We start from the raw sequence: 62,442 nt of genomic DNA, 5'->3' as shown, positions 1-62,442 counted from the left end.
GATGACGCCCTGGGAAGTTCAGAAAAAGATGAATGAGCGATAACTTGCACTGCATTATTAGAATGTGTTTGAAAGCCAGAATCAAATGTTAGATGGGAATAAGAATAGACCAGCAAGATTTTTTTAAAAAGATTTTATTTATTTATTCATGAGAGAGAGAGAGAGAGAGAGAGAGAGAGGCAGAGACACAGGCAGAGGGAGACGCAGGCTCCATGCACCGGGAGCCCGATGTGGGATTCGATCCCGGGTCTCCAGGATCGCGCCCTGGGCCAAAGGCAGGCGCTAAACCGCTGCGCCACCCAGGGATCCCTATTTTTTTTTTTTTTAATTTTCAGTTAGGATACTTTTAATGGTGACATTCACTCTTGGCCCTGGTACAGAAAATTGTGCATACCAACATACTGTTGAGTGTGAAAATAAAAATTTGAAAACAATCTAAATGCCCAATAAGGTAGAACTAGTTAAGTAAATTGAAATATTGACGTGAAAGAATGTTATGTGGCCATTCAAAATCACATCCTCCGGTCGCCAGGGTGGCTCAGCGGTTGGGCGCCTGCCTTCGGCTCAGGGTGTGATCCCGGCATCCAGGATGGAGTCCGACGTCGGGCTCCCTGCAAGGAGCCTGCCTCTCTCTCTGTGTCTCTCATGAATAAATAAATAAATATTAAAATAAATAAATAAAATCACATTCTCAATATGAATATGAGACTCCTTGTGTCTTACTGTTGTTAGGTGAAAAATGTCGAAAAGAAATATGTATCATTATTTTGTTCTGGTAAATCAATTTATATCTATGTATCTGTATCAACCACTGCCCTTCTGCCACCCAAGAGGAGCTTCACCCTTTTCTTCCCCCTGCCCCTACGCATCCACTGCAAGAGGGGTCCACATTGGAATCACTACTTCAGCAGTTGAGGAGTCTACAAAAAAAGCATGTAGCATATCCTGTTTGGTAGACATGTATGTGCAGACATTTACATATGCCTGTATGGAAATAAAACAAATACATTAAAGTCTAAACAAGCAGTCACCTCCAGGTTTTGGGATCATGGGCGGTTTTAACTGGGTTAAACTGGTTTTTTTTTTTTCTGGGTTTTTTAAAAAGATTTTATTTATTTATTCATGAGAGACACAGAGAGAGAGAGAGAGAGAGGCAGAGTCACAGGCAGAGGGAGAAGCAGGCTCCGTGCGGGGAGCCGGATGTGGGACTCGATCCCGGGTCTCCAGGATCACGCCCTGGGCCGAAGGCAGGCCTAAACCATTAAGCCACCCGGGCTGCCCTATATTTCTGTTTTGATCAATCCAGTTTGCTTTGATACCCAGAAGGGCCTCAGGAAGATAATTTCCCAGGAGAGTGGGTCTGGAATCTCCTTGGTTCTCTCTAGCATTCTGCTCAGATGACAGCTGGCTCGTGAGAGGACAGAGCCTCCACTCCTACCAGATATCAGGGCTTTCCCCTCATTTGACGCATATTTCTTTCAAAGAAAAATGCATTTATTTTACACTGTTCCTTAGTCTAGGCACCGGGCCTTTACCATGCTTCATGCACAGCTCTGCCACCCCTAAAGCGATGCAGAGGCATATTTCTCATTGGCCTGTTGTTGCCTCTGGTGACCATGCTTCTTCCCATCTCTACACCCTTCCACTTGCTGCCTACAGAAGCCCCCCCAGGAAGGGTTGGATTGGCACCATTCCTTCTGCAGCCGAGGCGAATGGGAGTTTAAGTGTTGTTGGCCAGGGGCTGTGTGCAGGTGGGCCTGGGAACATGTCAACCACTGCATGCCGCTCCATCTTCTGTACCTCTAGCTGCAGGTTTCACACAGCTGTTGCCCTAGGAGATAGGTCCACAATCCTCTTCTTTTTTAAAAAAGATTTTATTTATTTATGAGCGACACACACACACACACACACACACACACACACACACACAGAAGCAGGCTCCACGCAGGGAGCCCAATGTGGGACTCGATTAGGGACTCCAGGATCACGCCCCAGGCCGATGGCGGGCCTAAACCTCTGAGCCACCCAGGGATCCCCTACAATATCCTCTTCTTCCAGTACCTTATTTTCTATCACCAAGACTCCCCAGCCACCAAAGCCTGACTCTTGCCATTTCCACCCACTTCCCTCTCCAACGGACTGCCTCTATGATTTAGAGTCCTTTCATTATAGTCAATTCTATCAGGCAAGGCATTGACAGACCCTGTAAACTGCTAGTCACTGGGAAGGGTATAAGTTTGATGTAGTATAGTAGGGCATGGAATTGGGTGCCAGGCAGATTGGGGCTAGAACCCAGGCTTCACCAACTCCCCGCTGAATGATTTTGGGTAGATTATGGAGTTGCCACATCTGTAAAATGGGAGTAAGATATCCTCCTTGGAGAACTATTAATAGTGGAATCTATTATACTTCACAGAGCTTTGGCAGTCACCAGTGGGATAATGGAAAAGGAAGCCAACACTTTTTGGGGATCTGAGAAATTCAGTAGTTTGTTCCAGGTCACACAGCTAAATGGCAGAATAAGTACGTGAACCCAGGTCTCTCTGGCTCCAAAGCCCAGGCTCTTCCCTTAGACTAAACTTACTGGCTTTACATGCATGTGCCCACCCAGAATGAAGGGATAATTAAGAGCCAACCTTAATAATTCTGGCCAAAGACTTATGAAGGTTTTTTTTTTAAGATTTATTTATTCCTGAGAGACACAGACTGAGAGAGACACAGAGACATAGGCAGAGGGAGAAGCAGGCTCCTCACAGGGAGCCTGATGTGGGACTCGATCTTGGATCCCAGGATCATGACCTGAGCTGAAGGCAGGCGCCCAACCGTTGAGCCACCCAGGCCGTCCCCTTATGAAGGTTTTTATGAAAAAAGTCAGCCCTGAAATAATGGGTAATCACACTGAGCTATGGAAGAGCTATGCCCAGGGATGAGTCTATTTTCATATAGATCTAAAGACATTCTAGTAGACATCGGAGTGAGTTGTGAAGCCCTAAATGAACCATAATGAAATCTAGGGTGATTTGTTCACACTACACTATGGATTACAAAGGCTCTTGAACTTCAGCGGGCATCAGAAACACCTGTTAGGCTCCACTGCCGGGACTTCCTGGAGTCAGGTCTGGAATGGTGCTTGAGAATTTGCATTTGTAATAAGTTCCCAGGTGATCCCGATGCTGCTGGTCCAGAAACCACACACTGAGAACCTCCAGATAAAAACCTACTATAACATTCCCGAGTTACATCTGTGCCCCATCCTCCCAAAATTCCAGGGAGCTATCAGCACTCACGAGAGTATCACAAAACCAGCCCCTAGCCCAGAAAACTTAGCTTTAGGTTGATGTCCCGGATGGTCCTCTTCCTCCCCAGAGCTCCTTTCTGGTAAGCAAGGCCTCCCGGTTACCAGGCCTGAGGGAGGAAGCTGGCGAGGCAGGGTCAGTTCCCTGCCCCATCCCTTGTCCCATACAGCAGGCAGCCAGGCTCCACCCCCTGTTGCCTAGGGGAACATTTGTCTTATTAGCAGACCATCTAAACCTGGCTGTTGCCAGACTGGTGGTTGAGTGCCTCCCTTCGGCTCAGGGCTCAGGGCGTGATCCTGGGGTCCAGGATCAGGTCCTGCATCCTGCTTCCCACAGGGAGCCTGCTTCTCCCCCTGCCGATGTCTCTGCCTCTCTCTCTCTCTCATGAATAAATAAATAAAATCCTTAAAAAAATACATAGCAACTGCCCACAGGAAGAAAAAACAGTTGCTATTTTTAAAAAATAAAATAAATAATAAACCTGGCTGTTTTCCAGAATCCTGAGCCCCGTGATGGGGTTCTGTATAGGAAGGAGGGGAGTGTGCATTGTGGGGCAGAAATGCCGGAGGGACATTCCTGCTCACTGGACCTCTGGGAGACAGGGCCTCTGGGAAATGGCTTCTTGGTGCACAGAGGGGGGCTGGACACCAGGCGGTCGGGCTCCCAGCCTAGACAGAAGCCCCCTGCCCCCCACCTCTCCTGCCCCGTGGGCCCAGGAGCAGCAGGACATTGAGGGGCGCAGGGACAATCACAATGGGCCGAAGATTCCATAGAAGCTCCTCCCCCTGCCCTTCTTGGGGAGCTCGCTGGAAGAGGAGAGGCCCTCGAATAGTGAATGAGAGAACTTTCCTTCACTTCGGTGGGATGCTGGGAAGGATGGGCAGCCCCGGGGGGGGGGGGGGCGTGCTGAGCGGTTTAGCGTCACCTTGGGCCCGGGGTGTGACCCTGGAGACCCGGGATGGAGTCCCGCGTTGGGCTCCCTGCATGGAGCCTGCTCCTCCCTCTGCCTCTGTCTGTGCCCCTCTCTCTGTGGGTCTCTCATGAATAAATAAAATCTTAAAAGAGAGAGAGAGAGATGGTGGGAAGGTGTGTGTTTAAACCGCCTCAGGGCAAACCTGCCCCGAGGTGCACACCACACAGAAGACACAGCAGGCAAGTGCACTCGCTTTATCATTAGAATCAGGAACCTGTGACAGATGCTGAGCTTGGTGAGCTGGGATTTCACGGGGGAACTCAGGAACAACTTTCGTTCAGGCTGGAGACCATCTAACTTTCCACCCCCTGGACTCCACCTGCCTTGGGGGTGGTGGAGAGCCTGCAGAGAACACACCAAGTGGAAGAGAAGGGGCCCGGCGGCATTCTCCAAAGTTCTCATCCCAGTCCCGTTCTATTTTTAATCCAATTAGTCTTCCCAACAGAAGAACCATCCATAGTATGATGTCCGCCCTTGGAATCCATTTTGTTCTTCATCCATCTAAAACAGAAAGGAGCTTGGCATAGCCAAAGCCTGAGGCTGAGGGCTCAAGTGTGTAGCCAACACTCTCCTTCTTCAAGACAACCTGGTGGCCTTTCAGACAACCAGGAAACTAGCAGTCCTTTTCAAGGGAGTAAATCAGCAGGAGTCTCAGAAAAGTCCCGCCTGTACTTTTGTGAGGCTACTTCCCTCCCCCCATCTTTACCACTGCCTGTTTGTCTGAGTTGGGATTGTGTGCTGAGCAGTTCAGTCATTCAAGTCCTTCCACAAAAGTGCCTTTGACGTTGCCTCCAGAATCACAGAAATGGATCTTGATGTTATTTCAATTGGGTTCACCCAAATGCCACATTATATGCTAGGCAAAGAAGACACCCCTGGTGTTACTGAATCCCAAATTAGGCTCTTCTGTCATCTCTGTCATCTAACCGAACTCCTCCAATTGGGTTATAATGTGTGCACCAGATAATAACATATAATTGTAGTTCCTAACACATACCGGGCAACCAATAACTGTTTGTTCAATGAATTAATGAACAAAATTCAACAAACGTGCTATAACCTCTAACATTTAATACTACCCTCCCAGCCCCTCTTTGAAATCTGCTGTCAATCCCTTTTCCATAACAGAAGGATCAAATTCTAACAAAATCTATCTGCTTTCCCCTATTCCAAGATGTGGCCAGAATGTCTCCCTTCCCCTGATTTCTTCACATTCCTACTAGCTCCAACCAGTTGAAGTCTCACTGAGGTGAAGCCTGCTGAGAGCCAGAGGGTATTTCATAAGGATTCATTCACACACCAGGAGCTTGAGTTTCTTCAGCTTCATACAAAGTTCCTGGAGCTTAGAGACACAAAGAATAGGCCTTTGGATATGAATGTTGTAAAAATAAATCAAGAAACAAGTATGAACACTGCTGTAGTTGACAGCACAACGATAGCATTCTCAAGGAAAAGTGGTGCGGTGTTCCCAGGATATAATGTGTATGTGTTCTAAAAGCATGATTATTCTTAGCCAAAGACCTGCTACTTTGTGAGAGAGGCAGTTAATGAGAATACAGAAAAGAAAAAGAATGTGTCATCATGTCAGCCTCTCCAGGGTGTCAGCCAATTGGTAGCAGCCATCCGGAGTCCACCACCTGTGAACTTAAATGCAGTTGCAAGAATTTTCCTTTAAAGGATTCATTAACATATTCACTAGAATCTCATCTTTCTTTTTTTTTTTTTTAAAGATTTTTGTCTATTTATTCATGAGACAGAGAGAGAGAGAGAGAGAGAGAGAGAGAGAGAGGCAGAAACACAGGCAGAGGGAGAAGCAGGCTCCATGCAGGGAGTCTGATGTGGGACTCGATCCTGAGTCTCCAGGACCACGCCCTGGGCCGAAGGCATCTCTAAACCCCTGAGCCACCCGGCTGCCTGAATCTTACCTTTTTTTTTTAAAGCAGTACACATGCAGAAGGAGCCTTGGTGTCCATCACCAGATGAATGGATAAAGAAGATGTGGTCTATGTATACAATGGAATATTACTCAGCCATTAGAAACGACAAATACCCACCATTTGCTTCCATGTGGATAGACCTGGAGGGTATTATGATGAGTGAAGTAAGTCAATCAGAGGACAAACATTCTCTGGTCTCATTCATTTGGGGAATATAAAAAATAGTGAAAGGGAATAAAGGGGAAAGGAGAGAAAATGAGTGGGAAATATCAGAAAGGGAGACAGAGCATGAGAGACTCCTAACTCTGGGAAATGAACAAGGGGTAGTGGAAAGGGAGGTGGACGGGGGGGGGGGGGTCGGGGTGACTCAGTGACCAGCACTGAGGGGGGGCACTTGATGGGATGAGCACTGGGTGTTATGCTATATGTTGGCAAATTGAACTCCAATAAAAAAATATACGAAAAAATAAAGCAGTACACATAAAATATAAAATAAAACAAAGCAGTACACATTACACACACACATACACGTGTAATACAAAACTGTGGAAAGAGATCCAACTGTGGAAATAGTGATATTAATGTGTTAAAAATGGTTATTGCTTGATGGTAGGATACTGGAAATTTGGGACATTTTCAATTTTCCTATGATGTGTCTTTTATCAGAAGGGGGCCTCCAGAAATTGATTTCTTTTCAGAATCTGTATCAGTTCTTTTCCACATGCCTAAATTCACGGAGGAGCTTGTTTGGGGGTCAAAGTTAGTATCTAGATTTTCTTGCATTTATCACCAGCCACAGGAAAGTAATCAGTCCTCCACCACAGGCGATCCCAAACCTTCCTCCCCAGGTCTGAGACAGGTTTCTCCTTTTGCTGGGATTCAAAGGCTTTCTTACCACTTGGTAGCTCCAGCATCGCTTCCTGCGGTTGTTGCTTCACTCCATCTCCTTGGCTCCAGTCGTGCCTTGAAGGGTTTACTACGAAGTGAGGCATCACAGAACCTTCCTGTTGGCCTTGGTTCCTCTGGTCCCACCGCAGGACTATCTCCCGCTGGGGCCCGAATGCAGGCCACGTGGCAGGTGGATAGATCATTCCAGCAGGCATCTGGGGTGGGGATGCTGCTCCTGCTGCCGCTTCTGAGACTACTCTGGGTTGGGGAGCTGGTGGGAAGGAGAACACTACCGGGAACGGCTTGGGAAACGACATTGGCAGAGGGGGTTGAACCTGGAGACTCGGCGGCAGTGGTCCCGGCATGTAAAGCACACCTTTTGTCGTCAGGGCCATCCGGGCCATCGGGGCCATCCGGGCCTCCTCCTTCTGCGTCTCCGAATCCTGCTCACGCTTGCAACCGTGCTGCGACCAGCACCTCATTGCGCTCCACCGCATTCAGGGGCCACACGTCGGTCGCCAGCTGCTGCACTCGAGACTCGACCTGCTGGGGCAGCGTCTGGGCCTGGTGCAGCTGCGCACGCAGCGCTTCGCGGTCATCCAGCGCCTGCTGCAGCTTCTGTTGCGTGGAGTGCAAGTGCAAGGCCACCTGCTCACGCTCCTGGCGCAGCCGCGGCCGCGGGGAGGCCAGAGCCCAAGTGGTGGCCTCGCACTCCCCCAGCTGCTCCCGCAGCCGCCTGACCTGGTGCGCCTGCGCGCACGCTCGAGGCCAGCGCGCTCCAGGAATAGGCCCTGTTGGTGGCGCGCGGCACCTGTGGGTCGGGCGCCGGGGCGGCAGCTCGTGCTCTATCTCGTTCCAGGGCTTCGAGCAGAAGGTCAGGTAGAAGTCTGGCCCGCCGCCATTACCGAGCACCTCTTCGTTGATGAACACGACCACCTCGTTGTGGCGGGAACGCCCCCGGGGTCCCCGAAATCCACGGCCATGGCCTTCGCGGCCTACTCAGCCGGGCGGCAGCGTCTGCCGCTGGAAACGACGGCGCCTTACGGATCCGCGCCTCAGCCCCTGGCTCGGTCCTTGAGTCCTTGCACAGTCCTGACCCCCCGCCCCCCGCCTGCTTCCTCTCTCACCCACTCGTTCTCCTAACAAAGCGTGAAACCGACCCGCCACACCAACCTCGTTCCGGACGACAGAGTAGCGCGTCAGACATACGGGATCCGAGTCACGGCGGCAAGGCCTGATGGGACCGGCCTCCCTGGGTAGAGCCGCCTCCTTGGCAGGCAGGTTGGCGGCTGCACGGGGCTCAAGGCCTCCTACAGGGCGGCTCGGGTGGGCGACTGCGATGGAGACTGCAGGGAGCCCAGAGATGGCCTCGGGTTCCCAAGAGCTTCTGAAGGACGGCACCCAGGCGCGCGGAATTAATTTCGGACCTGAGGGTCGGGTGAGTGCGTGCTTGGGGGGCTCTTTTTGGTTCAGCTCCCCCTGCCGTAAATCGCAGGTGCTATATCAAACTCTCCATAGTCTCAAGCTGTCGGCTCGTCTTCCCTCCTCATCCTAAGCAGGAGACCGTGGGAGTTCCTCCCGTCGAGAAAATCAAGTGAGTGGGTTTTGAAGTCCCTCAGCTTTCCTTGCCAAACCCTCTGTCCATGCCCCAGACCCTAGGTCCTCCTATTCCATTTCCTCAGCCACTTCAATACATCTTATCTACACACCCACCCCGTTTTTCGCTCCATCTCCACCCCCCCCATGCTACTGGATATTTTCTCCCATACAGTAAACCTGTTCAAGGTCCCTCTGTGCTTAGAATACTTGCCCCCCTCTACCCTATGTCCTTCCCATTAGAGAACAGTCTGCACTCTGCCCACGGCATCGTGCTGCCGTCACCATTCAGCCGGCTGCACACTGGTCCTCACCTTCCAAAATCTCAGTGAAAGTTCTTTATTAAGATCACCAGCGGGGCAGCCCAGGTGGCTCAGCGGTTTAGCGCGCTTTCAGCCTGGGGTGTGATCCTAGAGACCTAGGATCGAGTCCCACGTCGGGCTTCTTACATGGAGCCTGCTTCTCCCTCTGCCTGTGTCTCTGCCTCTCTTTCTCTCTCTCTGTGTGTCTCTCATGAATAAATAAATACAATATTTGTTGTTGTTGTTGTTAATAAATACAATCTTTAAAAAAAATCACCAGCAGTCCCTACCTCAGCACAAAATCAAGGGGATATTTTGAAAGTTGGGGTTTTAAAAAAACATTTTATTTATTTATTTATTTATTTATTAGAGCGAGAACGTGTGCAAGCGCAGAAGCAGGCTGAGGGGCAGAGGGAGAAGCCAACTTCCTGTTCAGGGGGAGCCTCAGGTGGGGCTGGATCCCGGGACTCGTGGATCATGACGTCAGCCTAAGGCAGATGCTTACTTAACTTACTGAGCCACCCAGTGAGCTTCTTCCTCTCCCTCTGCCCCTGCCCCCTCCCCACTCGTGCTATCTCTCTCAAAAATAAAAAAATAAAAATCTTTTAAAAAAGAATATTGAATTTCATTCTAGGTATGAAGGGGCAACGTTGTAGTATTTCCTGTGGTAGTGTTGTCAGGTCTAAAAAGTTTCACTCTGGATGTTATGGAATAGACATTATATGAAATTATATAAACAGGGACAACCGTTTGGAAGCTTTTGCAGTGGCTTAAGCAAGAAATGATCATGATTTGGCTTAGTCTAAAGTGGTGTTAGAGGATATGTACAACGGGAGAGATTCAGAATGTATTTTGAAAGTAAAATTGATAGGTATTTTAGATTGTATGAGGGTTGTAAAGATTGAGACAAAGAAAGAAGATAACAGTGACCCCTAGTTTTTAGGCTTGAGCAAGTAGGTGGATGATGGTACCACTTCCAAGATGGAGATGAACAGGGAAAGAAAGGAATATTCTTTCAGAGATGTGGTTTGTGATGTCTCTTAGTGACCTGGGTTGAGATATCAAGTAGACCTTCTGGGGTATACAGATCTGGAGCAGAGAGGAGAAATTGTATTGGATATATAAATTTGGGGGGAAAACCCAGTGAGCTGATGGTATTTAACAACCATGGACTTGAATGAGATCCCCTAGGGAAAGAGTTGAGTAGAAAACAGAGGACTGAGTCCTGGAACATTCCAACCTATAGAAGTGTGGTTTGAGTGTCATCAGTTATTAAAAGCACAAAACATTATTCCATGCTAATTCCTATTTAGCCTTTAAAATCAGATGATTATGACATATGCCATCTCAGCCATAGAAAAATATTAAAATTCCCTAGATCATTTTGTATGGCCATTATAATATAATATCCAATGAGAAAAATATATAACCTCAAAAAGAATGCTATTGACACATCTCACTTATAAATATAGCTGCAAAGAGATTGTACCAACATTTCTATGTTGCTTTTGGTTAATATCCAGGAGCAATTCCTTGTTTCGAGATTCTTGCATAATATATGGAGTATAATAACTCTTAAAGGTATATTATGATAAGCTAAAGATGTATGTTATAAGTTAAAGATGTGTATTCCACATCACAGAAAAAGATGGACAGCTCCCTAGTTCGTTCTGTGAAGCCAATAAAATTTAATAGCCAATCAGATAAAGTAGTGTAGAAACTAATATAGTATAAAATATACTGGCCTATCTGTAAAATTCTACATTAAATATCTGAAAAAGGACTGTATCAACATTCCTGTGGCAGATATTGCTGATTAATAATCAACAAGCCATACTCTCTTATGTGCTAAAAGAACCTCTACATTGCTTAGACAGGGATGTGTTAAGATATGGGCAGTGTCTCATAATTGGTTTCAGCCAATCTTGTTTCTTTTTGTCAGTGATTGGTTTATAGGTGGGTGTGTTACCCTGTGCTGGTCAGTGAGACAGAAGATTTGCTGGTGGTTTCAGTGAAACATACTCCTTTGTAATAAAGGATCAATAAAATGAAAACCTTACCACAAGCCCTCATCCTTGGGATGCTGGTATGAGAATGTATTGTTGTTTAGACCTTGAGACCATGAAGAGATATGTGGCAGACATATGTTGTGATAATCATGAAGAAACAGGTGAATCCTCACCCAAAATTTGGTATAGGTGTCTAGACTGATGTCACCACATACACACTAAGAGGGTATGAACATGTTTATTACTTACCCAATGGGACTCCTGGGGAGAGCAGCCAGGCCTCCACAAATGGTTTAAGACAGTAAGGAAAGGAGATTGGGATTTTTTTTAAGATTTTATTTATTCATGAGAGACATACACACACACACACACACACACACACACACACACACACAGAGAGAGAGAGAGAGAGAGAGAGAGAGAGGCAGAGACACAGGCAGAGGAAGAAGCAGGCTCCATGCGGAGACCCCGATGTGTGACTCGATCCCGGGACTCCAGGATCACGCCCTAGGCTGAAGGCAGGCGCTAAACTGCTGAGCCACCCAGGCATCCCTGGTTTGGGATTTTAATGGTGTTAGGGTTAGGGCTGGGGTGACAGTTCCTAGATGGGGTAGGGGCTTGTGTGGTTTGAAACTCCTGTCAATACCAAAGGAGGAAGGACTCAGGCTTTCTTATTAACTTTCCCAGATGCAGAACACAGGGAAAGAGTGAGGGTTGAAACATAAAAGCTGTCAGCAGTCAAACATTAAAAAATGGACTCGGGCTTTTCATTATAATTCACCCCGGATGTTTGAGTGATGACAAAAATGTGCCATGCTTCATTTAATTGAATTTGAACTTGTTTGAATAAGCCACATGGCACACTCTATGAGGGTTGAAGCCTGTAGCCTATAAGAAAAGTGAAAGTTTCACTGAATATCTTATTCAAGAGCCCAGTGTTTTATATTCTGGAAAAAAAAAGTGCCTTGTTCACTACCAGTAATGTTTGGAAATCCAAAGGGGATAAAAGAGTGTCTTGGTAAGGCCATATTTTGTGGTTTCAGTATATATACATGCATATATGACCTTGATTTTATGTGGGGTATCACTGAGGTAAGAGTTCGTTACCCCAAAGAGGAAACCTCAGACAAGGAATTATTGTTGCTGCCATTGGCTGGACCAGAGAGCCAGACCACTGGCAACAGTCTACAAGTCTGTAAAACGGTGCAGATGGGGCTGATTCTTGGCCAGGGAAAATAGTTCTGAGATGCATGCTTGAAATTTGGCCAATTGTGTTGACCTTTGTGGCTTATCCTTTATCAGGAATGTCCTGGTTAAAGGACGAAAATAGTACCTCTCCAGTGAACTTCTGTCACATACGATGGTGACATTATCATCTGTAAAATGTATAAACTCACATTACTGCTTACTCAGTTGATCTCAAGGGGCTCCCCAGGTAGCCAAGGGGTCTGGCAGAGGGATGGCTTCTCCCAGCACCATGCCATCTGGCAAAGAACTGAGGAGAGGAGAAGCTACCCCTCCTGCAGATGGGATATGCCCGCGGGCCTAGGTTTGGTTCTGTCCTATAGCAAAGGAGGCCTTTGTGGTCATGGCAAACTTATGGGTGCTACTCCCATGACCCAACCCATAGTAGGTGGCTGGATATGGAGTATCATGGTCTCAGAGCCTGTGGGACTTCTGTTTCCAGGGAAGTCCAGTATGTGGCCAGCAACTGCTGCTCCTACAGCGTTCAACACAGGGCCGAAGAGGACAGTTTTTTGCACCAGAAGCCCATAGGTAATTCATGGCCAGGGTGAGTGGTCCAGAGACTTAGGAGGCATGAGAGGAGGTTGCTAAAACTTCTACCTTAAAAAGAGTCTGATGGAGGGATGTTAATGAGAGTGGCTGTTACAATGCAATTTTGACAGAATCTAGAGCCTCTTGTTGGAAGGTGCTCCATTCAAAGTGGACTGATCTACAAATAATGCCGAAATGGGCATAAGGGAAATTTGTAAATGAGGAATATGTTGCCTACAGAACCCAAAAGGCCTAAAAGATATTGGGCTTGTTTTAATATTGTGGGAGTTGAGAGGGCCAATAGCTGTTTCTTGACAATGTTAGGTATGGAGGGGCCCTTGGTTTGCCAAATAATTTTTAGTAATTTACAGAGATGACAGGGCCTTGCACTATGTGTGAGGCAATGGTCCATCCCCTTTGCTGAGCTGCCTGTGAGTACTTGTCTGTCCTGAATCAGTGTACCAAATGAATATCCTCGGGGGAGTAGGTCATGAATATAATGCTATACGTGTGCCCCAGGAAAAAACTAGATGCAGCTAAGATCATGTCTGCGACGACTGTGTGCAATGGCCAGGCTAAAGTGGTACTCCATAGATAGCCAGGTAAAGGTGTATCATGTCCATTAGGAGGTAAAGGAAAACTTCTGGTAGAATAGACACAAACAAAACATATGAGCCAAATCTATTATGGAAAAATATTTATCAGTTGCTGATCGGATAGAGTCAGCAATTTCAATAATTTTGAATATGGGAGCCTTAATGAATGGGACCACAGTGTTGAGGCTGCAGTAATCTAATGTGAGGCACCACCGTTCATTTAAAGTTTAAGAACTTGGTCAGGGGCGCCTGGGTGGCTCAGTGGTTGACTGTCTGCCTTTGGCCCAGGGCGTGATCCTGGAGACCGGGGATCGAGTCCCACATTGGGCTCCCTGCATGGAGCCTGCTTCTCCCTCTGCCTGTGTCTCTGCCTTTCTGTGTGTGTGTCTCTCATGAGTAAATAAATAAAATCTTGAAAAAAAAGAACTTGGTAAAATTGGGTTGTTAAATGGAACAGTAGTGGTTAACAATCACTCTTTTTTTTCTAAATAGGTCTTATATAATGGGTTTCAATCCTTAAAGGTTCTATTTAAATTTACACCGGACCTTATTAGCTTTTTTAACAGGTATATGGTGGGGAGAAGGTCCACATGGTCTCATTTTTAAAAGCCAATTTGTAAGTTCCAAAGATTTAATTTTAATTTATTGCCTACTGTGTTGGAGTGTCCGTGTCCTTATTATGGGATATTTTAGGGCAATGGGTGCTACCATCACAGGGAATTTAGGCAAGGCTATTGTCCGGATAGTTAAGACAAGGCATAACTGGGCAGCCCGGGTGGCTCAGCAGTTAAGTGTCTGCCTTCAGCCCAGGGCGTGATCCTGCAGTCCTGGGATCGAATCCCATGTCGGGCTCCTTGCATGGAGCCTGCTTCTCCCTCTGCCTGTGTCTCTGCCTCTCTCTCTCTCTCTCTCTCTGTCTCATGAATAAATAAAATCTTAAAAAAAAAAAAAGATGAGGCATAACTGTCCTCTATTTTGTGTTACAATAACCTCCCTAAGACTATAGGGGTTGTGTTGTTCAAATTTAGAAAGATCCTCAGGTATCACTATAATTTGAGCACAAGTATTTATTTTTATTTTTATTTATTTATGATAGCCATACAGAGAGAGGCAGAGAGAGAAGCAGGCTCCATGCACCGGGAGCTCGACGTGGGATTCGATCCTGGGTCTCCAGGACCGCGCCCTGGGCCAAAGGCAGGCGCTAAACCGCTGAGCCACCCAGGGATCCCTGAGCACAAGTATTGATTAAGGCCCTCAAGTTTTGCCAGTTGATGCATTTCAGCAGAAATTAAAGTTAATTCAGGGAATGTCTGGGTGGCTCAGCGGTTACACGCATCTGCCTTTGGCTCAGGTCGTGATCCTGGAGTCCCGGGATCAAGTCCCACATTCGGGCTCCCTGAGTGGAGCCTGGTTATCCCTCTTCCTATGTCTCTGCCTCTCTTTCTCTGTCTCTCATGAATAAATAAATAAAATATTTTTAAAAATAAAGTTAATTCATAAGCTATGTTGTTAGAGGTCCAAAAGCAAATCAGCACACTTTTGTCTTTTTGTTTTATAAATTCTTTTGATAAATTTTGGATCTTCAATTGGGTCAAACTATGGGCCTGTTTCTTTTCTTTTTAAAGATTTTATTTATTTATCCATGAGAGACACACAGAGAGAAGCAGACACAGGCAGAGGAAGAAGCAGGCTTCATGCTGGGAGCCCAATGTGGGACTCAATCCCGGGACTGCAGGATCACACCCTGAGCCAAAGACAGACGCTCAACCACTGAGCCACCCAGGTGCCCCTGTGGACCTGTTTCATTATTTTCTTTCCTCCCTTGTATCCAGATTTCTCCTTCCCTCTCTCCTTTCCTTTCCTTCCTTCCTTTCCTTCCTTCCTTCCTTCCTTCCTTCCTCCCTCCCTCCCTCCCTTCCTAGTTTTCTGCTTGACTTCTTTTCAACTACATTTCCCAGAACTTAAAATTTTTTAATTTAAAATTCAATTTAATGACCGTATAGTGTATTATTAGTTTCAGAGGTAGAGTTAGTAATGACTCATTAGTTGGACATAACATTTGGCGCTCATTACATCAAGTGTCCTCCTTAATGCCCATCACCCAGTTACCCTCCATCCACCTTCTCTCCAGGAACCTTCAGTTTGTTTCCTATAGTTAAGAGTCTCTTATGGTTTGTCTTCCTCTCTTATTTCATCTTATTTTATTTTTCCTTCCATTCCCCTATGTTCATCTGTTTTGTTTCTTAAATTCCACATATGAGTGGAATCATATAATATTTGTCTTTCTCTGACTGACTTATTTCACTTAGCATAATACCCTCTAGTTCCATCCACGTAGTTGTAAATGGCAAGATTTCATTCTTTTTTTTTTTTTATTTTTTAAGATTTCATTTATTTATTCATGAGAGACACACAGAGAGAGGCAGAGACATAGGCAGAAGGAGAAACAGGCTCCCCACGGGGAGCCCGACTCGGAATTCAATCCAAAGACTCTGGGATCACGCCCTGAGCCAAAGGCAGACCCTCAGCCACTGAGCCACCCAGGCATCCCAAGATTTCATTCTTTTTGATTAGTGAGTAATATTCCAGTGTGTGTGTGTGTGTGTGTGTGTGTGTGTGTGTGTGTGTATCACATCTTTATCCATTCATTTGTCAGTGGATATCTGGGCTCTTTCCATATTTTGACTATTGTCGAGATCGCTGCTATAAACACTAGGGGAACTCTCTTTCCATTGTTTCCAGTTAGGGTGGGACACAAGAGAGTTTATTGTGGGAGATTTGGAGGAAAAAGTGAAGTAGTAGCCATGAGAGAGCAAGCATGGGCGCACAGGCGAGGGCAGTGAGGGAGAAGCAGACTCCTCACTGGGCAGGGAGCCCAATGTGGGGCTCGATCCCAGGACCCTGAGATCAGGAACTGAGCCGAAGGCAGATGCTTAACTGACTGAGCCACCCGGGCACCCCACATTATAGCTTTTCTGTTAATTCACCTTAATGACAAGACAGCAGCTGGGTTTGGAACTACTCCACCTTCTGCTGGATCTTCCTTTGGCTCCTCTGACTCCTGGGCCAGGTGTGTGAATTTAGTTCTGTGATGAAGTGCCTTGGCCTCTCTGCAGGATACCCACTCCATCAAGGTCAGATGAAATAAGAACTGACAAAGGTTTCAGTTCACGCTTGGGGGTGCCAGCTCATGCTTGTGGGTTCGTTTGTTTTTGTTCTCTCCCATTTTACATTTATGTCCATCTTGCCTTCCTGATTACCTGTACTGTGGACTTCAGGTTTCAGCATTAGATGTGAAGATAACAGCCTTAAAAGACTCCTTAACCAGTTCCCAGAATTGTATAAGAGAAAATCTCTGTAGCAAATCCTTTATAAATTACATGCATACACACACACACACACACACACAGTAGTTCTACTACTTTGTTTTTTTTTTTAATTTTTTTTATCATTTATTTATGTAGTCATACAGAGAGAGAGAGAGAGAGAGAGAGAGAGAGAGAGAGAGGCAGAGACACAGGCAGAGGGAGAAGCAGGCTCCATGCACCGGGAGCCCGACGTGGGATTCGATCCCGGTCTCCAGGATCGCGCCCTGGGCCAAAGGCAGGCGCCAAACCGCTGCGCCACCCAGGGATCCCCAGTTCTACTACTTTGATTGAAGCCTGACTGACACACTTTGAAGTAAAATTTAAACAAAAAAGGAGGTAGATTTTCACTACTGGTCAAGATGATATAATAGGCACTGGACTTACAAACTTTAAAAATGGACAAAAGATATGAAATAACAGTTTTAAAGTCATTTAATATTAAGTAATGAAGGACAGTGATCCCTGAGAAATGAGGTGAACCCCATGTTTGTGTACCATACTGTCTGGCATGACCTGGAGGTCCTGAGGAGAGGGAACCCAGGGGGAACCTGAAAAACTGACATGAGTGGAGAATCTGGGGAGACTATGGTGGCTAGTATTTGCAAGACAAAGTACTAAATAGGAGAGATGTATATATATAGAGGACTCCACAGACCTGCAGAGGGTCCCCCCTCCAAGTACTAATGTGCACATACATCTGAGGAAACTACCAAGGCCAAGGAATTAACCAGACAAAAGGATCAGAACACAAACAGAGCTGGAAATAGTGCCTGGTCCCTTAGACGAGTAAAACTTCATAATTCATGGAACATTGGGTAGAGTATTGAGGTTCTTGTCTTAGTAGTGAAGGATAGACTCAGACTGAACACTGCTCTCAATCCATCTAAAATATCATAAAAGCCATATCCTAAAGGATCCAACTGTTTCCATGTAACTTGTGTCTGAAAATGCTCAATAATATTTGTGGGATAACAAAAAAACAACCAATACCCAACAAGTTAAAGTTTATAATCTTGGGCATCCAGTAAAAAATTATGAAGCATGAAAGAAGGAGGAAAATATAACTCATAATGAAATGAAAAAAATCAAGCAACCAAAAGCAACCCCAAAGTAACACAGTTGTTGGAAATAGGGACATTAAAACAGTTATTATAACTAGATTCCATATGTTCACAAAATTAAATAAAGCCATGGATAATATAAAAGACAGAAATCAAATCTCTAGAGATAAGAACTATGCAATTTGAAATAAAAATGTACTGGATGGAATTAACAACAAATTAGATATTGCAGAAGAAAAAATACTTTTGCACAGCAAAGGATACAGTCAACAAAACTAAATGCAACCTACAGAATGGGAGAAGATATTTGCAAATGAAGTATCAGATAAAGGGCTAGTTTCCAAGATCTATAAAGAACTTATTGAACTCAACACCAAAGAAACAAACAATCCAATCATGAAATGGGCAAAAGACATGAACAGAAATCTCACAGAGCAAGACATAGTCATGGCCAACAAGCACATGAGACAATGCTCTGCATCACTTGCCATCAGGGAAATACAAATCAAAGCCACAATGAGATACCACCTCACACCAGTGAGAATGGGGAAAATTAACAAGGCAGGAAACCACAAATGTTGGAGAAGATGTGGAGAAAAGGGAACCCTCTTACCCTGTTGGTGGGGATGTGAACTGGTGCAGCCACTCTGGAAAACTGTGTGGAGGTTCCTCAAAGAGTTAAAAATAGACCTGCCCTAGGACCCAGCAATTGCACTGTTGGGGATTTACCCCAAAGATACAGATGCAATGAAACGCCAGGACACCTGCACCCCGATGTTTCTAGCAGCAATGTCCACAATAGCCAAACTGTGGAAGGAGCCTCGGTGTCCATCAAAAGATGAATGGATAAAAAATATGTGGTGTATGTATCCAATGGAATATTACTCAGTCGTTAGAAACGACAAATACCCACCATTTGCTTCATCGTGGATGGAACTGGAGGGTATTATGCTGAGTGAAATAAGTCAATCGGAGAAGGACAAACATTATATGTTCTCATTCATTTGGGGAATATAAATAATAGTGAAAGGGAATATAAGGGAAGGGAGAAGAAATGTGTGGGAAATATCAGAAAGGGAGACAGAACATAAAGACTCCTAACTCTGGGAAATGAACTAGGGGTGGTGGAAGGGGAGGAGGGCGGGGGGATGGGGGTGAATGGGTGATGGGCACTGAGGGGGACACTTGACGGGATGAGCACTGGGTGTTATTCTGTATGTTGGTAAATTGAACACCAATAAAAAATAAATTTATTATAAAAAAAGAAAAAATGGTAAACTTGAATATGTAGCAATAGAAATTATCCCAAATGACACATTCAGAAGAAAAGGCATCCAAAGAAATGAATAAAGCAAATCCTGTCACATACTACAACATGGATGAAACTTGAGGTCATTACACTAAGTGAAATAAGCCAGCCACAAAAAGACAAATACCATATGGTTCCACTTATGTGAAATACCTAAATTCACAGAAACAGAAAGTAGAATGGTTGTTGCCAGGGACAGGGAGAGGGAGGAAAAGAAGATTTGTTTAATGGGTATAAAGTTTCAGATGAAAAGTTCTGGAGATCTGTTTCACAACAATGTAAAGATACTGAACATTATTAACTATAAACTTAAAAATGGTTAGGATGGGCAGTCCGGGTTGGTTCAGCAGTTTAGCGCCGTCTTTGGCCCAGGGTGTGATCCTGGAGAACCGGGATCCAGTCCCACGTCAGGCTCCTTGCATGGAGCCTGCTTCTCCCTCTGCCTGTGTCTCTGCCTCTCTCTCTCTCTCATTCTGTCTCTTATGAATAAATGAATTTAAAAAATGGTTAGGATGTTAAATTTTATGTTGTGTGTATTTTTTTACCACAACAGAAAACTATTCTAAAGAAATAATCAGAAATGTACAAAGAGGGACACCTGGGTGCTCAGCGGTTTAGCTCCTACCTTCGGCCCAGGGCATGATCCTGGATTCCTGGGATCAAGTCCCACATCAGGCTTCCTGGGTAGAGCCTGCTTCTCTGCCTATGTCTCTGCCTCTCTCTCTCTCTCTCTCTCTCTCTCTCTCTCTCTCCTTGTGTGTGTCTCTCATGAATAAATAAATACAATCTTAAAACAACTTTTTAAAAAAGAAATGTACAAAGAGATTTTTTGCACAAGAATGTTGATTTCTATATAATTTGTATTATCAACCAAGAAAAAAAAAAAAAGGTAACAACCTTAATGCACAATTTGGAATTGGCTAAATACATTTTGATGTGTCCATACTCTGAATAGTACATAATACTATTTAGTTATTAAAAGTCATGTTGCAAAAAAAAAGAGGTAATTAAGGCAAACAATAGCGATGTAGTGTGGTGTTTATAACATATGTAGAAGAAAGTTGTATGATAGCACAAAGATAAAAATGGAAGTATATTGTAAATTTCCTATAGTATATGAGAAGTAGTATAATATGATTTCAAGGTAGACAGTGATATGTTAAAAATATCTACTATGAACCCTAAAGCAATATCTAAAAAAAAGAACCCAAACAAATAAACCAAGCAATATAGCTAATAAATCAATAAAGAGGATAAAATGGAATCACTTTTAAAACTCAGTTCAATTAGAAAGCAGAAAAAGGAGGAAGGGGAACAATGAACAAACAAGACCAACAGAAAACAAATAGCAAGATGGTAGATTTAAATACAGCCCATATAAATAATCACACTATTTATAAATGGTGTGAACGACTCAAGTAAATGGTAGAGATTGTCAGGATAAGAAAAAATGCAAGACCCAATCATGTGTAGTCTATAATAAACCCACCCTAGATCTAAAGACACAAATAGGCTAAAGTATAAGAAGAGAAAAAAATACATCCTCCTTTTTAAAAGAAATATTTTATGTATTTATTCATGAGAGAGAGAGAGAGAGAGAGGCAGAGACACAGGCAGAGGGAGAAGCAGGCTCCATTCAGGGAGCCTGACATGGGATTCGATCCTGGGTCTCCAGGATAAGCCCCTGTGCCGAAGGTGGTGCTAAACCACTAAGCCACCGGGCTGCCCAAAAATACATCCTCCTAACACTAATCAAAATAAAGCTGAAATGGTGGCTTTAATTTCAAATAAAGTAGGTAGCAGAGCAGCAAACACAAAGACTTGAAAACTGTGATTAATAAAAAAAAGTATGATTAATCAACTTGCCTTAATTGATATTTATAGAACACTATACCTACAAACATCAGAATACATATTTCAGGTGATCATTTGCCAAGATAAACAATATTCAGAGTTATAAAACAATTCAATATATTTAAAATCATTTAGATAATATGAAGTATATTGTCTCACCACAATGGAATTAAATCAGAAATCAATAACAGAAAGATATCATAAATCCCCAAATATTTAGAAACTAAATACTACTACTTCCAAATATTTCATGAGTTAAGAAATCAAACAGGAGGGATCCCTGGGTGGCGCAGCGGTTTGGCGCCTGCCTTTGGCCCAGGGCGCGATCCTGGAGATCCGGGATCGAATCCCACATCGGGCTCTCGGTGCATGGAGCCTGCTTCTCCCTCTGCCTGTGTCTCTGCCTCTCTCTCTATCTCTCTGTGACTATCATAAATAAATAAAAATTAAAAAAAAATCAAACAGGAAACTAGAAAGTGTTTTGGAGGGAATTAAAATAAAAACACAATATACCAGAATGATTGAGGTGTAAAGCATAAGCTTACTTCGAGGAAAATTTAAACATGTTTAAATGTGTTATGTTTAAATTTAAACATACTTGGAAATTTATAGAACTAAATGCTTACATTAGAAAAGAAAAAAGGTCCAATTCAATGATGGAGTTTCTACTTTAAGAAACCAAAAATATAAGAGCTAATTAAGTGCAAAATAATTTTAAAAAATCAAAACAGAAATCAACGAGGTAGAAAACAGTAAAACAATAGAGGAAAATCAGTGAAATCTAAAGCTGGTCTTTAAGAAAATCAATGAAATTGATAAACCTCCAGGCAGACTCATTAGGGAAAAGAAAGTGAAGACACAAATTACTAATAAGGAATGAGAGACAGTACATCACTGCAGATTCATACAGGCATTAAAAAATTATAAGAGAATATTATGAACAACTTTATGCCACAAAAATGCCAATGCAGAGTATATTTTGACATATCAAGATATATTACTTCCTCTAAATCTGGATCTGAACATTGTCATTGGTGCTCCAATTTGGGTTCTTCAGAAACAGATGCTGAAATGGAGTTAGCATGACAGATGTTTGTCAGGGATCAACACCCACGACAGGCGGATGAAGTAGGATTGGGCCAGTGGAGAAGCTGAAATGTGATACAGGCCAAACAAAGTCTTCGGTGACCCAGCAAAGAGCTTTGGAATGAATATTGCCAATCAGTGTGGCCCCATGTTAGACTCACTCAATTCCTAGATGTGGGCTGCCACAGGAAGGGTGTAACTTGCGCAAAGAGAGACTGCAGCTGAGGCAGGCCCTGAAAACACTGATAGCTATCTAGGGTCTGCTGACTGCCCTTCCCAAGAGCCAAGCAGTAAGTTCTTCCCCAAAAGGCAGCTAGGTAGTATATGTCTTTGTCTACCACAATATACCACTCATGCCACTGGGATACATTTCTTTTGGAATATTTGGGGGGGGGGGAGATTCTGCAGGACTCTATAAGGTCTTTCCTCCTGAGGGGAAACTTAGAAGAAGGAGGTCAGTGTTACAAACTACAAGCAACACTACAGACATTGGTCTTGGGTTCACAATCGATAGTCATCATCTCCTTCCTCTACTATCCATTTTAAATTCCTTTCATCCCCAGTTACTACCTCTGTTGTCTCAATGGCACACCAAGTGGTATGACTCAGACCTTTGTCCTTGAGCGGCCTCAATCTCCTCACCACATCCTTCTCAGTCCAAGGTTGCTGTACCTGTCCATTTATAGTCATAACTGGGAAAGGTTGTACCTAGAAAATATTCAAGTGGATCACCTGAGTTCCACACACATACCTGTAGGGAAATGGGTCAAGCATGGCACCCTGGCAACCTTCATATGTCTGTGTAGGCCACATAGGCAAGGCTTAATTGGTTTGACCTAAGTCTTAGCAGAACACCCTGGTGATCCTCCCAGGAACATGGCAAGATAGCAATCTTGTGACGAGCTGTCACAAGGGTATTTCTCATAAGCTTCCCTATCTTGCAGGAGGATGCCACAAATCTGGTTTTTGACTACCTCCCTGCTTCCAGTGAGGCATGGACTATCTACCTTGGCTTCCTTAGTGTATAGATAAGGGATCTAATACTTCTTAGCTGCAGTCTAGAATTGGTTTCTCCACAACAGAGTGATCTATCAGTCTATTATCTTACCCCTGTGATTCAGGTGTCATCCTGTGAGAATAGGGATGTGGGGAGCTGACGCTGTGCTGATCTTGCTTATGCTATCCATGAGAGTAACAAAGCATGTATATCTATTTGGGCTTTTCTCCTTACTGGACAGATCTCTGACAGAATAGTAGTCCAATCTAGCAGCTGCTTCTGCTTAGAGACTACTTGATCATCCAGTCATTCCTTCCTGTTCCCATTTATAACAGTAGCCCTATCTCCTGATAGCCAGGGTCAATTGATCAAGTTAGGATGGTGACTCCTCTTCTTGCCTGCTGGACCGTGGACATGAGGAGATCAAAATGCCCAGGTGGCAGCCACAAATTATAGTTCAATGTGAATCTTTTTTTCTCCTTTGGATAGAGCAGTGATTCTCAACTTGGGGCACTTCAGTCTCCCAGGGAACATTTGGAAATATCTGGAGACATTTTTTTTTCATCACAGCTGGGAAGAGTGTGCTTCTGATGTCTAGCCAGGGATGCTGTTAAATATCCTATAATGTACAAGACAGCCCCTACAATGAATTATCTGGCCCCAAATGTCATTGGTGGCAAGGTTGAAAAACCCCGGGTTAGAGTGAGCTCCCTTCAGGGCTAGCACCTCTAACCTTAGAAAGTTCAGAATACCCACCATTTGCTTTGACGGAGATAGAACTGGAGGGTGTAATGCTGAGTGAAGTCAGTCAATCGGAGAAGGACAAACATCATATGGTTTCATTCATTCAGGGAATATAAAAAATAGTGAAAAGGATTAAAGGGGAAAGGAGAGAAAATGAGTGGGAAATTTCAGAGAGGGTGACAGAACATGAGGGACTCCTAACTCTGGGAAACGAACAAGGGATGGTAGAAAGGCAGTGGGCGGGGGGATGGGGTGACTGGGTGACGGGTACTGAGGGGGGCACTTGACGGGATGAGCACTGGGTGTTATGCTATATGTTGGCAAATCGAACTCCAATAAAAAAAGAAAGAAAGAAGAAAGAAAGAAAGAAAGAAAGAAAGAAAGAAAGAAAGAAAGAAAGAAAGGAAGGAAGGAAGGAAGGAAGGAAGGAAGGAAGAAAGAAAGTTCATAATTGTGGGGATCGCAAACACAAAGTCGCCCAAATGTGTCATTGGAAGTGATGCTAAGTGTGGCTATTCCTGCTTCCACTCCCTGGCTCCTGAACCCATATATCCTTCTAATCGAAGATATGCACCATGTAAAAATGTTTGACTCAATGAATTTAATGTATTCTGGAGAATAGCATTCTGTCCTCACAAAATATTTACTTTGAGTTGGCGCTTCAGCTGTTTTCAGCAGGCAATTCCATTACTTTGTCAGGATATCAGCTTTCTGGAGGGTATCATATGTCATGGAGCCAGTAGATTCCATCATCATAGGCCCATTCTTGCATCTCCATTGCTGTAAAATGCATCTCCTAGTTTAGTGCAATGTTATGTAATATCACATACCGATTGATCAAATACTCTATAAGATCTCAGATAGCAGTGTTGACTGGGACCTTGTGATTAAGAAAGGCAAACCCATACCAGGAATATACATCTATTGCCATGATAACAAACTGGTGGTACATCCAGGAGTGAAGCCGATCATTGTAGTCAACTTGTCACCAAAGGTCAGTTGGACACATAAAGTGATGATGCCATACCAGATGATCCCTATTGGCCTATTTTGCTGGCAGGTTAGAAAGTCAGAGGTAGCAATAGCTATACTAGTCTTGGTAAGTATGAATCCATGCTGTTGGGCCCATGTTTAGTCTCCACCTCTGCCATTAAGGCCACCTAAATGTGCTCAACATGCTAGCACTGAAGTCAACTGACTAAGTAATTTGTTTACTTGGTTTTCTAGTACCTCTTCCATGGTAGACACTGTTTGGTGAGCATTAACAAGTGATATAAAGATCTTCACACTTCGTAAGCATTGCCGTATGTTGATCCACATCCTGAACTCTTTTGCTTGCAATCTCCCAATCATTTTCCTTCCAGGTTCCCAATCAGTGGACCAGGTCATGTACCACTGCCCATGAACCTGTGATCACCTAATCTTTAAAAAAAAAACAAACAAACCAAACTCATTGGGTCACCTGGGTGGCTCAGTCAGTTGAGTGTCTGACTCTTGGTCTTGGCTCAGGTCATGATATCTGGGTCGTGAGATCAAGCCCCATGTTGGGTTCTGGGCTCAGCACAGAATCTGCTTGAGATTCTCTCTCTCCCTCTCCCTTGGCTCCTCCTCCCTCCTTGGCCCCTCTTGCTCTCTCTCTCAAATAAATAAACATTTTAAAAGGTCATTATAAATGTATTTAATATCCTCAATAAACTACAGAAAGACTGAACATAATAAGTAGAGACATGGGAAATATAAAAAGGACCCAAATCAAACTTGTGGAAATGAAAACCACAATATCTGAGATGAAAAAGCACTGTACTGGATTAATGATAGATTACCAGTTGTGAGGAAAATATTAGTGTATCTGAAGATGTAACAATAGAAAATAGTTGAAATGAAATGCAGATAGAAAATGAAAAAAAAGATCAGTGTATCAGTGAATTATGGGAAAATTTCAAGCAATCCTATATACAGATATAGGTGGGAGTTGCGGCCAAAAGAATATTTGAAGAAGAAATAATGTCTGAGCTATTTCCAGATTTTAGGAAAACTATAAGCCCACAGATCCAAGAAGATCAATGAACTCCCAGCACAAGGAGCATGAAAACTGTGCCAAGCGCATAATATCAAATTGCTTAGAAATAGTGATAAAGAGAAAATCTTACAAACAGTAAGGGGAAAAAAAACATATGTACAAAGGTTAACATCAGATTTCTTGGAGAAACAAGCCAGAAGAGAATGAAGCAACATCTTTGAAGTAGTGAAAGAAAACACTCTCAATGAAGAATTTTTTTTTAGAGTAGGTTCCATACCCAGTGTGGAGCCCAATATGGGCCTTGAACTCACAACTCTGAGATTAAGACCTGAGCTGAGATCAATAGTTGGATGCTTACCCAACTGAACCACCCAGACGCCCCTCCAAATCAAGAAATACATACTCGTTAACATATTTTTCAAAAACAAAGGCAAAAATGAAAACTTTCAGGCATACAAAAGCTGAAAAAAACCATCACCAGCAGTTCTGCATCACTGAACAAGTTAAGGGACATTTTTCAAGCAGAATGAAAATGATGCTATTTGGAAACTTGGATCTACACAAAGGGATAAAGAGCCTTGGAAATGGTAACTACATGATTAAATATATAAGATTCTCTTTCTCATTATTTAAATCTTTTAAAAACAATTAATTGTTTATTTTAAAAAAGATTTTATTTATTTATTCATGAGAAACACAGAGGCAGAGACATAGGCAGAGGGAGAAGCAGGCTCTCCACAGGGAGCCTGATATGGGACTTAATGCCGTCGGTATCATGACCCAAGCTGAAGGCAGATGCTCAACCACTGAGCCATGCAGGCGTCCCAACAATTAATTGTTTAAATAAAAATAATGTGTTGTGGGGCTTATAACGTATGAGTAAGTAAAATATAAAATAACAGTAGCCAAAAGGTCTGGATGGGAAAAATGGAAGTATATTATGGTAAGGTTTATATATAATACTTGAAATGGTATGACTTGAAGGTAGGTTGTGATGTTAAAGAGATAAACTCTAAACCAGTGGTTCGGGCAGCCCCGGTGGCACAGGGGTTTGGCGCCGCCTGCAGCCTGGGGTGTGATCCTGGAGACCTGGGATCGAGTCCCACATCGGGCTCCCTGCATAGAGCTTGCTTATCCCTCTGTCTGTGTCTCTGCCCCTCTCTGTGCCTATGAATAAGTAAATAAAATCTTAAAAAAAAACAAACAGTGGTTCTCAGTCTGGGGTGATTTTTGACCCCTGGAGGACATTCAACAATGTCTGGAGACATGTTTGGTTTCCAAAACGTATTTATTGGATAGAGGCCAGGGATGCTGCAAAATGCATTTAACAGTCCCCAAAACAATTGCCTGGCCCCAAATGTCAACAATGCTGAGGTTGAAGAAAAACCTGCTATAAACCCTAAAGCAACCATTGAAATAGAACTTCTTGCAGAAATTAACAAGCAGATCCAAAAATTTAAATAGAGGTTGAAAGGATGCAACCTTAAAAAGGTCTTTAAAAAGAAGAACAAAGTTGGAAGATTCATACTTTCCAATCACAACTTGCTACAAAGCTATAGTAATTAAAAGACTGTGGTAACTCAAAATGGTCATAGATCTAAATGTACCAGCAAAAGCTCTAAAAACACTTAGAAGAAAATGTAGAAGCAAACTTTATGACCCTGAGTTTGGAAAAAACTTCTTAGATATGAGACCAAAAGCACAAGCAACAAAAGAAAAAAATATAAATTAGAACACACCCAAATTAAAAACTTCTTTACTTAAAGGTATTCTATCAGGCAGCCTGGGTGGCTCAGTGGTTTAGCGCTGCCTTCGGCCCAGAGTGTGATCCTGGGGACCCGGAATCAAGTTCTGCGTTGGGCCTCCTGGGTGGAGCCTGCTTCTCCCTCTGCCTGTGTCTCTGCCTCTCTCTCTGTGTCTCTCATGAATAAATAAATAAAATATTTAAAAAAATAAATAAATTATTCTATCAAGAGTTTGAAAAGACAACCCATAAAATGGGAGAAAAGTTATGTAAACATTATACTTGATAAAGGTCTACTATCCAGAATCCATAAATAGCTCTAACAAAAATAGTAAAAAAGACAACTGAACTAAAAATGAGCACAGAATCTGAATAGATATCTCTCCAAAGAAAATATACAAATGGTCAATGAGCACATGAATGAAAATGCTCAACATCATCAGTCATCAGGAAAATACAAAATTCAAATCAAAACCACAATTAGATGCCACATCCCACTTGGTGAGATGACTGTAATTTAAAAAATGGACAGTAACAAGTGTAGGCAAGGATATAGAGAGATTAGAGCCCTCATATATTGCTAGTGGGACTGTAAAATGGTGCAGCTGCTTTGGAAAACAGTCTAGCAGTTCCACTAAAAGTTAAACAAGAAGTTGCCATATGACCCAGAAATTTCTCTCCTTCCCTCTGTCTATAGATAGACAGATAGATAGGTGGATAGACAGATAGTTAGATGGATGGATAGATAGATAGATAGATAGATAGATAGATAGATAGATAGATAGTCTCATTCCCATTAGTAGTCACTCTCTTTTCCACTTTCCTCCAGCCCCTCCCTGGCAACCACTGATCTGTTTTGTGTCTTTATGGATTTACCTATTTCTATGACATGTCACAGAAATGGAATCATAGATGTGGCCTTTTTGTTTCTGGCTTCTTTCACTTAACATAATGTTTTGAGGTTCATCCATCCTATAGCATGGATCCATATTTCATAGCTTTTATAGCTGAATAATATTCCATTATATGGTTATGCCACATTTTGTTTATTCATTCATCAGTTGAGGGATATTGGGTTATTTCCACTTTTTGGTTATTATGAATAATGCTGCTATGAACATTCGAGTACACGCTTTTGGGAAGACTTATGTTTTCAATGATCTTTGGTGTGTATCTAGGAGTGGAATTTCTGGGCCATATGGTAAACTCTGTGATTAATCTTTTGAAGAACTGCCAAACTGTTTTTCCAAAGTGGCTCACCATTTTGCATTCTCTCCTGCAGCTTATGAGGGTTTTAATTTTTCCACATCCTCAATGCTTGTTATTGTCCTTTCTTTTAATAGCCTTTGTAGTGGATGTGAAATGGTGTCTTATTGTGCTTTTGATTTGCATTTTCCTAATGCCTAATAGTGTTTAACACCTTTTCATATGCTTATTATTCATTTGTATATCTCTTTTGGAGAAATATCTCTTTAGACTCTGCACTGAAGTTGTGTGTTTAAGAAACCATTGTTTAAGAAACAAAGATTTATGTCGATATTTCTTCTAAGAGTTTTATAATTTTAGCTCTTACATTTAGATCTTTGATCCATTTAGGGTTAACTTTTGTATATGGTATGAAGTAAGGGTCCAAATTAATTTTTTTGTATGCAGATTATCCTAGAACCATTTGTTGAAGAGACTATTCTTTGACTATTGAATGGATGTAGCACTGTTTTCAAAAATCAACTGGCCATAGAAGTATGGGTTTATTTCTGGACTCTCAATTCTATTCCATTGTTCTATATGTCTATCCTTATGGCAGTACCACACTGTTTTAATTACTCTAATGTTATTTTTTAAAAAGATTTTTATTTATTTATTCATGAGAGACACACACAGAGAGAGAGGCAGAGATACAGGCAGAGGGAGAAGTAGGCTCCATGCAGGGAGCCCGACGTGGGACTCAATCCCAGGTCTCCAGGATCACGCCCGGAGCTGAAGGCGGCACTAAACTGCTGAGCCACTGGGGCTGCCCTAATTACTCTAATGTTATAGACGTTTTGAAATTGGAATGTATGAGTCTTCCAGATTTGTTCTTTTTTGAAATTATTTTGGCTTTTCCTGGGTCCCTTACATTTCTATATGAATTTTTGGATTGCCATATCAGTTTCTGGGGGTGAAAAAAAGGAAGTTGGATTTTGAAAGGATTGTATTGAATATGTAGACCAATTTGGAAAGTATTGCCATTTTAAGCTATATTAATCTTCTAATCCATGAACATGGGTGTCTTTCCATTTATGTAGCTCTTTTATTTCAACAATGCTATGTAGTTTTCAGTGCACAAGTCTTGCATTTCTTTTTGTTACTCTTTTCCTAAGTATTTTATTTTTTATGCAATTGTAAATGGAATTGTTTTGTTAATTTCTTTTTTTTAAATTGCTCACTACTAGTGTATAGAAAGACAACCAATTTTTGTATACTGACCTTTTATCTTACAATGTTGGTGAACTTGTTTATTAGCTGTAATTTTCTATATACAAGATGATATCATCAGCTGGGGGATTGGAGAGGGAAAGGATGTCACCATTATCCTGATTCTCATTTATGAACAGGTTTGTCCTTAATGGAAGACAAATACTTTTCTGATTCAAGTTAACTGTATTATGAAGGTTGTACCATTCTGTTCTGGAAAGAAAATGTTTTATACAAGCCAGACATTTCATTTAATGCAGAGTTGAATTATAGAATGTTTTTTGGTAAAGATAAAGCAGAATAAATCAAGATGGCTTGTTTCTCTCTTCACCCTCTCTTTCTTTCAAGTGAAAGATGTCAACAAAATGCTAGGGTAGACTGAAAGAACTGTTCTTTGGAGATCTTAATTTAAAATTTTTTTAAAGTTCAGATACAACCATGAATAGATGTATGATTACCTCCCTACAAGATCACCTTGGGCTAGCTTAGGCCTTCAACAAGGTCACCACTCTTCTCAGGGCAGTTAGCTGTACATGACTTGGCCCTTCTGGGTTGTGGGAGCCACTTCCTATGCCTGTCCCTTGGGGTCTAGGGAAGGTAAGAGTTCGGCTTATACTAGTCTGGGTTATTGTGCTATTCTCTGTGTTTCCCTGCATCTACACATTTATAAGGAATTTCTTTGTAAATAATGCCCCCCTGCCAATTACTCCATTTTGTCAAGTGTGCTATCTATTGTTAGAATCCTGATTGATGTTATGGCCATGCAGGAGCCTGCACAGAAGTATATCCTGGAGACTAAACTGGCAGACTGAGAGCCTATCATATCTTTCTTAAGCCTTTTAGATCCTCCTATCAGTGTTTCTTCCCTTCTAGCTTGCAAATAAAGAACTTTGTGAAGTAAGCAGGGCTATTCAGCCTTTCAACTCCTTTCTCTCACTCTTTGCCTCCATCCATCCTGTTCTTCCTCCCCATCACCACACATCCAAACCTCTGTTTTCTGCCTAGATAAAATCACAGTGGAAATCATGTTTCTGTTTGATTTGGCTAAATTCCTTTATCATGTTTGAATACTTTAAGAGGAAATCAGTAAGGAAAATGACTCTAACCAAGAACCTAGATTGGGGAAAAGTATTGGGATCACAGACCTTGCCTCAATCAAACCATATAAGCCTAGTAGACCTTAGGCCAGGGCAGCTTCCAAAGAAAGAAGGGATTCCTATAGCAGCTTAGTTTCTGAGTTAGACAAGGGAGTGGAAATATTTCTGTCTTTAATTGCAGTTACCATTAGAGATTTGCTCTGGGAGACCATTTGTGGCCAGATGTGCCTTAAAATCACTTAGCCAGGCTTTCATCAAGCAATTGCAGCTTCTCTTTGGATATTGGTTCCTTCTCTCCACCTCAAAGTTTCTCTTGGTGTTCCTTTTCTACACAAACAAATGGAACAATTTACACGAGGACTCGATAAAGAAAGGAAGTTTGCTCTGACAAAGTAGTCTTCCGAGAAACCAGAGCATAGAGACTACAAAAGGAAAAATGCTCAGAAATGAAACAACTTTTAGTTTCATCCTTCTGTGGTTAAACCCCAAGAGTCAAAAAAAAAAAAAAATAGGGGGAAGAAGAAGAAAAAAAGTTTTAAACTAATAGGCTGTCAGTTGTCAAATTTTCCACCCACATGGCTGCCCAGTATTCCTGTGGGAAAATCAGTGGTACTGTCTAGAGAGAGGAAACCATACACTTCTTTTTTATTTCAATTTATTGTTGTCAACAATTCCTCAATACAATAATAATGTTTTCTACATGAAGATTCCCAGCAAATAGATGCCTAAGGAAAGTTACTTTAGGATAATGATTTTGGAGGGGGTGTGAAATCATAAGTCTAGCATGGACAAAACCACGAAGGCATTTGGAAGTAGTAATTCTCATTGACAATAAAGTAAAACCAAGTGCATTGCAACAGATGGTATGCAAATCAAATCCTGGTATGATACGGTATGGGGGATGATTTTAATTAATCCACTGGAAGTTTATTGAACTGTTAGAATTCCATTTTAGTGAGTATATATTATAATATCCAGTTCTGTGTGATAAAGCTATTTTTTTTCATGTCCCAGCTGACAACCCAAACCATCCTAGTACTATTCAATACTGCTTGGAAACTGTGGATACAATGGATTCCACTGAATGAGAAATACTGTATGACAAAAGATTCATAATTCCTTGTCTGTGTAATAGTCAACGCATTTAACAGGATAATGTATTATGTATAAAATATAGCACCAGTAATTGAATTCCTGTGAAATGTTAACTATTCTAACCCAAATTTGACATATGTTTCAAAATGTTTGGGATATCATCCATTGATTTTTAAAAAGATGGTACTTCCTGGTAAGCAGCAGCTCAGAGTAGAAAGAGCACTGGACCTGGAGTCAGATGCAATGCAGGTTGTTTTCTCTAAACACTCTAATATCCTTTCCAGATCTAATGTTCTATTATCTTTTACTACTGAATCTTGAGAGTTTGATTACTTGAAGTAATCTTGAAATGGTTTTAAAGTTATCATCTTCAGGTATTTTGTTCTTTCTTTTTCAAGATTAGTTTTGAAAATGGAATTTGATAAGGACAGGGGTTGGGAGGAGACAGTTTTGTTGTTGTTGTTGTTTGTATTTTTCACATATCTGCTGTTGAATATTTTATCACTGTTAATAGAGGTCAGCTCCCCTCTACTCTGTTGACAAGAGTTGGAAAGTGGGAAGGAGATTCCAAAGAGCAGCCACAGTGCTTTCTGCCACAAGTGAAGAGAAAAACACTATCTGAGAGACTAGATTGGTGTGGTGTGTTTACATAACTGGCTCAAATTCCCGAGATCAAATAGCTTAGAATTTCTTAAGAGAGTTCACTTAAGCAAATGTTGCTTTTGTTCTCAGATTTCCTTCTCCCCAACTCCACTTATGTTTACATCTCCACATGGGTGTCTGACCAATAGGAATCACAAGCTTTAAATTGATCACATCTTGCTCTCCAATCTTGCTTCTCTCTTGTATTCCCAGTCTTGATCAACAATATCACCATCACACTGGTTCTAGCCAAGTTCAAAACCTTGGAGCCATTCTTGACTCCTCCTTCTCCCTCATTGCCCATTCCCCAGTCTTGCCCTCTTCAACCCATTTTTCACATTTTGGCTGCCAAAGTGCTCTTTCTAAAGTGCAAATATGATCACAGAGCTTCCCTGCTTAAAATACCTTGATGACACCTTTTCACCTATTGGATTAAACTCAAAGTCCTCTTTCAGTACCTGTACACCTTTCTAGCTCAATCCCCTGCCACTCCTGGCCATTCCTTTGAGCCCCTTACACTCCAGTTATATGAACTGCTCCCAGTTACCCAAACACACCATGTTATTTCGTGTTTGTGACTTTGCATGTGAAATTTCCTCTCCTACTTTCTCAGCTCAAGTTACTTTTCCTCATGTTCCCATGGCATTACCACATACTAGTTTTATAACTTGTCATACTAGTTCATAGTTACTTCTTTCCTTGTTTGTCTTCACTACCAGACTGCCAGTTCCCTGTTTTGGGAGAAGATAAACATTGTAGAGGAGATTCAGACTCTGGATGCTTCTAGGTGGCATTTAAGCTTACTTTGAACCCTGAGACGCTATGCAATGCTCTAATGCTCACTTTTTCTCCTTGTCCCAGCCCTCCCCCTGGTGGAGGTGTTAAGAAGCAGTGGAATGGTTGCATGGCCAAAGACCAGACAAAGCAGCCTGGCTGATCCACAACCTGGATAAACATCTGCCTCCTATCGTTTTCTAGGCAAATGAAACGCTGGCAGTGGGCCTTGGATTTTGGATGGCCTGGCAGGAGCTTTCTGTCTTATGATGGATCAGTAGGAAGAGACTGAGATTTCAATCCCCAGAACTGTAGCTGGGGACCAACATGCCCATCCCTGATGGTCTCAAAGAAGATTATACTGCTGTCAAGCAAATAGCCCAAGAATAATTAATGGGTGAAGATCTTCCTTGCTTTCTCCTTTGCCTGAAGTTGAAAGAAACCTGTGTGCAGGAATGTTTGCCTTCGGATGACCACACCTCAGAGCAAGGAATCAAATGCCAATCACATCCACATGGTAGGTATTCTCCCCAATTGCTGCGGACCCCATCTCCCAGAAAAGTCATAGGAAAGGTCTTCATTTCTATTCCAGAACGATATCCAGTTAGCACTGCTTTCTGGCCCAGTTGAAGATAACCTAGTCTTCAAATCAGTATTATTTAGTTGCCCATTTGAGGCAGCCAGTTCCTCAAGCACCCTTAGATATAGAGTTCTCTAGGTATGGTAGCCCCGAGTGTATTCCAAGTTGGTATGATTGGTGGTTCCCAGGGAAGGAACTTGCCAGGCAGGTTGAGAAAAGAAAAAAAAGTTATCGGCCTGATTGGGAGGACTCTCACCTCTAAAAACAACAAAATTTTACAAAACACGATGAGTTTAAAATTATCATAGCAATTCTCCTTCATGGCTCTTGTGAATTTTATCAGATACTATGTTTACACTATGGTGAGACTTCTAGCAGCAAGAATGGGTTTTAGTTTTAAGTCGCGGGGAAAGGAAATTATCATCTATTTGTCATCAGGAGAGACTACCTTTGAAAAATCAATCCCACAGTATCATTTTATACATATGTCAAAGGCAAGGAAAGATGATCTGCTGTCTTAGGTGTCCATCTGGCTGTGTCCTGATCGAAGAAAAAGAATCCAGGTACTACCAGGGGTACATGAAATAAACAGAAACAGAACAAGCAGGAGTGCCCCGCACAGTTCTTAGGTTTCTATGTTCAGAGTAAAGATCACCCTCCCCACAAAACGATCATTGATGACATCATTTATGATGCCTTTGCCCTTCAGCTGGCACTGTACAGGCACTGCTTGGTTCTTCACCACGTCTGTAAAGTGCATTGCCACCAGCGGGGAGGTGTAGTTAACCTGTAGGTGGAAGAACAATGAATCCTAAGTGGGAAGAGGGGAGGGGGTGGAGTGGGTAACAGGATAGAAGCGATCAGATATTCAGTGCAAGATGGGATAATCCTCACACAGGGAACTGAGCGAGTCCCATGAGGCCAAGTCGCAAATGGCTAAAGCCACTGACATGCTCTCTCTCTGCTCTGGGACAGTGGGGAAATGGCATGTTTCTCCTGTAAGTCACTGTCAGATGTCTGATTGTCCTCTGGGGAAAACCAGTTCTAAGTCTTTGTGATATGATTTTCTGGATATCAGACCATGAATGAAACCAGAACTAGTATCTTTCAAATGTCTCTGCTAAAGATGAAGCCTCACTCTATGACCCACCACCACTGCCCCAAGGCTTCACCTGGGAGAAACAGGCAGGTGTGATTATTTGGGTGTAATGGAGTGCAATGACAGTGATTTGTCTGCTCCTGGCTCTGCCGCTAATTAGCTATGTGTTTTGGGCAAGTCACTTTCTCTGAAGCCTAAAATCTCCGTCTGTAAACTGAAGGAGTGAGACCAGACCATATCTGGGATTTCTTCAGATATGAAAGTAGCGTTTAAACTAGGAATTGGTAGAGGTAGCACCTGGTCTTGGCCAGCTGCTATTCATCTTGCTGTCTAATGCTGCTCCCTAATTCCCAGAGATTCCAGACAGCCCTTCCTCTGTCTCTGAGCCCTTTCTGACAGCAAAGACTGAAAAGGATACAGGCTTACGTGAGTCAGTTTGCCATAGTAAGGGTAGTAGCGAAGGTCAAAAGAAGCCGACTCTGGGTAGTAATTGATGGATCGGATGTCATTTTCATCACCTCTCTGTAAGTAAAAGCAGGTGTATGTGGGATGCTGGGTCCCTCCATGGGTTGAAGCCTGAGCTCAAGGGGCCTGTGCCCCAGGTGAACTCAGCATGTGACCCACAACCAACTGTCCCAGGAAGACCCATGAAAGCAGAATGGGGCATAGCTTACCCCACACCTATATCCCCAGAGCATTTCCAGAGGGAGACTGTGCCTTGGTTTTCAGTTCCAAGAATATTGAATGGAAGGCCTAGACTGAGGAGGCCAAACATGCTCAATATAGTTCTGTACTGGGATCCCTGGGTGGCGCAGCGGTTTGGCGCCTGCCTTTGGCCCAGGGCGCGATCCTGGAGACCCGGGATCGAATCCCACATCGGGCTCCCGGTGCATGGAGCCTGCTTCTCCCTCTGCCTGTGTCTCTGCCTCTCTCTCTCTCTCTCTCTCTCTCTCTCTGTGTGACTATCATAAAAAAAAATATATAGTTCTGTACTGGCTCCTAGGGGACCTAGACAGAAGGGCTCCAGAGGGCTTGCAGTAGCTGGTGCTGCTCTAGCAAGAGGGCCTACCATGCCAGCCCCTCTCCAAGAAAATCATCCTGGGGCTGGCACCTAGTCTTGGACTTTGAGGCAGGTATAAGTTAGAACATGTTTAGTAGGGGTGCCTGAGTGGCTCAGTTGATTAAGTGCCTGCCTTCGGCTTAGATGGTGATCCCAGAGTCCTGGGATGGAGCCTCACAATGGGCTCCCTGCCCATTGGGAAGTCTGCTTCCCCCTCTCCCTCTGCCCCTCCACAACCCCTGCTTGTGCACACACGCACTCCTTCTCTCAAATAAATATATAAAATCTTAAGAAAAAGAACATGTTTAGTAAATTCCACGCCACAACAACCTGCACATTGTGGGCTCAATTCTGTTGGAAGTCAGACCGGGTGCACAGGAATCTGATGCATAGGGACACATCCCATAAGTTTGGCCCACCAAAACTCATGTCTCTGACCATGTTCTCTATAGTGCTTAATTACTATAGAGGCAATCAGGGGGATGAGCAAGAGGGAACCAGGGCTGGAAAGATGAAATAAATAAGTCTAGCTTCATCATATCATGTCAGGTAGGGGACGGACCTTTCTGCCTATGAATTAGGCTTGCCCTATATGGCGGAGGTCTGGGGGCTGATAAGGGACAGACAGTGCATCACTACTAGCAAATCACTCACTGGGGTCATGTGATTACTTCTTTCAACACAGTGTAATCGTTCCTAGTATAATTGGAGCTCTCCTTAATTTATCCTAGTGATTACCTTATCCTGCTTTATTTCCACAAGTGGGTGTGGATTTTGACCAGTTGATTATTATAGAATGTATAAAGACTCTTAATATTTCTTGTTTTCGTTTTAAAAGACAGTTCTCAGCAAGGTTCTATGTCAGCTGAAAAATGAATGGCTTCTACTAGAGAACTATAAGCAGGACTCAAGCTAATTAATATACTAGTTTAAGATTGTGTTGGTCTTTATGATTTACTTACACATTCTTCTAGAAAGCCATGCAGTTCATGTTTGTGAATAATCCATGGAATCAGTTCCACTAGTTTGTAGTCACACCTCACATGTGTGTATATTTACACATACTCATGTACATGTGAACAGAATGAATGTCCTTTGATCTTATTCACAGGGCAAACCATATCCTGACCTTTCAACATTCACCTTCAGCGTCAGCACCTCCCATGTGGAACTAACCTTTCCCTCCTCAGTGTCCCCACTGCACTTTTCATAGCATATGTAATATTTGATTGCCCTGATTTCAGAGACAGAGTCGTGTTTATCTTGGCACCCCCAACACCTAGCAAAGTACCTGGTATATCATAAGTGATCAATAAATGCTTGCTGAATGAATGTTGCCTCTTGCTGCTTTCTGATCTAGCACCATCAAGACTGGAGTTTTGAGCTGTATTTCTAGAACTAAGAATGGGATTACCTGGCTTCACACATTAGTGAGACAACTGTCCAGGGCTGGGGGTACAGTGGATGTTATGAAACAGGAGGGAGCTACCACTTCCAGTTTGAGAAGCAAACCCAAGATCTAGGGCTTCTTCCTACAAAGGAGCTAATTGGTGCAGATGAGATAGGAGTTAATGGCCCCTTGAAGGGCAGTTAATTAGCATATTAATGGAGTTCTGTTTATACTTCCCTTGTAGTCATTTGTTATTGCAACACGCAGTGCCACTGGTCATTGCTGCAAAAAGTGAAATTCTGTTTTAAAAGCAGGGACTAATGACTCTAATGAAATCTGCTTGTTTAGTTCAAAGAAACAAGTAATTAGAGCTAAAAGCAAAAGTGTAAACAGAATCCCAATTAATGACGTGGCACATTATCATCCCCTGCTGTGGCCCCTAGCAGGTTCATTGTTTGGCTTTCACAGGTATAAACTGGCACGCGCGCGCGCACACATACACACACACATCCACACTACACACACACATGAATTGAATGCTTTCTGGCCTGAAGGTACTAAAGGGAGTTGTAGTTATGAAAAAATGAACCCTTTCCCTAACCCATAGCCAGTCAGTCATCCATAGTGAAGCCCTTGAAAGGGATGAACCACCATTTTGCATAAAACCAATGTGCTAGCCATACTCACTCAAAAAGGCACCTTACCTGAACTTTGCAGGACACTTTCACAGGATCCCCAAGCTCAGGACGAAAGCCTACAATCTAGCAAAAGAAAACCAGCATTGTTGTTACTGTTTTCACATCATAAAACAAAACGGGGGATCCCTGGGTGGCGCAGCGGTTTGGCGCCTGCCTTTGGCCCAGGGCGCGATCCTCGAGACCCGGGATCGAATCCCACATCAGGCTCCCGGTGCATGGAGCCTGCTTCTCCCTCTGTCTGTGTCTCTGCCTCTCTCTGTGACTATCATAAATAAATAAAAATTAAAAAAAAATAAAACAAAACGGATTGGACAGTGAAAATGGGACTTTTCTAAATCCCCCTGAAGCCACCACTTCCTTAGGCATAAACGTAATTTATTTTGCCCTCATAGGAATATCACAAAAAGCAAAAAATGCAAAATATCTTCAGAGTTGCACAGCTCAGCTTACTCATTGCACTGTTACCTGATGTTCATACAGAGAACCCTGAAGATGTAAAGAACTTTCTGGTTTGAAGAGGGATGTACTTGGGAAGGCTCTACCACACCTCAGGCATGGCAAGAGAGGAAGAAAATGTATTTCTTATAAGAATTGCTCCTCTCTACTGCCACCATGTCAGTCCCTTGTTGCAAACAGCTCAGGACCTCATTGCTGACAGAGGGCATCAAGGGCTGGTTGGGGATGGGGGAGAAGAGTGGACATAGGAAGTACTCAGGGAGAAAAAGGTATTATTGTTTGATAGGTTTGTCCCATTGTTTGTATTACTGATGCTGTCAGTAAAAGTGACCACACTTGCAGTGTGTGGAGACAGAGCCCAAGAGAAATGGAGTGGCCAGAGCCCTCCTACCCAGCTCATCCACCTATTATCACTGGAGTGTCAAAGGCCAGTATACCCGGTTCATCTTTAGAAGGATGCAGGGCTGTCCCGTAGAGTAGCCAAAAGTAGGGTCCTCCAAGCCAGAGCAGTTCTTGAGGAAGGAGCGCTTAAACTGGCAGGCCTTCTTGTCTTCATCCTCATCGCCATCTTGGATGAAGTACTGCCCCGGGGGACAATCTACATTCATCTCCTCTTGAAGACTGTCATTGTAACCTAAGGTGAGCATGTGGGTGGCAAAGGGGTATGTTAGACAGGTGCTACAGAGGAAGGCCACGTTTCCAGTAGTCCTCCTCCCTAGTTTCCTGTCTGCAGCTTGCTTGTACTCCTCTGAAAGCCCACTCGGCCTGGCCTAGGCTCTGTGACCCGGATCGGTGCCCAAGGCCCTCCATCAATCAGCCTCTCTCCTGGAAACCTTTTGGGCTCATCCCCTCGGCCCACTTTGATTGCTTCTCCTTCCCTCCGCACTTGGGAATATCTATCGCCAGGTCATGTGCTGGTCACTTTATAACTGCCATTTTCCCTTATTTCTTTTCAGCTATGGCACATCGTAAGCTTGGAGGGCTGCTCCTTCTACTCTTGGAAGAGGAATAGGCACGTAGCAGACAGATTTTTGGAAGAGGGACTGAATCGTGTCACAGTGGGGCTTATATAAGGAAGCGAAGCTCTTGGGTGAAATCTCTTTAAGGTCAGTCTAGGACACATCTCCTGTGAGGTCCGCAAGAGACACCTGATGCAAGAAAATGAGAAGTGTGTGCTGTGGGGCAGGAGGAAGGGAGAGGAAGAGAAAGAGGGAGAAAGAGGAGAAAAACCAGCTTCTGGTCCTTTACAGAGGGAAGTTAGCACCGCAAAATAGAAGCTTAGGTTGAGAGACAGAAACCAACGACAAGATGTAGGGTCTCCCCCAAGAAGGTGAGATCTTGTCTGTCGAGACCCGAGGCACTCAGAGTTCACGTCACATGTGTCCAAGGTATACACATCAGGAAAGAGAGTTGAAGGGGACTGTGAGCTCACTCTTTGGACTACCAGATGCCATGGAACTGGGCTTTGGAAATTACTACATTATTTCCAATCTGGTGTTAAATGATGGAGTCCAGTTAGTCCTGTTAGGTCCAGCCCTCCTGCACTCATGTTCTTAGCCGCTTAGTTTATCAGAGGAGATTGTGTACCTATATGATTTACCAGTGGTGAAACTCCAAATGTACTACTGGGTCTGCATCTAGACAGGTTGTGACTGCAGATTAATATTATTAAGAAGCAACTGGGAATTTTAAATCTATTCTGATTATGGTTAAGTCTTTATTTTTCCTTCAACAAAGCTACATTTGATTCAAGGCTTTGTTTTAATCTTTTTTTTTTTTTTTAGCACAAGAACTATGTTCAAATAAGTTTCTAAATAGAAGCTCTAATCACGTGTTCATTGTTTCTCTTGAGGTAGTTCCATTAAAAATAATGTGACATGGGCATGACCCTTATTGCAAAATCCCAGTCCTCCTGGGAATGAAATTGATACTCTGGGATGCTATTTCAGAGATGTGTTCCTTTTAAATAGGGCATGCTATCTACACGTAGCAACTAAAAACCCACTGTTTTCCCTAATGTTTTCCATCTCTGTCATTAGGTCAGAATTGGTATTTCTCTATCTACTAGCTTCTCAGACGGATTTCCTCCACAGAGATTCTGGCAACATGCTTGTAAAAGTTCACAGTTTGAAAGAAAAGAAGATATTGTGCTGGCTATGATGCCCCAAACATTTTTTTGAGCTCAAAAAGGAACTACATGGACTCAGAAAGGACCCAGCTCCCCTCATTTCACAGGTTAGGAATCTGAAACTCAGACTTACCCAAAAGGACACTGAGCGTGACTGATAATAAAGCTGAGTTTCAAAAATAAATAAATAAATAAAAATAAATAAAGCTGAGTTTCTAACTCCTGGTCATAGGGCAGCAAGCAATTACAAAAAGCAGTGTATTTCTCAAGCTTTAAAGTTTATACAGATCACCTGTGCTTGTTGTTCAAGTGCCAGTCCTAATTTCACAGGCCTTGGGGTGGGGCCTGAGAGCCTGCCTTTTTAATAAACTCCCAGGGGATGCTGTTGCTGCAGATCCTGGACCACACTTCCAGTAGCGAGGGTGTCAAAACCATGGATGTGGGTTTAAACACTGGTTCGGCTGCTGGGAGACTTTTATCATGTTACTTCCCCTTTCTGAGCCTCAGTCGCCCCGTTTGTAGAATGGAGATGGTAGATTTTTTTTTATGTAGGCTCCACACCCAGTGTGGAGTCCAACGCGGGGCTTGAATTCACAACCCCAGGATGGAGACCTGAGCTGAGATCAGGGGTCAGACACTTAACCGACTGAGCCACCCAGGCGCCCTGATGGTAGATTTTTCTATGCATAAAATGACAAGGGACGCCTGGGTGGCTCGGTGGTTGAGCCTTTGCCTTCGGCTCAGGGCGTGATCCCGGAGTCTCGGGATCGAGTCTCGTATTGGGCTTTCTGCATGGAGCCTGCTTCTCCCTCTGCCTATGTCTCTGTCTCTCTCTGTCTCTCATGAATAAATAAAATCTTTTTTTAAAAAGACAAAATTTATGCATTTACATGGCGCTTCCCATCACATAAGAGATTGTTTTTCTCTTAATTCAGTGCACATTCTACTGCCCCCATGCCCCTCCACCACTCCCCCCGCCCCGAACACCCCACCAATTCAGCCAGGAAGGGACAACCAAACCAATCCAACTGGCTTTTTTCCACAAATAATTGGTGCAGCAATGTAAATCCACTGGGGCTCCTCTCTGATAGCTGGATCGATACAGAGCGTGTGTGCTCTGTGTTGAACCTTAACCAAACTGCTCCCTAGTTTTCAGTCTGTGGAAGGGCTTCTCAAAAACCACTCATTTGTCCCCAAGAGTGTGTCTGATGACGCTCTCAGACAAGATGCAAGGTATCTTGCAAACATTTGTTATCAAAATGTTGGAGTGACTGTCACCCAGAGATTCTTCCTCTAACTCCCTGCCGGGATGCTATTAAATCAAGACCCCTGTTCTCTTCCATCAAGATGGCCTATCTCCGAGAAAGGAAAAAGGAATTCTCTTACCTTGAAAGAGTATAGGAGGCAGGAATCTTCCCATGCTGGAGAACACTCTTCTTTTCTCATCATTACCCACCCCCCTGGAATAATCTTTTATAATTGATCATCATTGAGCGATCTGGATGTGCCCGGGACATAACTAGGTGCCTGAGAATGTTTAAGAAAAGGAAACAAGTTCTCTGCCCTGATGAACTAAGCATCTTAATGGAGAGTTGGCTTATGTGCTTTCAAGACAACATACGATCACAAGCTAGAACAGTTTTGATTGTGTATACAGGTGCTGAGAGGGATGCAGAGTAGGGAAAGACCAGGATGGGCTGGGGTTAGTAAGAGTGGGATTTCTGGTGAACTGTGAATTTTGATCCCTCCCATCCCAACCCGTGCGCCCACCCCATCACCTTTCCAAAGAGACTTCCCCTACTCAGAAGCACTTACTTACCCTGGAGAAAGCCATTTAGGCTAATGACATAATGCTGCCAAGTGTCAGGTTCAGAAACGTTGAAGTTGAAGTTAAGGCTATGGGCGAAGGGTCTAATCATAACTCCTGGCAATGAAAACAAGTGTTGGATATATTAACCCATTCTTGGGATAATTTTTTTGTATTGATTCCCATGAAATCACTACCCGCCCCAGGCAATCAAAATAAAAAGGACCATAATTTGCCAAATACCATTTTACTTTTACTCTTAATAATTGAATCCCTAAGTCATTACTGGGAAGAGCCAAAGTTAATTGAGGCTGAACATGCGGTGCAAGCAGATTTCTCTCCAGCAAGTTTGGGCAGCACAGGGCACTTGGGCACTCACCAGGAGGCTTCACCCTCTCGGTGAAGGGCGGCATGTAAGGACTGATGGTCAGAAAGAGCGTGTACATGCAGAGGGTAATCACAGCGGCCAGGGAGGCATAGAAGAAGAAGTAAATGACTAAGATCAGGCCTGCAGAATAATCAGAGATGAGAGTGGTCAGTGCTTGCCGACAAGCTCTGCCTGCCTCCTCACTCGAACTCATGAACCAGAACCCACCCCAACACATGAGACAGCTTTTATTTTGTTTTTGTTTTTTTCACACTCCCCAGATTCAGTATGTCCTTGCTTGTTCTGATTTCACCAATTTGGAATTCGTGAGAATTTTCGTGTCGGAGGTCTGATTGCAGTGTACCTTTACAGCATCTCCGATGGAAGGGCTTGTGGAACAGATGATGGCCATGAGCAAGATTACCATGGAGTGGAGTTGAACGTACTGCAGAGGGCACATTGCTTGGGAGTCCTCATTAAAGCAGGTGCCCTGAAGAGTCCTAGCGGCTTGGCTCCAGTGATTATATGTGTTTGCCGTGATGAAAACAGCATTTCTTTTCGCATAGCTTATAATTCAAACTTTTGATTAATTTCCGCTGGACTTGCCTCTACTCTAGTCAAGGCAAAGTGAGTCTTCACCCTACTTATTTCAAGTCATATTCATCTTTAGCAAAAGTTTGAGTGGCTCATGCTTTCCAAAAAGAACACACGACAGGGAAGGAAGGAGGAAGAAAGTGTACTTCATTATTGGTGCTTGCTACCTGTGAGCTCTGCCTGTGAGCTTGGGCCAGTTCCAGAACTTCTCTGTACCCCGCCAAGTCCTCACAGGCAAAAGGGGAACAAGTCTAGCACTTAACCTCATAACACTGATCTACATCCCTAACAATATCTGAAATTCCGCTTCTGCTTGCATCCTATCCTCACCTTACCATTGCCTTGCTGTTTCATCTTGGACATGCTGCTTGCCTCTCTGGGCCTCAGTTTCCTCATCTGTAAAATGAGGACGACAATAGGACTTCCTTCTAAGCGTTGGACGATGCATCTAAATAGCATAGCACAGAGCCTGGCAGATACCAAGTGCTCTTTAAATGGCAGGACCTCACCACTGTTCTTATTAATATGATTATTGCTGTGGGACCAGAAGCACAGCGATGTGAATCCCTCCTCTGTGGGCTGTATTGGAATCACATTTGCCCCAAGATGAGGCAGTGCTGAGTGAGGTGAATGAGCACGAGGCAGCTGCTGAGGACTTTTCAAGTCCTCCTTGGGGCCCTCTCAGGCAACAATATCTGGCTCCACTTACAGCACTAACATGATGTCGGAACGACAGATTTGAACTGCATCATGAACCAAAAACCGGAACAAACCACATAACTTTGCTGTACCCAAAACGGAATCCAAATATTAATTTTTAAATCGAACCATGAACCAAATAAAATTAACCAAAGCGGGGGAGGGGAGAGGAGGGATGGAGGAAGGGAGAAAAAAGATCCTCAGGCATCCAACTGAAAATGGAGCCTTGATGTTTTATAAGGTGAACTGAGGCAGAACTGGGACACGGGCACATGGACTCAGCTGGAATCCCTGGAGAAGAAACAGCACCTGTGTGCCTGCGATACTTGGCTACTGCCCACCAGCTGCCCCAATGTGCCGTGTTCTGGGCCTCCTCCTCCTTCCTAAACCCCCATCCCTATTCCTGGGGACAGGTCAATGGCTGGAGCCCATCCTGGGGGACTAGAAGACTCAGTTTCAGGGATGAAAGGAAAGCAATAGAATACAGGTACATTCCCTTGGGGATATCTTCCGTCTTGCCTAGGATGCGTGGCTAGGAAGTGTAGAGGAGAGAATGGCACTAGCAGGGAGGACCCTGAGCCTTAGCCAGGAATCTGTGCCCTGAAGTCTGTGATAGGCTAACAAACACAGCTTCCCGCCCCCCATCCCCACCAAGAAAGATCAAGCACCATACCTGTCGGAACCCATTGATCCCTCCAACTTTTTCTGCTCTGGATGTCCAGGTTTTACTTGGGCCACTCCTCTAGGTAATCCAGGGGTCTCTCCTGAATACTTTACCCAAGCTTGGATAGACCAGGGTATCTTAGCTATGGTAGGTACCCACAATCCACATTCTTTATTCCTCCCACCGAAACATCCCATCAGGTCCTGAGACGCTACCCATCAGGGCCTCGCTCATCACTACGGTTCACGAAGACAGTGTGGTCTGGCAAGAGAACGAATCCCGGTGTTCATCTGACCTGGGCTTGAATCCCAGTGCTGCCACTTAATAACTGTGTGACTTTAGATAAGTTACTTACCCTCTCTAAGCCTCAGTTTCTGCATCTGTAAAATGGGGATAATAATATTACTACCTCATATGGTTCTTGTCAGTATCCAATAAAATAACAGATAGTTCCTAAAAATAGAAGTTGCCCAGCTACCAAAGGAAAAACCCAGAATAGAATCATAGGCTGGGTGAATATGTTGGTCATGTTTATGTGCAGGCTGGGATAGGGTTAGTAAATGCTCAAGTGGGCACCTAGTTTTCAAGCAAGAGGGCAGCAAAGCATATGCTTGGTGGCCTAGCCATTAACATCACCACGTGACACTTGCCCAGGCATAGCCCAATAGCAGAAGCCTGAGTTCCTAGACTCTCCTGAGACCTGCCATCCAGAGGCCTGGATATGGCCTACCATGCAGTGTCCCCACTGTCATATCTTCCCCGGGCACTTGAACCTTTCTCCCGCATCACTCTCTTTTGGCCTATAGATGATTCTCCACAGGGACAATGTGGATCAGCTCATCTGGTGAAGTTCTAATGGCTGGCTATTTAGGAGTTAAAGTATAGCTCTCTCTCTCTCCCAGAATCACACTTGCATTTCACAAGGCCTGTTTTCTCAGTCTTCTTTAGGCAAGGGAGAAACAGCTGTGCCCCCCTTTGGAGCCTCAGTGAGTGTCCGGCATTTGCAGCTTCCAGAACGTTGGAATGTTCCTTGAATGGTACATTTGTTCCAGTTGAGAGCTTGAAGGATAGGCAGGGGTGGGGCTGGGAACTGGGGAGGGGTGAAGGGAGGTGGGTGTTGCTCAGAGTTCCACACCTGCTATTCCTAATTCCAGGAAGGGAGGGCTGGCTGTTTCACCCTGATGGAGCTGAATTAGAAACATAAACTAGGAGGGAGAGAATTCTCAGCCAAAGGGGCCTTTGGAAGGCATGACCATCAACTTTAGCAGCCTAAACCGTGGACACTAGAGGACTCTTATTTCATCCATAGAGTCATCTATTTTGTCCTTCTCCTGTGGGCTAACTGAATGCCAAACCAGCAGCTGCTCCTTTTCTGGGCCTCGTAGAGTGTGGCAAGTGTGAATTTTACCACAGGCTAAATCTCCTGAGGAGAAGGCTCAGCATTCATAGTTCAGGAGGTGAGTAGGAACCAGGGAGTGGGATGCTGGGGAAGTGGTGAAGTTGAAGTGGTGGCAGTGTGTGGTACAAGGTGGCAAAGCTAGGGGTGCCATTCTGCCATTGATCGAGCACTATGGGGGGCTCAGCCGTAATCAGAAACGACCCCTTTAAACCTAATTTCTCTGTGTACACCGTGGGAGCCTAAAGCACACACAAGCCAGCCAGGGCCAAGGGCAGGCCTCCTGGCTTTCCTTTTCTGACATTACTGGGTCAAACGATGAGATTTTATAAGCCCCACCCCCTACCCCCAGTCAAGTTAGCAGGGACTGGGGTCTCACATCCTAGAAATAGTCTCTTGCATAGTACAGTTGACCCTGGAACAGTGCGGGGCTTAGGAGTGCTAATCCCCATGCAGTCGAAAATCTGTGTCTAATTCTTGACTCCTCCAAACTTAACTAGTAATAGCGAACTATTGACCAGAAGCCTTCCCGGTTACAGAAATAGTCAATTAACTCGTATTTGGTACTTTGCATGCATGATATATGGTCTTCTTACAATTAAGTAAGCTACAGAAAAGGAAATCTTGTGGAAGAGAAAATATATTTACAGCACTACGCTGTGTTTGTAGGAAGAGAACAAACAAACCAACCGCCTGTGTGGAACAGTGCCATTCAAACCTGTGTCGTTCAAGGGTCAACTGTGCTTTCAACTTGACAATTGGAGCATCTGATGGGGGCCTCAGGCTGATCATGTGGGGAGAGACAAGGTAGGGACTGTTGCCCTCATTTGGCAGGTGAGGAAAACCGAGGCTCAGAGAGGGTCAATGATGAGCCCAAGGTCACACAGATAGAAAGTGACGGGGGTGGGATTTAAAACACCAAAAATAAATAAATAAACAACGAAACAAAACAAAACAAAACAAAAACCCTGTGCTCTTTCAACTCATTCTTACTGTCTCTCTGCATCACAAATGAAGTTGAGCCCAGTGGCTTTCAGCTCCATAATCCAGTTTGTTTACCTATTTTGGAGTTTCTTCCAAAGGGATCTGCCCGCAGTCCAGGCATTTCCCGAGGCACTGAGCCCTTCACGTGAAATCTAAGAGAAGTTTGCAGACAAGCCCATCCAACGTATGGTAAAGGAGTCCTGGACACCAAGCCAAAAGCAAAGGACACCCGACTGGGGCATTGGGACAACTGGGACTTACTCCAACTCTGACCTGTTCGGGCCAGAGACATCCTTTTCTCCGGGTCCCACAGGTATTCGTTCACGATCTGCCATTTCTGCCACCAGGCATTGCCTGTTGGCTGACCCTGACCCTTTTCCTCCTCCTTTTCCTCCTCTTCTATCTCCTCTTCCTCCTCCTCCTCCTCTTCCTCCTCCTCCTCCTCCTCCTCCTCCTCCAAATCGGGTACCACCATCACCCGAGCCTCTTCTTCAGCTTCTTCCTCTTCATCTGCTAAGTAGTTCTGGTTCACTTCATCTTGATCGTCCTGGAATGGTGACAAAACACAGTCCCCCTTTTGAGAAAAATTTCCAATGGCACATCCCACCAGCGAAAATCAATGGAAAACGACTCAATATTCGGAGATGCTTCAAATTTCCACTTCCCTGTACACACACCCATTGTTACAAGAAGCACATTTTCTTTCTTTCCACTCTTTTGGAGGAAATAGCCTCTCTAGGACCCATTTTGACCCAATACTCTTTCCACAGAGGTGTAAGTTTTATTCTCAGCTGCAGGCCTTTGGGCTCTTCCCCTAGGACTGCCTATGTTGCCACTCCATCCTGGGGCCTCCACCTCCTGCTTAACTTTGGGGCGGAGCTGAGCCCAGCAGGGAGGACGGGGTTGTTTCAGACTCGAGTCCACCGTGGCAAATTCTGAGTCCTAGCCAGCTCTTTCGTCTGTCCTGTTTACTTGCAGGAGCTCAACCTGACTATCCCAAGTTGTAGCCAAAAGTAGCCTGGGACGGACAGCAGAAGGAGAGGCCAGAGGCTGTACCCCTCCTCAAAACTTAGACTCTTTTCCTAGCAGAAGAAAATCATAGGGGTCTGGAACCTCAACTGATACTCCTTGAGTCTCCCCCACCCCCACCCCCACCCTATACCCTAGGCAAAAATCCAGGCACGCAGTGAGTGCTCAGCACATATTTGTTGATTGACTGATTGCAGCCCTTGAGATCTGAAACAGTAATCTTCTCTGAGTGGTTCTAAGAAAATTAAGCAAAAAAAGAGAAACCCAGACTTCACCGATGTATTTCAAATGCCTCCTAGCCCCAGGCAGGAGAGCTGGAGCATTGCTCTTTGTGGGTCTGCCAAGGCTCACTGCAGCAGCAGAAAATGAGGCCACCCTCCCTTCTCTCTGCTGTCCAAATGTGAAGAGTGGCGGGGCCTATGCACCTGTTGGGGTTGGATGTGTCCAGTGCCAGAGGCCAGGGGCTCCATGCTGCCCCCTCCCTGCCTGATTCCTCAAAGGCCGTTTAGAGGACACTCAGCTAAAAATGCTGCCATTAATCGAGGAGGGGGTGCTCAGAAAATTGGATTGTTCAGGATCAGTAAAAGTGACACAGAATGACAAGGCTCTGCTCTCAGCGTTCAGTCTGCCCAGCACTCTCTCGCTCTGGATCATCAGCACTCTTGAATTGCTCTCAAATTTGTTTCAATGTACATCTTTCTCTTTTTTAAAGACTTTATTTATTTATTTGGCAGAGAAAGAGCATAAGCAGGGGGAGCAAGAGAGAGAGAGAAGCGGGCTCCCAGCTCCTTGCTCAGCCCCACCCTGATGCAGGGCTCCATCCCAGGACCCCAGGACCATGACCTGAACCAAAGGCAGACGCCTCACTGACTGAACCACCCGGGAGCCCCTCAGTGTATGGCTGTCTATCACACACCATATTAGAACTGACAGGAACCTTGAAGATTCCCTTGTCCATCTGAGGCCCAGAGAGCGGATAGGCCGTAACTACAGCCCCGCCGCAGGTTTGTGATCAAGTTGACAGCCTCAGAACCTGTGTGTCTTGTTACCCGGGACCGTGATATTTCTCCTCTGTCACACTGAGCGCAAGTGCCTCGAGGTGGTTAACAGATTTATGGAGCACAACACTGTTCCATTCTGTGTTCCTGAGAGATTGCAGATGTACATAATCAAGGATTTCTGACTCTGACGTGGACTCATGGTACCAGGCTCAAGAGGATAACCTGCATCACTCAGTGTTGAATGGACTAATAAATGCTCTTCAATCTCTTTCACTCATGTGCGAACACAGGTACACAATTGACCTCCCAGGCTGCACTCTGAGCACCCAGGGTGCAGAGCTGATCTTCCCTAACCCCCCAGCATGGGACCCACAGCTAGCTAACCAGCGGAGACTGAACAAGCCCTGGTGATAACTGCCAAACTTAAAACCTGAACCCGGGCACCAGGGAAATTGCTCTCACAAAGCTCGGCGCCCTAACTCCAGCAGTCTTGTGCACTGTGGTGGGTAATCTTCACGGCCCCCAAACAATCTACTGCAACTGGGGTGCTCGGAGAATTTGAGGTGGAATGGTTTTATAGTCCTTTTATATCTTCTGGACAACTTCCTTTTCTCTCCCTGTTGCCTGCGTGCCTGCCCTGCACCTCTGCTCCACAGGGGAGGCAGCTGGCCTCGGCCTCAGCCTGATCTTATTTGTAGATATGAGCTTTCATGATAATCCCATTAAAGATGGCTTGTCATTAAAGCCTTACCCTCCCGGGAAGAATTAACCTTCTCCGAGCTAATTTCCCCATGGCTCTCACACTGCCTGAGCTTCAGGAACCTCAAATATTCTTTTCCCCTCTCCTCTGATTCCAGAGATAGGAGAACGTCATATTGTACAAGAGAGGCACTTTTGTGCAACTATTTAACAGAATCCTGTAGGGAATCCTCTGGTAATGAGAGGGTCTGTTTTTGCCCTTTTCCTAAAGTGGCAGTGCCCTCATGTGATAGCGTGTGTGAATGTGCTGGAATATAGTAGTGGGTGTGTGCTGGGGCCATCATGTTGCCCTAAAAGGGAAGAGTCTGAAGGGCAGAGGGTGGCTCCATTTTGAGCACTCTAAATATACAAACATATAAACATATAAACAAACAGTATGACCCAAAGGATAAATTTGTGCCCTGCATTGAATAATGCTCTGTAAACATTTGAATGGTTGGTTAATTTTAAAAGAGAAATTAGCATACAATTAATCACTGCATTACATAATATTTTTAAATTTGATCACGTATTCCCTATAAAGGGCAAGATCACCCCCCATGCGTTTAAAATCAAGTATTTCCCATAAAGGGCAAGCTCCTCTGATGCACTTGACAAATAACTTAAATGGAACACAACGCTTTAGCAACATTACAAAGAAAAGAAGCCAAGGAAGGAATAGTTCTATGTGCCCTACAGGTTGTGACTGCTCTGAAAGCTGGGAGGGACTCTGGGAATGTGGGGAGAAAAAAAAAAGACTCTACACGGTGTGGCTAAGTTAAGGGAAGCCCACTGTAGGTTGATGTGGGGTTAGAAGGATTGTGTTTTCCTCTGCTGGCTGTTGACAGTCTCTACTTAACTCCCTGGTTATATAAGCAGCCATTTCCAGAGAAGAGTGGATTAAGCTTTGTTTCCTCCTGGGGCTCAGATCACAGCCCTCTCTGGGGGAGATTTCAGACTACACTCCCTCCCCCACCCCACAACAGGACTGCATGTGGCATATATTAACGATTTAGAGCAAAGTAAATGCAAAGAAACTGTGGGTTCAGAGAAATCTGTAATGCACCCTGGAGATAAATGGCGACAGCAGAGGGGCGTGTGTGTGCACGCGTGCAGGCGTGTGTGTGCCCGTGTACATGTGGGGGGGCAGGGTGGGGTGGCGGGCGGGCTGGCAACGGGTGGTGGAGGATCAGAGGGCTAGGGAGTTGCCTACTGCACATATAATAGAAAGAGCACAGGATTAGAAGTGAGGAAACTTGGCGTTCTCGCTGTGGCTCTTTACTAACTTGCAAGTCACTCCTGCGCTCTGAGCCCCAGCCGCCTCCTTTACATAATGAGGGCTTCTGGAGAGATGATGCCTAAGATTCCTCCCAGCTTCTATGATTCTATGATTTTCGCCATAGTTTGGAATTTCTGCTTTAGAAAAAGAGCAGCTGGGTTCCAAAGACGCTCCCACCCCAAGGGACTGAGACAGCTGGGTGGGCAGCGTCTTTCTCTCCTTCTTCCCCTTCCCCTGGCTCCTGGCAAAATCTCCTGCTATCCGACTGAAACCTCTACTTCCAGACTCCAAAAGGTCTGTTTGTTGAGATTCCAGACACCGCCCCCCGCCCTCATCCCCCAAATTTTAGAAGGCGCGGGTTCTTTGGCATCTTCCCCTTTCCTATCTTTGTTCCCTGGGAAAAGGGGCTTCCTCCTTCAGTGCAGCAGTTTGGGGTCCAATGGGGGTGCCAGGAGCCACTGCTCGATCTTGAAATGATAGGCTTCCTTTAACCTCGCTGTTCCTGCCCAGGCTAAGGAGAAGCGGCCATCAGCCAAGACCTATGCAACCCCCGACCCACCCCACTCAAAAGGGGCAGCAGGATAGTCTGCTCCCTGGGACTCACAAGTCTGTAGCGATAACCGTAAGGAGAGGCCGGAGCCCTTCTGGACCGGAGCTGCCTTCTCATGGCTGTTCAGTGGGCAAGCCTTGGCAGCAGGCGAGGGGTGAGAGTTCTGGAGCTTCTGCTGGTACAGGAGACACTGGTTGCTGGGGACACTTGGCGCCTAGTAAAAGTGAACCCTCCTGGCATGAGCCCTTCCCCAAAATAATCTAACATGCCCCTTTCTCATTGGTTGGCCCATTCCCTGAATCAAAGGAAAGCCCTTATGGAAAAGCAAGCTCATCATTAGAGGGAGGGGGGAGATATTCTGGGTCACGAGGGTGAGCGACTCACCACCCCCCTCACCTCATGTCTCCACCCGCCCTCTGCCCTCCTCTAGCACCCGAGGTACTATGGGCCCAATGGAAATCTTAGGTCGTGTTCTTCTCCATTGAGAGCTGAGTGTCAGCATGTGCAGGAGGTGGGGTGTGGGTGGGCGTTGGGGGTGAGGGGACATGGCTGGGAATAACTTTCTTTTTTCATAAGACTGATCTCATGCAAAAGGATCTAGGGTGTCAGGAAAGATTCCCTTTGCTCTCCCCCCCACACACACACACCGAGCCACCTACAATATTCCTTATTTGTGTCAATGTAGGAGCCCCTTGAAATGTGGATTATGCATTCTGATTTTAGAGGCCAGGCTCGCGCTTTACCCCTCCCCTTCCCAAAGAGGGTCTTAGACATAAAGAAGCCTTTTTCTAGCCCACATGACAGAATGGCTCCGTCAGTCACTGCCCCTCACGCACACACCCCTTGGAATCCTGGCCACATTTCTGTAGTGGTTGAGATCTATATTTATCCCTTAGCATCAGGGCAGGGAACAGGCCAGAACTTTGCAGTGTCAGTTTTCCAGACATATATAACTCCTGAAGTCAAAGTGGGATCCAACAAAAGAAAAATTAGTAGAAAGAGCCAAAACAGCATATAGCATTTTCGGTCTGTTCGGCCCACCCCACCAGAGCCTGGGTGGCTAAAAAGCTTGAGTGGAATTTGTGAACAAATCACCCCACCACCACTACCATTATACCCAGGTGGCTGAGAATGTTGCAAATAATGAGATTCTGGGCATATACATAACCAAGAAAACCAGCACAATAGCTTAGATAGATTGACTTATTCATAATTCCAAGCCTAGGCTATTCTGATGAAGACAGCTTCAATAGTGGTTAATTTAAAATAAAGACTCCATTTACTAGAACGTTACTAATTAGGCCTGTTCCCTAACAGAGTCCCTCCCCCTCACCATACCCTTATTTGAAGAGAAAGAGGCCACTGATAAAAGAGAGAAAGAGAGAGAGAGAGAGAGAGAGAGAGAGAGAGAGAGAGAGAGAGAGAAAGCTCATTCCTCTTTTCAGATTTTAATAAAAGCAAAATACATTCCAGGGGTTAACCTGATCTCAGTAGATATTGAGCTCTCTCTTTCTCCAATTAAGTCTTTTGTGTGACTCCTAATGTTAAATATGAGAATCCCGAGGCCCTTTGCAAGCCTCAAGAACCAGATGATAGATTAACTGGTCTTATCTCCCTAAAGTAGAAAAGAGCACAGTCATGTAAGCAAGATTTCAAAAAACAAGAAGGGGGAATAGCATTATTCACAATGGGCAAGGTCTGGAAGCAACCTAAGTGTCTGTCAGTAGATGAACGGATAAGGAAAGTGTGAGACACACACACACACACACACGCACACACACACACACACACAGAGGAATATCATTTAGCCATGAGAAAGAAGGAAATCCTGCATTATCGACAACATGGATGAACCTAGAGGGCGTTATGCCAAGTGAAGTAAGTCGGACAGCAAAAGGCAAATACTGTATGCTCTCACTTATGTGGACTTTAAAAAAGCCAAATTCATAGAAACAGAGTAGCATGGTGATTGCCAGGGGCTGGGCAGTGGGGAATTGGGGAGATGTTGGTCAAAGGGTATAAACTTCCAGGTGTAAGAAGAATAATTTCTGGGAGAGCTAATGTACAGCATGGTGACTATAGTTAACAGTCCTGCCTTAGACACTTGAAAGTTGCTAAGAGAGTTGATTTTAAGTGCTCTTACCATAAAAAGGAAATGGCACATATGTGACGTGATAGTTTTGTTAGCTAACACTATGGTGATCATCATTTTGCAGTGTAGAAGTGAAACAAATCACCTTGTACACCTAAACTTGGACAATGTTATATGTCAATATATCCCAATAAAGCTAAAGGGGAAACCCCAATAGGGGGAAGACGAAAGGAGATTTGGAGTAAAGTGATCTCAGGTAACAAAATATTCCTTTCTCCAGAATCTCCCACGCCCGAGCCTTCTGGATAACTTGGGGTCTTGCTATTCACTTAGTATAGTTGCAATGTATTTTGACTATAACTCAGGCTGCCTTCTGGAATGCCAGCTGTTGGATGGGGTAAAATAACAAAATCCCATAGGACCTCAAAGACAGAAATCTGTATGAATTCATACTCAAAAGACTCTAGCTACAGGAGAAACCATTCCTGCCAATTCTAGGGGGTGTGGAAAGCAATCTGCTAAACAGCGCAGCAGGCTGGAGCCAGAAGTGGCCAGCAGATCGGCAAATGAACGGGGCTATGGAGGCAAGGAGAGGCGTTGACAGCAGATTCAACGACAAATGACTCCAGTCTCTCAAACTGTGCCCAGTCCTTGGGTGCAGGTGTGAGCAGCTGCTTCTATTAAGCCTCCTCTCCTGATTGCCTTCACTGGTAAAACCACACGGTTACTGGGGTGCTGATGGGCACTATAAAACTATGGACTGGGTCTTCCTGTTCCCAAAGGAGGGAAGTGATGGTAGCATTCTTCAGAGAATCTTTGCCTGCACCACGAAGATGGGCTAGTGTCTGACATCTGTTCTGGTGGGTCACTTCCGCAGTGGTGTGTATGTGCGGCGGGAGGTGGGGTGCGGAGAGGGAGGGTGTCCCAGAGCCATCAAAGGGCAGCTGTGTGCTTTCCTTACCTAGGGATTCGCTAAATGTTCATGGAGTCTCTGGGAGGTCACGTGCAGTGGGGCTTAAGAGTTTTTTGCCCCTGGAGTCACTCAGGCAGTGCTGGGCACCCTCAAGAACCCCAGACCCTTCCGGCATTAGGGACCTGTGGACTCTGGAATCCTGGGTGCCGAAACTCCAGGCCAGCCGAGGGCCTGAGGCTGCCCATGAATGCTGCCCAGTGTAGGGTGTCATCTTCAAAGTGTATGGAGAGGAGGGGGAACTTATTTGGGGCTGCAGAGATCAGAGAAGGCTTCCCGGAATAGGCAGGGCGCAGGTTGGACCTCGAAGGGCAGTCCTTCAGGCTGGAACAGCTACTGCCCGACTTTGCTGATGCCAGTATGGTCCTGGGTGCCCAAGGCTCCCCCTCCCGAACAGCTAGCCTCTGAGTAGTGGCCAGCAGGCATAGCCAACGGGCTCACTGGCTAAGGCCAGAGGCTTTCCTTGACCTGAATGGTCCAGATAATGGCCCCAGATCCCTGCTTCGCTGGGTTCCAGGAAGAACCCTTAGCGCATCACATTCCTGAGCAGAGTTTCCATCTGTCGAGTACAGTTGTACAGTGAGAGATGCTTTCATTTCGAGGGACTGAGGGCCATGGGTTTGTGACTCTATAAGCCTAGACCCCTAGGGGGTAAAAATGAAGGCTCAGGAAATTGTGAGGTCCTTGTGGAGATTCAAGCCTATTTCCAGTGGCTAAAAGGCACTAATGAGCATAATGCAGGCAGGAGACGTTGGTTCAAACAAACAACTAATTGGAATTAAGAGAAGAAGTGTGCAGAGGCCCCTAATGAATGGATATGCTAATTGGTCTTCTTTGCTAGCCCCTTGGGCTTTGGCTGTGACATAGACTAGCCTATTAGATGCCTGCTCTATAATAGCTGCTGAACGCTGGGGCCCTTTATCGCCATGGTAACATTGATGTCTAGAGTCTAGCTGAGCCCCGGATCTCTTAATTTACTACTCAGGCGGCTACAATTCTTTGGGTTTTATTATTCCTCGTGCCCCGGGTGCCAGAGTGGCAGTGAATCATGCTTATTCATCCCCTGCACCGCCCACGGTGTCTTTGAATAAGTCAGGGTGTCTCTTACTGTGTGTGATGAGCAGATTATTAAGTTAGAGCCTATTTCTGCTTTAGCTAGACTGGTGCCTCTCAGAAACCCAATGCACCTTCTCTAACTGCCTGCTTACCTGCTGCATCAAATGGCTTTTGGCAAGCAGAGTGATGGTACTGCAGTGGACCCGCGGAGGCCCAGCTTCCCAGGAGCTTTGTACTTGCTGGGTGGGCAGGGGGGGAGCGGAGCAATATAGTGGGGCAGCCCCGACCAACCAGAGAACGAAGCTCAGGGATGCATGCCCTCGAAGGGAGCAGTCAGAGGTGCAGCAGAGGCTCAGACAGGGTTCTGGCTCGAGGCTGTAGTGCTAGAAGTTTCAGTCCCTCTAGGGTCAGGGCTGGGGCCCAGGTGGCAAAGGAGAGCCCTTGCTCTGAGGAAAGAAGTAGCCCCCAGTGGCTAGCAGGTACCAGGAGGGCGGATTTCCCCTTGTTTTATAAAAGACCCTTGTTGAATAGAAGCTGGTCACAGAGGCCAGCTGCCTCTGAAAGCCAGGTGAGCAACTTTGTCACTGGAGCTGCCCGAACTTTGGTTTCTTGGCCAGGGGGTGACGAGTAGGATGGAGGGCTTTGCCGGGTGACCTCTTTGGAGTCCTCCCACTTTGAAATATTCTGTGTCTATATATGACGCTGTTTTAACTTATCAGGACACACTAAACTTGGATGATACTTTATATGTACATGTGCTCACTTCAATAGCACATATGCTAAAATTGGGATGATACTCTATATGTGTTTGTCTGTGTCTATCTCCAGCCGTAGCTGAGACTTCACAACAGGTGCAGCAATGTTATTCCGATATCTCTGCCGCTAGAAAATGGGCAACCTGAAACTAAAGATGAAACTGTGCAATAAACCCCCAAATTACAAGTGGCTTGTAGGAGACGGTCTTGTTTTTTTGTGGGTTTGTTTGTCGTGTCGTTTTCATTTCACTGCAGCATTTGACCAGGAATTCTCTCTCTCTCTTTTTTTTAAGAATGTATTTATTTATTTGAGAGAGAGAGAGAGAGAGAGAGAACAAGTAGAGGGTGGGCAGAGGGAGAAGCAGGCTCCCCTCTGAGCTGAGAAGCCTATGCAGAGCTTGATCCTGGGACCCTGGGATCATGATCTGAGCCCAAGGCAGATGCTTAACTGATTGAACTCCCCCAGGCGCCCCTGACTGGGCATTCTCAGGGAAGAATTGAGAGACTAGGGAAAAGTGTGGGCTACACAAATGTGGAGCGCCTCCGCAAGGCTCGTTTTCTATTTATTGGGAATGGAAGGCGGAGGGCAGAGGGCAGGGGTGAGAGGTTTTCTGGAGCTAACTAGAGTCAAAGAGGTTGCATTTTCCCCCATGACAGGCTGGACAGAGAGCCGGAAGCCTAAAGGCGGTCAATCACATGTGCCAAGCACAGAGGGGCTGTTAGGCAACATTGGTCTTTTCCACCAAACCCTGCAAACCTGTTTATGATCAAGCAGCAGCATTTCCCCGCACAAAGGACAGTGATATTAATCCAACCCGAACCTACTCTGAATTCAGCAAGCACCAGTCAGAAATCACAGTGGCTCTCAGCTGCCTCTTAAATCAAAATCAAATTCATAAGCAAGAGCGTACAGTCTCTCCATCAGCGGCCCTGTGCAGCTACTCGCTTGCTGTAAGACCACAGGAATGCCAATTGATTTCTGTGTCGCATCGCCTCTCCACCTCGAAAGAGAATAAGTCCGGTGCCCTGCTTCCTTACTCTCAGGAATGCTGAGGGCCCAGAAGGCTTCAGAAGAAAATGGTGAGGGAATTCTGAAGTCAGGTGGAATGAGCGCTCATTAGGGAGTATAGCATAGTGCTTAAAAGTGTGGGCTCTACAGCTGAAATCAGATTCAAATCCAGTTCCTCCCCGAATAGCTGTGCAACCTTGGGGGAGTTACTTCACCTCTCTGAACCTCAATTTCCCATCTGTACAATCATTGAATTGATATAAGGACCCTTTCTAAGGGCTCTTCTTCACAAAGCCAATGACCTCACCAGTAAAGGGAGCAAGCTCCCTCACGTTGAAGGAGATGTCCCCATCTGGCCTACTAGTGTCTCTTGTGCTAGGGATTTGGGGCCAGGCAAGAGGGAGGGGCCACTTGGAGGTGGAGTGGGAGGTGACCAGTGAAGACACGCTCAGCTCAGGCCTAATCTGTATTTGGGAGGTGGACAAGGCCTTTGAGGACCTTCCTTCACATCATGACATGCAAAACAGTGGTTCAAACTTTAGGGCACTCAAAACCCCTAGGAGCTTGTTAAATATGCACATTCCTAATTACTCCACGGATCACTTACTCATTTCAAAGGAAAAATGTACCTTTACAATGAAGAATTCTAAGGGCACCTGGGTGGCTAAGTCTGTTAAGCAGCTGCCTTTGGCTCAGGTCGTGATCCCAGGGTCCCCGGGATCGGGATCGAGCTCCACATCGGGCTTGCTGCTCAGCAGGGAGTCTGCTTCTCCCTCTCCCTCTCCCTCTGCCTCTCCCCCTGCTCGTGCTCTCTCTCTGTCAAATAAATAAATAAAATCTTTAAAAATTTTAAAAATACAATGAAGAGTTCTAGAAGACACCCCTTATATAAGTGATCAAGTTTAGCATCACCAATTACAGGGCAACGGTTCGTGGACCTCCCGATGTGATGCACTGGGAAGTAAGCAATATTCCTTCTAGAGTTTTCTTGCCAAAGATGTTGAATATGAATCTAATCATGAAGAAACAATCAGACAAATCCAGATTACAAATAAAACGACTGACCTAGACTCTTCAAAAACATTGATATGTTTAGGGAAAATAGCCAAAGGTACTATTCTAGAACCTAGATTAAAGGAGACTAAAAAAAAAAAAAGACACAAGTTAAATCCATGATTCTTTTTTTTTTTTTATTGGAGAGAGCACGAGCAGGGGTAGGGGCAAAGGGAGAGGGAGAAGTAGACTCCTCGCTGAGCAGAGAACCCAACGCCGGATTCGCAGCTTGATCCCGGGACCCCGAGATCATGACCTGAGCCTAGGGCAGATGCTTAATTGACTGAGTCATCCAGGCACCCCGAAATCCATGATTCTTAATGGAATCCTGTGTAAACACAAACATCTAGGATGTTTTGGAGGGCTTTTGAAAATTTTCAATATGGGTTTGATACTGGATACTCTATCAATATAACAATTCTTGAATGTGATAATGGTATTATGATTATGCAAGAGAATGAGAGAATGCTCTTATTCTTAGGAGCTACATGCTGAAGTGGCATTTAGGTATAAAGTGGCAGGATGCCTGCAATTTAATTTCAAATATGTCTCCAAATACGTACAGATGTGTATTACATATATGTATACGAAGAGGGGACATATGTGCAAATCTAAAACATTAACAATTTCTAGGTGAAGGCTATACTACGATTCATCATAGTTTACTTTCAAATTATTCCAAATAAAAAGTTGGGGGTAAAACATAAATCACTTCCTAGAGCTCCATCCCAGATGTGCCTTCCTCCCCAACACCTCCCTGTACCTTAATTCTTATACACCTAATATGCCTTCTCTATCTTTCTTTCTTTCTTTCTTTCTTTCTTTCTTTCTTTCTTTCTTTTCTTTTCTTTTCTTTTTTTTTTTTTTGCCCTCTTTCATAACAACAGGAGATAGTGGGAGTTAAGGAGTTGTGAAATCAAGGAAAATTTCATGAAGGCAGCTACATCTGAACTTGGCCTCCAGAGGTGGGAAAGGATTTTGCTAAGCAGAGATAGCAGAAAGAACTTTCCAGAAAGAGGCTACAACTCAAGTGAAACTTGAAGAACATAGAGCAGAGGTCCTCAAGTTTAGTGTCCACAGAGTTATGTGAGGAGCTTGTTCACTGTGCAGATCCTCTGATCCCAACTCCAAAATTCTGATTCTGTAGGTCTGAAGCAGGCCAGGAATTAGGAGGCTTGGAAAGTATGAAGATTACTCTGATGCTAGGGTTTGAAGAACATGACTTGGGAAACGCTGACAGGAGCAGTTGCCTATTTCACTCACACAGAAAACTGGCCCTGTCTCTCTCCTGGTCACTGAATCTGTCACAGGTGAATTGTCACCAACGCTGAGATAAACCTTCAGAGGAAAGCCCTCTGTACCAGACCCACTAGTCACAGTGGGCCCATGTCCAATACCCTTCTCACCTCCTCCCACTCAGGAAGGCAACCAGCTAGTTGTGGCATGGAGGTGACCCTAACTGTGCCAGCAATGAGGCCCACAGTTTGGTGACAGATAAGGTAGCCAGGGGCAAAGGGCTCTGCCTAATAGGATTGAGGGTAATAAGCGATCAGACCAGCAACCCATGGAACCGTTCCTATAGATTCTGGAGAGAATTTTCCAGTTAGTGGTAAGAGAAGAATAGAGCCGACTTCCAGTGTCAAGCAGGGACACTACACAAGAGGAGGAGAACAAGATGCTGATGACTGTAGCTGCTTTGGAATCTAGTTGTTTCCCAGGCTACGTGTACCCTCACCATAATCTTCCTTCCCTTGAGGTATCCTGAGTGGATCGACACCATTTCTGACAAAAGGGTGAAATTCATGCACCATCTATGAGGTTCCCAGTTCTTAGAGAATGTCTGATGCCTACACTAAAAAAAAAAAAAAGAAAGAAAGAAAGCATCTTTAGGGTGTCTTGCTGCTCACCTGAGGAGCGGGCAAGACAGAAATAAGCCAACCATTTCCTTGTCTCTTGTCTCTTCAAGCCAACACCCGTGTCAAGAAAAGAAACCGTGAGCCCACTTTCCTATGATCCTTTCTATCTTATGGATGCCTGTGTCCCAGAGGTCTCCCTTGCCTATCCCTAGTCCTCCTCACATGGTTCGGGATGGTGGCAACCCCAACTTGTGTAGGCCTTTAATGAATTGCTTTCTTCCCGCCACCTCTGGCTCCAGCACAAGTGGGGCTCAGCTTGGTAAATCTGTGCCCAGAAGTCAAGAAGTGAAACAATCATCCTCTATTCAGACAAGAGCAACAGCTGCTGGAGGGGGCTGGGGGAGGGATAGCTGAAGGCTGTGGGGAGGTTATTTCCACCACTCGAAACTCTGCCAGTGGGCCATTCAGCCAGGGGGACCAGCCATCTGGCTGGACTCTGGGAGGGAAGGACTAACCATCTCAGGCCTGAAGACACCTACACCATACATTTTGGATGCAGGGAGATGAGAGACAAAATCATGATCAGGTCAGACCCTGAGACTGGCAGTCCCCAGCTCTTTGCTGTACACTGGTCCTTCCTTCCGCCACTCTTCCACCCTGCCTTTGTGGAAGGAAGCGTGGCATGGCTTGGCATTGACTTTGCCCGCCCTTTGTCTCCTGAGGTTCTGTCTTCCAGGCAGGATGACCAGAAGTTGTCAAAAGGAAGCATCCTCATGCTGATGTTCCTGCTCCTCTTCCTCTTGAAACCAGGGCACCGTGCTCTGAACTCACTAAGGTTCCAGGGCAGGGAGATGAGTTCTAGCCCCAGACCCACTATCAATGCACAGTATGGTGTTGGAACGGACACTCACGCCCTCAGCTTTCTTGAAGGGCTATTATGAGGACAGCATGTAATCACTTTGGTGAAAGGTGCTAGACACATCATCATGCCTTCTGGGACAGCAGCCCCCTGGGGATGTGGTAAGTGGGAAAGGCCTCGCTCCTCCACAGCCTCCTGCTCCTCCTCTTCACGCCTGGTGCTGGCAGCCGTTGTTGTAGCCTCAGCGAACAGAGAGAGTGATTGTCTAACATCCCCATGTTGCTGAAGATAAAAAGAGTTTGTAAATAATGAGAACAAAGACCCGTATAAACAAAAGGGAGACTGCACACTCCTGAGATTAGAAATCCTTACTGACACCACTTTATGGAAAGGGAGGGTTAGAATTCTAAAGAATGTGATACTGGGATCTCACCACTGTACACCTCCTGAGCTGCCACCTAGGTGCCTTTGATACAGAGCTCTCAAGGATCCCCCAAAGAGCTAAAACTAGCTGGTGATTTATGAAGTATCTAGGTGCTCTTGTTGTCATGCCCTCTAGGAATTCCTGTCAGTTGATAGGAATCTGCCGGACCGAAGCCTGGCTCCTGGCTCAGAGATCAGGGGCTTGATTTCTCACAGCGATACTAGTAGCCAG

At 44.7% G+C, this 62,442-nt stretch overlaps 1 protein-coding gene across 2 annotated transcripts; it reads right to left on the bottom strand.

Moving 5' to 3' along the window:
• Positions 1 to 34,808: 34,808 nt before the first annotated feature.
• ATP1B4 (ATPase Na+/K+ transporting family member beta 4) lies at positions 34,809 to 52,351 on the bottom strand. Of its 2 annotated transcripts, none has more exons than XM_041741804.1 (8): positions 52,192 to 52,351; positions 47,802 to 48,087; positions 43,216 to 43,344; positions 42,849 to 42,953; positions 39,339 to 39,535; positions 38,452 to 38,508; positions 35,724 to 35,819; positions 34,809 to 34,985 (listed from the first exon to the last, which is right to left on the bottom strand). In XM_041741804.1, the coding sequence occupies exons 1-8, from the start codon at positions 52,252 to 52,254 to the stop codon at positions 34,824 to 34,826; spliced, it is 1,095 nt and encodes a 364-aa protein (XP_041597738.1). In that variant the 5' UTR covers positions 52,255 to 52,351; the 3' UTR covers positions 34,809 to 34,823. The 2 variants fall into 2 exon arrangements, with proteins under 2 accessions (XP_041597738.1, XP_041597739.1); XM_041741805.1 differs by having other exon boundaries at positions 47,814 to 48,087.
• Between the last annotated feature and the right edge of the window lie 10,091 nt (positions 52,352 to 62,442).

This window comes from Vulpes lagopus, chromosome X, assembly GCF_018345385.1.
Source record: "Vulpes lagopus strain Blue_001 chromosome X, ASM1834538v1, whole genome shotgun sequence".
Taxonomy (NCBI): domain Eukaryota; kingdom Metazoa; phylum Chordata; class Mammalia; order Carnivora; family Canidae; genus Vulpes; species Vulpes lagopus.
This window is presented reverse-complemented; position numbering and strand designations above follow the sequence as displayed.

Bases quoted from the DNA above. Each gene is read 5' to 3' on its own strand.
- ATP1B4 (XM_041741804.1), bottom strand. From the start codon at position 52,254: ATGAGAAGGCAGCTCCGGTCCAGAAGGGCTCCGGCCTCTCCTTACGGT. The intron at 42,954-43,215 runs GTGAGTGCCCAA...TTTCATTGCCAG, and splicing joins CGAGAGGGTGAAGCCTCCTG to GAGTTATGATTAGACCCTTC. The intron at 38,509-39,338 runs GTATACTGGCCT...TTCTTTTGCTAG, and splicing joins TCCTTCTAAAGATGAACCGG to ATTGTAGGCTTTCGTCCTGA.